The sequence below is a fragment of the Dendrobates tinctorius genome, unplaced genomic scaffold (genome assembly GCF_039654945.1).
Source record: "Dendrobates tinctorius isolate UK_male_01 unplaced genomic scaffold, ASM3965494v1 ptg000070l, whole genome shotgun sequence".
Classification (NCBI taxonomy): Eukaryota; Metazoa; Chordata; class Amphibia; order Anura; family Dendrobatidae; genus Dendrobates; species Dendrobates tinctorius.
This window is the reverse complement of record NW_027361738.1, coordinates 14964900-15028954: the sequence shown is the minus strand read 5'-3', so window position 1 is coordinate 15028954 and position 64055 is coordinate 14964900. Positions and strand designations below refer to the sequence as shown.

The window sequence follows — 64055 nt, the reverse complement described above, 5'->3', positions numbered from 1 at the left end:
GAGGCCATCCACAAATTCCTACATTATACTGATAATGCACAGTGTCCCCCACGAGATGACCCCAACTTTGGCCATCTGTTCAAAGTTTGGCCGGTCATCAAACACTTCAACAAAGTGCTGAAGTGTACATGCCCCAAAGGGACAATTGCATGGATGAGTCCTTAATTGATTTTATGGGAAGGCTCAGATTCCGTCACTACCTGCCCAGCAAGGGGGCCAGGTACGGAATCAAACTCTACAAACTGTGTTAGAGTACCTCAGGGTATACCCACAGGTTTAGAGTTTATGAAGGGAAGGACACCAAGATTGAACCTCCTGAATGTCCCCCTGTCCTGGGAGAGAGTGGGAAAATTGTGGGATTTGGTGCACCCACCTCTGTATAAAGGTTATCACCTCTACAATGATAACTTTTATACCAGCATCCCACTTTTAAAATTCCTCTCTGCGCGAGGTACCGCTGGCTGCGGTACTGTCCACAAAAATCTGAGAGGCCCCTCCCGAAAGCGCTACTTGGGCAGATTCTCAGAAGAGGTGACAGCAGAGCCCAATGTAGAGACCACCTGCTGGTGGTCAAGTACAAGAGGGAGGTCTTTTTCTTGACCACCATACACGGTGATGGCAGGGCCCTCAGCACTGTACGAGGTACCTCTACACGGGTCTCCAAACCCGACTGTACTGGGGTACAACAAAAAGATGGGGGGCGTTGATCTCTCTAATCAACTCCAGCCGTACAGTGCTTTGAGAAAGGCCAACGTGTGGTACAAGAAGCTGGCCATGCACATCATACAAATGGCAATGCTCAACACTTTCCTGTTGTCACGATGTGCACGCCACACTGATATGTCATACCTGCTGTTCCAGGAGGTAATGATTAAGGCCTTAATCTTTGGAAATCAGGAAGGCCCCAGTACTTCCGGAACTGAAGGTGCTCGTATCGTACCAGGTCAGCATTTCCCGGGGGAGGTCCCGCAAACTGGAAAAAAGGGTAAGTCACAAAAAAGGTGCTGAGTGTGTTACAAAAGGGGAATACGAAAGGACACCATTTATGAGAGACCTGCGCCCCGATAAACCTGGCCTGTGTATGAAAGAATGCTTAACTGTACCACATCTCCATGCACTACTAATTTACTTAAATGTAGATAACAGGAAACAGTAGAATAGTTCCAAAAAAGGGGGTACTTGTTGGGCACATTTAGATAAATTCCTTGGGGGTCTAGTTTCCAAAATGAGGTCACTTGTGGGTTTTTTATACTGTTTAGGTACATCAGGGGCTCTGCAAATGGACCAGGATGCCCGCAGACCATTCCATCAAAGTCAGCATTCCAAAACGTCACTCCTTCACTTCAGAGCCCCGACGTGTGCCCAAACAGTAGTTTTCTACCACATATGGGGGTACCAGCATACTCAGGACAAACTGGACAACAACTTTTGGGGTCCAATTTCTTCTGTTACCCTTAGAAAAATAAAAAACTGGGGACTAAAAAATTACGTTTGTGGAAAAAAAATTTATTTTCACATCCAGGCATTATAAACTTTAGTGAAACACTTGGGGGGTTCAAAGTTCTCACCACACATCTAGATAAGTTTGTTGGTGTGTCTAGTTTCCAAAATGGGTTCACTTGTGGGGGGTTTCCACAGTTTAGGCACATCAGGGGCTCTCCAAAGGCAACATGGCGTCCAAACTCAATTCCAGCCAATTTTGGTTTGAAAAAGTCAAATGGCGCTCCTTCCCTTCTGAGCTGTTGTGCGCCCAAACAGCGGTTCCCCCCCACATATAGGGTATCAGCGCACTCAGGACAAATTGGACAACAACTTTGTCCATTTTTTCCTTTTACCCATGAGAAAAATTGTTAAAAGATCATTTTTGTGACTAAAAAGTTAAATGTTCATTTTTTCCTTCCATGATGCTTCTGCTCCTGTGAAACACCTGAAGGGTTAATAAACTTGTTGAATGTTTTTTTGATCAGCTTGAGGGGTGCAGTTTTTAGAATGTTGTCCCTTTTGGGTATTTTCTGCTATATAGACCCCTCAAAGTGACTTCAAATGTGAGGTGGTCCCTAAAAAAAAAATTGGTTTTGGAAATTATGTTTTAAAAATGAGAAGTCGCTGGTCAACTTTTAACCCTTATAACTTCCTAACAAAAAAAAAAAAATGATTCCAAAATTGTGCTGATGTAAAGTAGACGTGGGAAACTTTTTTTATTAACTATTTTGTGTGACATATTTCTCTGTTTTAAGGGAATAAAAATTAAAAGTTTGAAAATTGCAAAATTTTCGCCATATTTCCATTTTTTTTCATTAATAAACGGAAGTCATATCAAAGAAGTTTTACCAATAACATGAAGTACAACATGTCATGAAAAAATCTCAGAATCACAAGGTTCCGTTGAAACGTTCCAGAGCTACTACCTCATAAAAGGACAGTGGTCAGAATTGTAAAAATTGGCCTGGTCATTAACATGCAAACCACCCTTGGGGGTTAAAATGATAATAAAGGATAATAAAGGAAGAATCTTCCTAGTTGCCGTGTAAATTCCATGTGGGGGGCAGGAAGGGAACAAGGGACCGCACGCTCCACATGAAAGGCAAGTAGGGAAATACGGATGGAGCGCTCCACGTGGAGGGCAGGTAGGGAACGGCACGCTTCACATGAAGGGCAGATAGGGAATGGCGGACGGCGCGCTCCACTTGGCAGACAGGTAGGGAAACGCGGACGGCGCGCTTCACGTGTAAGGCAGGTAGCAAACGGCGCGCTCCACGAGGAGGGCAGGAAATGAACTGCACGCACCATCTGGAGGGGGCAGGTAGGGAACAGCGGACTCCAGGTGGAGGGCAGGAAGGGTATGGCGACTCCACGTGGAGGGCAGGAAGGGTACAGCGGACAGCGCTCCACGTGGAGGGCAGGTAGGGAACGGCGATAAATAGAAGCTTGTTTCGTATTACAAGTGGTTACTGGATAGGAGCATAGCAGGTCATTGAACCTGTCCCGATACATTTGCCTGATAAAGTGTGGCTCTATCTGGGTGTGGTAGCTTGTAGTACAATAGGTACTGGAAGAAAGAAAATTCAAACAATCAGCACCACCATCCAATACATAATGCAAACATTGCACTTTGACGTCCAGGCCATGGGTACATGGATCAAGGATCCAATATTTGATGGAAACGTGTACACAGCAGTGTATATGGATATATTACCGCAATTCTATTCACAATTTTAATATCCCATGTGTAAAAAATCTACAACATCCTCGCTACACAAGGTTCATACCATGACCCTAACCATTTGTATCCTTGTTTGAAATAAAAATGTAAAATATTAGTTTGCAGGCGCAGCCTTTAGTAGGTCAGTCACAATCTAGAAAATGGCAGAACAGAGAAACATGACTTATATTTAAAAAGAAGAAAAACAGACACAAAAGGGAAACATAAAAAACTTTTTTAACAAGTCATAGAACTAAAAGTGACAACACCGCTTCCTATATACTTAAATATCCATCTGCAGGCACCAGGGCTGGCATACACTGAAGCAGGTGTGCCTAGATTATCTTTATATGGTTTACATTAAGCAACATAAAACCTTAGTCGTCCACTAAAAAAAAAACCAAACAGTTCACTGCTCATTGTGAGAGACAAGAGCAAAATAAAAAAAAACAATGAAGCAAAATCCACAGGTCTTTGTCTTCTCAGATAATCTTTTGTAATGTACAACAGATTGAATCCCTCTGATGAAGCTTATAAATATTATGTACAAGGTGTGGACACCACATCAGGGATCTTCATGTTTCCAGAGTCTCTTCATTAGCCCCACAAGTGTCCACGACACAGATCAGACAGCTGGTCACGGGGAAGGCTCGGACTTTAGAATTGGCGATCCATTTATCAGTCTCAGTAATGTATTCAAGAATGTGTCCTAAGCGTCCCACTCCCTGAAATCCAGCCAGCACATAAATGATGGCGCCCACGGCAGCACATTTCACAGTGACCCCTTTCCAAGGCATTGGCGACACCATCTTCCACTCGTTTAGCTTAATATCATAGTACTCCACACTGTCCAGGCCACCTAAATAATTGCAGAATATAACAAGTTAGAATAGAAGAAATGCTTTTCGTTCATTGGAAAAAAAAAAACACAAAACACAAAATTCTGTTTGCAGCTTATTAGTGCAGGGTTTTCAAGAAAAAAAAAATCAATCTGAAATTCAAAATTTAGTTTAGAAGGAAATAAATAGAGTGCAGCTTGGTGGCTCAGTGGTTAGCACCTTTGCTTTGCAGCACTCAGGTCCTGGGTTCAAAACCCACCAAGGACAACATCTGCAAGGAGAAAATTCTCCAAATGTTTGTGTGGGTGTCCTCCGGGTTCTCAGATTGCCTCCCACACTCCAGTGACATGCTGATGAGGTCTGTAAAGTGTGGTGGAATATTATGGCGCTAGATAATAATAATGTAGAGACATGGGTTACGATCCAGCAAAATACTAGTCTAGTCTACAAGAATTTGGAAAAGTATTTTCAATCTAAAATGCTGTCACCTAGTGGCTGTGAGTGGTAATGCAGAGCCTCTAAACACAGGTGTAAAAGACAGATAAAACTAGAGTAGATGTCAACCTTTCCTTACAGATTTTGTAACCTGAGAAAACAAAAAGCACAAAATATCCTGAAATAAAAAGTAAAAAATAAACTGCAAATAATGCATACCCTTATTATTATTACTGTTATGCATTATTTGCAGTTTATTTTTTACTTTTTATTTCAGGATATTTGTGCTTTTTGTTTTCTCTGGTTAATGATGATGTGTTAATATGCACTTACATTGTACATGCACATTAATTTACTTTCTCAGTTCAGACTCCAGTTTTTTATTAGTTTATTTATTTTTTTATAAATTTCGTAACCTGTTTGCTCCAATGTAACCCAAACTCCATGGCCCTGCTGGGGGCGCAGCGACCGAAACCGAATGCTGCTAGGGGTTATGAAGTTCATTTTCTCCCAGCAGCGTTTGGCAGGTTATTAACGCTCCGTTCCTGCTGATTAAGCCCATATCTACAGGTTAATAGCATTTTTTTTGCAGGTGACAAGTTCCCTTTAAACAAGAGGCGCCTTGTAGATAATGTCATGTTTACCAAAATCAGCTAGTGGTGGCACAGTTATGGCACGGTCTGGATGCAGCAGATTCATGTACAGAGCCTGTGCCATCTGCAATGGGAGGCATCAGTAACTCCCACTGTTATGGGAAAAGAATAGTAAGGGACTCTGATGATTGCCAAAAAACAAGGATACCCAAAAATTATTAGAAACCTTTAGCTCATGTCATGTTTACCAAAATAAGATTTTGAAGCCACTCAAAAAATGTTTTTTTAATATATATTATTTCATGAAATCTGAATACCCTTTTAATGGTGACAAGGATGCACCAATGTTATAGATCAATTGAAATTGTACCTCAAGAAGACTGTAAGAGTGGAGGGTGATCGTAGGTAATGGGGAGCTATTTTAACTATCATTTAAAGAGGACTCATCTCAGGGGAGTAAAGGGCACAAAATAAGGGAAAACTGGCCGCTTCTGACCTGGTGACCAATCCTATATAAATTAGTCCGTCCAGTCTGACAGTATAAACTATGCACATGGCCTTGTGGGGCATATAGTCCTGATAATAATAATCGCACCATTAGTGTCCTAATCACTGCCTCCATTCTGCAGAAACTGAGGTCTAATGAAATATGCTAATTAGCATAGTAATGCATACATTGTTCCTCTAAATTTCTCAATGGCCACAACAGAAGTGCACGGAGCACCCACTAATTAGCAAGCTTGATTAAACTTCAGATTCTGTAGAACAAAAGCAGTGATTATCGCTAAAGGTGCAAGTTTTGTAGGAGCTAAAAGCTCTACAATGCTATGTGCTTGGTTTCTACTGTCAGTTTGGGCTGACAAACCCCATTTAAGGAGTGTCTGTTACCAGATTTAATCTAAACTTCATACATTAGTGAAAAGAGTTTTCCAACCAGATGAAGCTGATGTACTTACTTTGAAAATCCATACCAGAATAGCTATATAATACTTTATGAAAATGTATCTCAACTCCCGCTCATTTAGCCTGATTGACAGCTCCTCAGTGTCCTCCGCCTTCCTACTGACACCTCACGCTGCTCATCACAAGTTGCAGTTGTCAGTCTGCCTCCGATGACAGAGACTGATTAGACTTGGACTCATAAGCTATTTAATTCTATTGCTCACCTAAAAGTGTTACCCCAGATTATGTAACATAAAAAAAGTTGTCAAATGTAGTCAATTTCCAAAAGTTTCCTTGCAGCTCTGGAAATCATCTTCTAAAAACATGCAACTCAGAAGCCTTTTCCTTCCTGGTTGCCCATGGATACGTCCTGTAGTTGATTCACGACAGGTCGTACATGATCTGTAGATAACGGCTATTCTTACACTGGGTGGACATTGGCACTGTGAAATCACTGCTGATTAAGGAGAAATAGCCATTTTCCTCTCGGAAACTACACAGAATTGGCTGTGTGGTGAGACAAAGCAAAGTAAAAATAGGCGTACCATCCACTGAACCACCAATGGTGTTCTCATTAAAAAGTATGAATATTTCCATTCATATTTGCTATAATGTCCGCTTCCTACCTATGAATGGATATGTTGGAAATGTATGTGAATGGGGGCGAGCATGGGGATGTGGGAAATGTCTGTGAATGAGGGAGAGCATAGGGATGTCTGAATGGGGGCGAGCATGGAGATATGGGAAATGTCTGTGAATTGGGGCGAGCATAGGGATGTGGGAAATGTCTGTGAATGAGGGAGAGCATAGGGATGTCTGAATGGGGGCGAGCATGGAGATGTGGGAAATGTCTGTGAATTGGGGCGAGCATAGGGATGTGGGAAATGTCTGTGAATGAGGGAGAGCATAGGGATGTCTGAATGGGGGCGAGCATGGAGATGTGGGAAATGTCTGTGAATTGGGGCGAGCATAGGGATGTGGGAAATGTCTGTGAATGAGGGAGAGCATAGGGATGTTTGAATGGGGGCGAGCATGGAGATGTGGTAAATGTATGTGAATGGGGCCAACATGGAGATGTGGGAAATGTCTGTGAATTGGGGCGAGCATAGGGATGTGGGAAATGTCTGTGAATGAGGGAGAGCATAGGGATGTCTGAATGGGGGCGAGCATGGAGATGTGGGAAATGTCTGTGAATTGGGGCGAGCATAGGGATGTGGGAAATGTCTGTGAATGAGGGAGAGCATAGGGATGTCTGAATGGGGGCGAGCATGGAGATGTGGGAAATGTCTGTGAATTGGGGCGAGCATAGGGATGTGGGAAATGTCTGTGAATGAGGGAGAGCATAGGGATGTTTGAATGGGGGCGAGCATGGAGATGTGGTAAATGTATGTGAATGGGGCCAACATGGAGATGTGGGAAATGTCTGTGAATTGGGGCGAGCATAGGGATGTGGGAAATGTCTGTGAATGGGGGTGAGGATGGAGATGTGGGAAATAAATGTAGTTTACACATATATACGTACATATACACACACTGGTCACATGGGCAGCACCAAACAACTAAAAGACTATTATGATGAAACTAAAGTGAGAAATAACGGAGTTTAAAAAAAATTATATATATATATATATATATATATATATATTCTGGGATAACACCTTTAACATCAGGATTATATATCTATTCTGACATAGGTTATCAAAATAAATATACCAGTTTCATCAGGACTAATATGTATTAGAAACGTGGAGTTTGTATTGTGAAATCTGGAGATACTGTATTTTTCAGACTATAAAGACACACTTTTTTCCCCCAAAATTGGGAAGGAAAATGGGGGTGCGTCTTATAGTCCGAATATAGCTTACCATGGGAACAGGTGGGGGAGGGGGGCTTCACAGAAGGCAGCAGCAGGGTCGCCGCTGCAGAAAGCAAATGGTAACAGGAGAGGGGCGATGCTGCGGGACTTGAGCTAGGAGGAGGGGGGGTGTTCTGGCGGTGAGAAGTTCCTGCTGTGCACACTGACCTTATGGAGGGCTTCAGGAAAATGAAAAGCCAACATATTAATCTGCATATGCATCACCTGTGGCGCCATTTTTTTGGAAGACTGAAGGGAGAGCAATGTGCACAGCGGGGACTCCATTCCTGCCTTGCACCGCTCCTCCTGGCCTGCAGCATCGCCCCACTCCAGCTGTCAAATGAGGTAGATAAAACCCTACCTCCTGTGACCCCGGTCCGCTGCCGCCCCTCCTACAGTAAGCTACATTCAGACTATAAGATGTACCTATTATCCCCTGACGTGACTGGTTAAAAATTATTTTTTTACTCCTCGAAACTTGGGGTGCTTCTTATGGTCCAGTGCGTCTACAGTCTGAATTAGAGAGGCTTTCTCTGCAATATCAGAAAGTGTGTCTTACAAGCTCTGCTAAATGTATAACTGTTGTCCAGAATATTAAAAAAAGAAAAAAAAAAGCCATACCCAAACCATTCTGTCCGCCAATTGCAAATATCCTGTCTTTCACAAAAACCAATCCATGGTTTTTACGAGCTTCAATCATTGGGCACAGTTCAGTCCACCTAAAGGAATGAATGAAAATGATAATATGGTATATTGTGAACAGTTACAGAAAACGCCCATAACAAGCCTCTGCCTTCACCTTCTGCGAGCGCCGCTCCGGTTGTTCTACAGCGGGTTGTCAACTGCCAGATCAGCCCAGTGTTTGCTGGGCATGCCGGAAGTCACAGCTCAGTGTAAGTCTATGAGAGCAAGAACGAGGGTCTCACAGACTTCTATTGAGCACTTGTGACTGCTACGTCAGACTTCTTGCCAGTCAGACATTGCAGTCACAATGTGTCAGCATGGGGGTCCTCCTGGGTCTCCTAACATAGGGTTTCATTTCATTCAAATGTCGTCAGATAGTTTGCGCTGACATTGATGCACCATGAACCTGCAGGACAGCTTGAATTTCTTTGGAAGTTGATTGGGGCTGCTTATCCACCACCTGAACTATCCTGCATTGCAACCTTTCATCTAATTTTTCTATGCCATGGGCTATAACTTCTTGATTATTTTGCGCACCATGAACAAAATAAAATCAAGATCTCTGGAGATGGACTTGCAATCTTGAGATTGTTGAAACTGTTAAATAATTTTGGTTCTCAAGTTCTCAGACAGTTCTCTTCTGCTCTTACTGTTCTCCATCCTTAGTGTGGCACACAGAGACACACAATGCAAACATTGAGTCAACTTCTCCTGTTTTTATCTGGTTTCAGGTGCAATTTTCACACATTGCCCACACCTGTTACTTGCCACTGGTGAGTTTTAACGAGCATCACATGCTTGAAATAAAATTGTTTACCCACAATTTTGGAAAGGTGACAACAATTTTGTCCTACCCATTTTTGGGGTTGTGTGTGAAATTTGTCCAATTTGCCTTTTTTCTGTGTTTTTTGTGTTTTTCCAATTACAAGTATGTATGCAAGACAGATAAAGAGTGGACCTGAGCCACTAATTGCTAAAGTGCATGAGGTATCAGGTGAGTGATATAAGAGTGATTTTATCAAAACTAAGACAAACAGCTCAGTAAGTGAAACATTGCTGGAATCAGGGTCTGTTTCTCAATATTATGCTGCTCTCATCTTAGGTGGTCAAAACCTGGTGACAGATTGCCTTTCACTGTAACACTGTGAGACATAAAGCAATTCTATTGTTAGAGGGATCTGTGCTCCATTATTTGGTTCTAGATGAGGAAATTGTCCAAAACATTTCAAATCTAAATCCAAGAAGATACTTAAAAGTGGAAATTTAAAGGGGTTTCCCATGAACAAAAAGTATTTTGTGAATATGTTACTAGTGTATGATCATAGTGAGGATAGCTGCTGAGACTGTGGCCTATCGCAGGAACAGGGTTTTCAAAGTCCACCTCCTTCCACTGCACATTTTCTGGGAATACATACGTTTCTGTAGTTGGGTCGTAGACTTCACAGCAGTTCAGCACCCTTCCTGAAACGTTGTTTCCTAAGCTTCCTCCACAGACGTAGATCAGCCCATTAGCCTCCACCATCCCATGGCTGCAGCGTTGGGTAAGCATGCTGGGCTTTGTGTGCCAGCTTTCTGTCCTGGTGTCATAGCATTCAAATAAGTACAAGGCAGAATTCCCTTAAAGAACAATAGGGTAAGGAAGATATATGAAGAACTTGGAGTCAGAATATAATGTAAATGCATCATACTAATAAAAATGAAAGATGAAAAATATTAGCCACTATAATGTATGCAGCCTTAAAGAGACACCTGCCACCTCTGAAAAGCTTTCTAAATCTTCTACTAAAACAGATGGTTTTAGTAGCTGTTACAACTCACTGAGCAAATCTGAGTACATGCAGAAGTCCTCATAGCCTGGTCCTCTTTAAATTACTTCTCCATTAGTTCCTAGGGTTTCAACCTGTAGTACAAATATAACCTGGGGGAACAAGTCACGACTCTGCACATACTCCTAATGCACTAAGGTGCATATAATAAGCGGCACACAGTGCACAATTAAAGCCTGGGGAAGTATTGCTGTAAAAAGTAGGAGCCATGCACTTCTCTAAAACCCTGTCTGTGCCTACAGGTTACAAAACATACATCTCTCAGCATGACCAGTAAGGTGTAAGTCTTACACATACAGATGTCTCATTCTCTGTCTGTTTCCAGATATATCTTGAATTGTATAGTGTGAAAAATAAAAGCAAAACTTTGCAAGTCTGACTGATGCCATCAATTTACAAACTACCAGACAAAAAGAAAACTATAGGCCTAAAGGTACTGTCACACTTAGCGATGTACCAGCGATCCCGACCAGCGATATGACGCGGTCAGGATCGCTGGTACATCGCTAAGTGGTCGCTAGTGAGCTGCCACATAGGCAGATCTCACTAGCGACATCGCTGGGGACGGGGATCGCTACTTACCTGTCACACCAGGTGATCCTGCGTCCTCCCGCCCGGCTCCACGCGTCGCTCGTCCTCACAGCAGGAAGCGCCACAGGAAGCTGACGACGAGAAACAGTCCTGAACGTTCTCGCGCGATCAGCGATAAGCAGCGGGGGAGCCGGTCGCTGGTAAGTATCAGACACAGAGATATCGCTAGCAATATCGCTATAACGTCACTAGTTATAGCGATATTGCTAGCGATATCTCTTAGTGTGACATGCCCTTTACATACGATTCTTAACTGGACAGGTGCAACTGATCCCTCTATCAGATTATTTAAAGACCATAGCATCCAAAGGAAAAAAAAAAATAGAAATGGAGTAACATACATTTCTTTACAGGATGGTTCAAGATTGTATTGATTTGGTATGATGACAAATTAACACAATACACAAGAAGATAAATTTGTGGTCCCACCATGAGATTGATGACCTATCCTTAGGATAGTTCCTATTCAAGAGAATAAGAATTGTTCTGCAGCATTCAGCAGCAGCCACTGCACATGAAATGGAGTTGTGTGGTTCAGCTCGGAATCTATGTTTACATCCGGCCATTCTCAGAGATATTCACGGTTGATCAGCAGGAGTGCCGGACCCACAACACATACTGATCTCATAACGTTGGCCTATGAAGAGAATAGGATCTTATCTGCAGCATTCGGTAGTGACCGTTAGATGTTGAATGGAACTGTGCAGTTCAGCTGTATTCAATGTTTGCACAATGCCACCGAGGGATCTAACAGATTCATGAGGCTGCTGGCTGTGTGACCCTCACTTATCAAAAAAACCCCTTCAAAAGGGAACACTCTGTACAGTTGACCAGATTGTCCTCAAATCACAATAGACTGTAAGAACTTAAAGGAGATGTCCAATACTTTCATTTGACAGTCTCTTTATGTAGGTTGCTATATTTTCAACTTTATTTTTAAACTGTGGTCCTCACCCACTTCAGAGCCTCCCGATGTGTAGATCTTCCCTTCCGCAGCACAGGCAGCAAGGCTGTCTCTGGGAGTCGGAGGCCCCAGTTTGGAGTACCATGAATCTTTCACTACATTGTAGCAGTCCATTCTCTTTATAGGGAAGAGCTGAGAACCACCCAAAATATAGACAACGTTGTCCCAAAATACGCATGCTGCATCCCGGCGCTTCTCAAAGGGACAACGGATATCAGACCAATTATAATCCTAATATAAGGGATAAAAAAATAATCATGTTATAGATACGATTGCAAGCCTCATGAGGAAATTTCCATATACTTGCCAATTTTAAAGGATGAGCATATCACAGTGTCAAGGAAGTAAATCCTTCCCAATAGCAATGGGTTTGAATATACTATATTTTAGGAATATAAAAGCACTTTATTCCCCTTGTCACAAGATATTAACCATCACAACTATAGAAAAGGACTTGGAGCACACATCCAAATATAAAAAGTAAACACTAAGTTCTGATTTAACATTTGTATCAAAATGTATAAAGCCCACTGCAATATCTTTAAGTGGGTCCATACTCTATAATTAGGTGTAGCACTGTATTGGAGGTCACTGAGGTGCCCAACAGTACCTTTGCCACCAGCCAACACCCCCTAGGCTCTAAGTTACACCACCCCAATGAGATTACTCATGACATATGCAACTGTTCCTAGTTTGCATGGATCTTTTGAAGTTTGAGCTCAATAAGCTGTGAAATATGTTTAGATAAAGTGGGGAACCCTGGTTTACTACCAAATCTGGACAAACCCTTCAAGAATTACAGTGACAAAACAGTTTCTTAACAATAGTTAATAGCTCTGATCATTTTAAAGCAATCTCTATATATAAATGTGAATGTATGTATGTATGTATGTATGAATGTGTGTGTGTCACCAACCAATCAAGAAGCATCTTTCATTTTACCAGAGCTGTTCAAAAGAAGCTGAGCTGTGATTGGTTGTAAGGAAAACTGTTGCTCATAGCAACCAATCACTAAGGATCTCTCATTTCACCAGAGCTGTTTAAAAGTCGCTGAGCTGTTATTGGTTGCTATTAGCAAGTTTTCCCATTTGACAACACCTCAGCAGACACTGACAAGGTGGGAGAACTCTAGCATCCCTGGGAACATAAGCTCCCAGCCATTGTCTGCCCCCCTGAAAGGAGCAGAGAGCACATGACAGAAATGAATCCCCCCCCCTCCCTGCCCATATCCCCATCACACATCCTCCATCCCGTAGGCACATCTTCCCTCTTAAAGGTATCATTGGTATGGAAGTCAGAGCAAATCCATCCAGGGCTCTGGTTTTGACCCCAGGCCTCTCTTAAAGGGATTCCTGGTATGGAAGTTAGGACTGTTCCACTCAGCTCTGTGTTTCTGACCCCAGGGTCTCTTAAAGGGATCATTGGTATGGAAGTTAGGGCAAATCCACTCTGCTCTGTGGTACTGACCCCAGGCCTTTCTTAAAGGGATCTCCGGTATGGAAGTCAGGGCAAATCCATCCAGCGCTTTGGTTCTGACTCCAGGCTCTCTTAAAGGGATCTCCTTTATGGAAGTTAGGGCAAATCCCTCAACACTCTGATTCTGACCCCAGGGTTCTATTAAAGGGATCATTGGTATGTAAGTCACGGCAAATCTACTCAGCGCTCTGGTTCTGATCCCAGTCTCTCTTAAAGGGATCCCCGGTATGGAAGTGAGGTCAAAGCCACTCTGCGCTTTGGTTCTGACCCCAGGCTCTCTTAAAGGGATCTCCTGTATGGAAGTTAGGGTAAATCCCTCAGCGCTCTGATTCTCACCCCAGGCTTCTATTAAAGGGATCAATGGTGTGGAAGTCAGGACAAATCCACTCAGTGCTCTGGTTGTGACCCCAGGCCTCTCTTAAAGGGCTCCCCAGTATGGAAGTTAGGACCGTTCCAGTCAGCGCTCTGGTTCTGACCCCAGGCTGACGGGATGATGTGGGATATTAGTGGTAGTAGTCTGGTGGCTCAGGCTGACAGGATGATGTGGGATATTAGGGGGGAGTAGTCCAGCGTCTGTGATGGGATGATGTGGGATATTAGGGATAGTAGTCCAGTGGCTCTGACGGGATGATGTGGGATATTAAGGGAAGTAGTCTGGTGATTCTGGTTTACGGGACGATGTGAGATATTAGGGGTAGGAGTCCGGTGGCTCTTGCTGACGGGATGATTTGGGATATTAGGGGTAGTAGTCCGGTGGCTCTGGCTGACGGGATGATGTGGGATATTATAGTGAATGTGGCTATGCGGAGTGGGCAGGGCTCTACACTCAGCTAGATAAATATATATATATATATATATATATATATATATATATATATATATATATATATATATATATATACATACATACATACACACACACACACACACACACACATACATATACATACATATACATTATAATTTGTTATAACTAACCGTAGTTAGTTACTATGCCCGGACAGCGCCGGGCTCTTCAGCTAGTATATATAATAAAAAAGAACGTACTTTAGGATTAAAGTATCGACAGGACTGAGGCTGGGAGCCTCCAAATAAAGCAATCCTATAATCATGTTTCTTTCTCCGAGGTCTTGTACCATCTGCTAATTCTTCTCGATCCTCGGGAGACAACAGGTGATATCGCATCCCACCTACACAAAACAAGATGCGTGGAAGTCAAGTATCTATGATGTAACTTTAACCCTATCCCATGTAACGTACAGCACATGTAAGGTAATAACGTACAGCGGACACCTCCCTGAAAGTGGTTGGGTGCCCACACTGTCACCCCATTAAAGCCAAGAAGCATAACCGCACATATGTTGGATTGTCATTGAAGCCAGGTGCCTAATGAAGGTTCGGTTCCCATCATCCTTCCAAAAAAGGCATTTTTAACATTTAAGGCATATATAATTTCTATATTTTTATTCAAAATATTCACTAGAGTACTTTACCGCCACTAGAAAACACTGCCAGAATATTGTTGGGTGGGCAAAGGGAGTGATTGACTGGGTCAGCCCCCTACTCTGGTTCAAGATAACTAAATATTTTGTTTCGATAAGGCAGGTTTCATACAAGGGAATTTTACAGTATGGACTGTAATGTCCTGACTGATCATGCATCTCCCAACCTGAACGTACAGCCACATATAAGGCTGTGAGTTCGGGAGAGCCATGGCCAATTGGGACACTGCGATTCATTTACGGCCATTAAATACGCTTGCGAGAACTCGGTCTGAAAGGCCTGGGATCTGAATCCTGTCCCTGTGCAATTACAATGATATAAGTGTAATTTAGCTAGAACTACACCTTGTTTTTAATGCATTAATGGATTTAAGGTGATCTCAACATTTGAGTTACCTACGGTACTCAGCCAAATAATGTAAAATATACTCCAATTTATTTATCGTACTTCATTGCTTGTTCTCCTGTTTTCAGTTATTTCCTTGACCATTTTTACACTTATGTTGCCTCCTGGAAAGTATCAACAAGCAGAATAAAAGCTGTAGGTGAATCTTTTACCTCATCATTGCTTAGTACTTTAAAAGGAACCTGTCGCCACGTTTTTCAGCTATGAGCTGCGGCGGCCACTGCTTTTTGAGGCTTATCTACTGCATTCTGTAATGCTGTAGATAAGCCCCCCGATCTAACCTGAAAGAGAAGAAAAACAAGTTTTATTATACTCACCCGGGGGCGGTCCGGTCCGATGGTCGTTGTCGCAGGTCCAGGGCCTCCCATCTTCATGCGGTGTCGTCATCTTCCTTGTTTTGTGTTGCGGCTCCTGCGCAGGCGTACTGATCTGCCCAGTTGAGGGCAGAGCCTAGTACTGCAGGCACTGGGCGCCTCTAACCTTTCCCAGCACCTGCGTACTGCAGTACTAGGCTCTGCCCTCAACAGGACAGATCAGTACGCCTGCGAAAGGAGCTACAACATGAAGCAAGGAGGATGACGACATCGCATGAAGATGGGAGGTGCTGGACCCGGACCTGTGAAGGCCTTTGGACCGGACCGCCCCGCCCCCCAGGTGAGTATAATAAAACTTGTTTTTCTTATCTTTCAGGTTAGATAGGGGTCCTATCTACAGCATTCTAGAATGCTGCAGATAAGCCCTGAAAGGCAGTGGCTGCAGCTTATAGCTGAAAAACGCGGTGACAGGTTCCCTTTAAGTGCGCAAAGGTGTTTTGCTCTAAATATATGAATAGTTACGATTGGCCTGCTCCAATTATTGTCACTTTATATTAAAGTACAGGGAAGTATAGGAAGCCAATCCTATCCATAGGTGGAATGAAGTGTGCACCCTTGTGCTATCAACATACTAAACACAGACAAGAAGAGAACATGTTACATAACAGCAGTTATCCTGCTTTCATTAGTGATTTTTACAGATTATTCCCATGTATTAGCGCTCTTTAAAAAAAAAAAAAAAAAAGCTTAGAATCAACAAAAAAAATCCAGCTTTAATTTTTAGATACATGTGGTATATTGTTTCACAACATTCTGTCATGTATTGTGTAAACATAAGGGTTTCACTTACTGATGACCATCTTAAGGCATTCTGGGTTATCCTGTATTAGTGGTTCTGATTGCACCGTTTTACTCAGAAAATTTTTAGAAATGAGAGGAAATCTGACTTTTGCAAGTATATCCACCATATATGGTTGCCGGTTTGGTTCATCATATTTTAACCATCTCACTGCCGCATCATAAACCTAAAACAAATAAATGAAAAGTATATACATTTTTTTTTTTAGATTACACCATATTAAAAGGGAACCAGACAGCTGATACATGCCGCCCGATCCAGGGGCAACGTGTATCAGACATTGCATGATTTCAGTCAGGTACGGTCAACTCCGAAATGCTGTGGCGTTTCGGAGGAAAACAAAGTTTCACCAGTCTCCTGGTACTGTGCTGGTCAGAAAGGTGGGTTCCTGGCAGTCTCCTGGCCAGCTCACTAAGAGTGATAGGTCTCTCCCCATATACTCACACAGGGAGAGATCTGTCACTCCAGGACAACGGGCAGAGGAAGCCGCCAAGGACCTGCCTATCTGACTATTCTCTCTCGCGACTCGGTCTCCAGCAGCCATTAAACTATGTTTAATATATACAGATGGATATGTGGATGAAATCATGCAGCCATGGCCTGATACATACTGCTGTGGTTCAGGTACCATGTATCCGGTGTCAGGTTCCCTTTAATCTGCAGCACTTTATAAAATAAAACTTTATGCAGAAAGAATAGTGTAGACTAGAGCTGCCAGCCTTTGTTTTTTTTTATTATTTCTGGATACTTATGTAAAAAAATCTCAGTTAAAACATTCTTACAGGCGAATTGTAAAGGCAGAAATGAAACATGAAGGTGACAAGTGATACATACAATGCAGAATAAATTAATTTGCTCAGCTAACACTGGCCATGCACCCTGTGTGAGCTGACAGATGGCCATCCTGGTGTAGACATCATACATCAGCTGAGTGCCTGGCTTCCTAGAGCTTACTATACAAGCCTTGTACCTGGTCTTCAGCACGGACAGTCAATGTATCCTGGTTTAGAAGGTGGGTAACGCGCTTCACATCCAACTGCAAAAATTCATCAGTTTTGTATACTTCAGTGAAATGTTGGTGAATGAAATCATCTGCTGTGGACTTCAGCTCTGGACAATCAAGACACTCTGCCAGGACACTGATACCTACAACAAGAACACGACGGACGCATTTATCTCACTTCACAAAGCATAAAAATCACAACAGTTCTTTGCCTGACAGCGGGAACTGGAGAATAACGATCATTTCTCAGCATCAGACTCAGCATCACAGAGAGCTGATGTTATACGTCCTGCCCGGAGTCCAAGAAACTAGCTCTGCTCATTACTGTACTCAGTAGAGCAGGTGCACTGCCTACACATTTTCAGGTTTTATCATACATTCGCTTTTATTGACTCCAAACATTTTTCTTGTTTGGATACTAAAACAATCTTTTCCTCTTTTTTTTTTGCAATACATGGGCTTCGTTTTTATATTATTTAAATCTAAAAAATAAAGAAATAACCTAAATACATGTCTATTTTTCACATGTTTATTTTAAGACCACAACGGACAGCTAAAAACATTTTAAACTGTGCATGCATATCCGCAGAAATTATTTTTATATATTGAACACATTTTTTTCCCCCGATGGGAGTGGGGCTATATCAATTCACACGGGCGGCATCTTTTTTTTTTTTTTTTAAATATGTCAATTTTTTTTATCATACTTCTAGTTACGTTTTTCCATTTATAAGATCTACGGGAGGCATTTGAACATGCAAGTCTTCAACAGAAGTAAATGAATCGTCTGGAGACAACAGTTTCCTCTGTCCATGCAGCTGCAGTAAAGCACGTCTCTGAACTGCTGTTCACCGAGCAGGGAAGAAGCTTGTACAAGATGGCTGCCCCAAAAATTATGTATAGACTATTAAGTAAATATGTATGTAAAAAACAACATTAAGGCTATGTGCCCACGTAGCGTTTTAAAACGCTCACTAAAAACCGGACTCCTTCCCAGAAATCGCGCGTTTTTTTCCGCGCGATTTTACAGCGATTATGATCACGATTTTGCCGCAATTTTCACGTGCGATATTCAAGCACTTTCCAAGCGATTTGAAGCATCGCTTGGAAAGTGATTGACAGGTTGGTCACACTCGTCAAACATAGTGTTTGACAAGTGTGACCAGGTTTTTACTATTGAGGCTGCCTATGCGGCATCAATAGTAAAAGATAGAATGTTAAAATGCTAAAAAAAAAATCGGGGTATATTTACCTTCCGGCGTCCCGCGTTGCCATCCCGGGCCTCAGCGTTCCCAGTAATGCCTTGCGAGACCTGTGATGACGTAGTCTCGCGTTGCTATAGTGATCTCGCGAGACCGCTAGAGTCACGCGAGACTACGTCATTACAGGGCCTTGCCGCAAGGCATTACTGGGAACGCTAGGCCGGGAATGCAGCGTGGGACGCCGGAAGGTAAATATACCCCGATTTTTTATTTTTTATTCTTTTTTTTTTACAGGGGTATGGTACCCAGGGCCTGGAGGACAGTCTCCTCTCCTCCACACCGTGGGTACCAACCGCACATGAGACGCTTAACTTCCCGCATGGTGGGCATAGCCACATGTGGGAAGTAAGCGATTCTCATGCATTCCTATGGGTGCGGAATCGCGGCAATTCTTTGCAATTCCGCACAAAAGAATGAGCATGCTGCAATTTTTTCCGCAATGCGATTCCGCCGCGGAAAAAAGCGCAGCATTAGCACAGCATGTGCGGAATGCCATCGGAATTCATAGGGGGCGTTCTGTACACAATTTTTAAACGTTTTCGCAGCGTTTTCACGCCGAAAATTGCGGCAAAAACGCTTAAAAATCGCTACGTGGGCACACAGCCTAAACCCTTCTCGCCGGAGCTCATTTTCGTTTTTGCACTTCTGTTTTTCACTTTCCTTCTTCCCAGAGCCATAACGTTTTTATTTTTCCGTCAATATGGCCATGTGAGGGCTTGTTTTTTTGGCGGGACGAGTTGTACTTTTGAACGACACCATTGGTTTTACGATATAGTGTACTCAAAAACAGGGAAAAAAATTCCAAGTGTGGTGAAATTGCAAAAAAAGTGCAATCCCACACTTGTTTTTTTCTTTTCACCATGTTGACTACATGCTAAAACTGACCCACCATTATAATTCTCCAGGTCATTACGAGTTCATAGACATCAAACATGTCTAGGTTCTCTTTTACCTAAGTGGTGAAACAAAATACTAAACTGTTAAAAAAAAAAAAAATTTTTTTGCAACATTTTCCGATACCCGTAGCGTCTCCATTTTTCTTGATCTCGGATTGAGTGAGGGCTTTTTTTGCGTGCTGAGCTGACGTTTTTAATGATACCACTTTTGTGCAGATACGATCTTTTGATTACCAGTTCCTGCATTTTATTGCAATGTGGCGGCGACCAAAAAAACAATTCTGGTGTTTGGACTTTTTTTTCCTCGCTACGCCGTTTGGCGATCAGGTTAATCTTTTATTGTCAGATCGGGCAATTCTAAACGCGGCGTTACAAAATATGTCTATGTTTGATTTTTTTTATTGTTTTTTTTTAATGGGGCGAAAGGGGGATGATTTGAACTTTTGTATTTTTTTTAATATTTTTAAAAACTTTTTTTTTTTTTTTTAAAAACTTTTGGCATGCTTCAATAGTCTCCATGGGAAACTAGAAGCTGCCATAACCTGATCGGCTCTGCTACATACAGGCGATCAGGTCGCCTACATTTAACTGAATTACTCACTTGCTATGAGCGCCAACCACTGGGCAGCACTCACAGCAAGCCGGCAGTGACAACCATAGAGGTCTCCAGGAGATCTCTGGTTGTCATGCCAACCCACCAGTGACCCGCGATCACGTGACGGGGGTCACTGGTGGGCGGATTTCTGGCCCGATGGGCAGAATCGAGCGCTAAATGCCACTGTCAGAATTTGACAGCGGTATTTAATGGGTTAATAGCCACTGGTGGATTGCGATTCCACCCGTGGCTATTCCGGGCACATGTCAGCTGTTCAAAACAGCTGACATATCCCGGGACAGATGTGGGCTCACTATCGGAGCCCACATAAAAAGGGAGAGAAGCGAGATGCAAAGTTCTAGCACGGCGAATGTCGCAAAAGGGTTAAGAAAATGTAGCAACGCCGCTCCAGCAATATTCGCGCTGCTGTTCCCCAAAAGTAATGTGACACTTTGCATCACATCCGAGCTGCAGCAAGTGATAGGCCGCTCGTTGGCAGCAGCATGCGTGACATTGCACGACAGAACAAGTGGCTGCAGCATGTGTGTGATGACACTGCACATAATGGCCTCATTTTTTAAATATGACCATTGTCACTTTATGAGGTAATAACTCTGGAAAGCTTTGATGGATCCCAGTGATACTAAGAAAGGTTTTTCGTGACATATTGTATTTCATGATAGTGGTAAAATGTGTTCGATGTGACTTCCATTTATTTGTGAAAATATAGTAAATTTGGTGACATTTTTAAAAATGTCACGATTTTCTTTTCCAAAAAGATTTTATTCTTTTAAACAATGGGGAGAAGGGAAGAAAAAAAAGGGGGGGGGGATGGGTATGAGAAGGAAAGATAAGGGGAAGTAAGGAAATTACAAGTTGACAACATGTAAAGAAAATGCAAAACATGCATTAATGATGTCAGTTTACAAACGTATCTTGCCAACGCCTAAACACGTAGAATACAAGATTATACAATAGAATGATAATAGCAATAAAGAACATAAAAACACACAAATGAGCATAATGATTGTCATTACAGATCTAACCCTATGTCAAATAGTAGATACAAGATCAGTTATGTCAGTGGCAAAACTAAAACAGCTTTAATCGAGATTACTAAGTGTTAAAGGATTCATTCAAGTAAAAAATGTCACGATTTTCAAGCTTTTAAATCTTATGCCATTAAACCAGAGATGTGTCACACAAAATAGTCAATAACATTTTCCACATGTCTACTTTACAACAATTTTTGAAACATTTTTTTTTTTTGTTAGGAAGTTTAGAAGGGTTAAAAGTTTATCAGCAATTTCTAATTTTTCCAACAAAATTTACAAAACCATTTTCCAGGACGTCCACCTGACAGCACCATGGAGGACATCCTCCTCTTTACAGGGACAGGAAAGCACACAAGAGGTTAAAAGGTCCCGTCCCACCCTACTTCCCTCAGTGTTTTTCCTGTCCCTGCATGGAGGGACATGCGAGAGGAGCTGCAGAGCTTACCGGAGGGCCCAGGGGGATCGGGCGGCCAGTCCAAACCTTCCCCCTGTCAAGACTCCCCGGCCGAAACTTCCCGGTGGGGGGAGTCCCTCTGCCCCAAAGGCCAGGAGCAGGACGACGCTCCTGGAGGGAGCTGCTCCTCCCGGTGGGAGGCTCTCGGCGGGTGCCGGCGTCACGAGGAAAGCGCCGTTAGAGGCGCAGGAGGGGATAGAGTCCGGGAAGAAGCAGAAGCGACAGGACCCGGCCTATCGCGCGTCACACGCCGGGTTTGAATCGCAGCGCGTGCTCCAGGGACTGACAGTCTCTCTGGAAGCACAGTTCGCTGCAGGATGGACGCAGAGGCTCCGGCGAATGGTGGGGTAAGTGCGCCTGGCGCAGATCACCCGCCCCACACCCATCCCCGCAGCCCAGGACGACTGACATGGGTACCCCATCTTATGTTGATAGGATAAGGGAACCCCAGCAGCCCCCCCGTTAGTGACTAAGGACCCTGCCAAGGCCACATCCATGTCGGTCCGATGCCCTGTATGCAGGGAAAAGCTGCCAGACACCTATAGCAAAACCCTCTGTGGACCCTGTACATCAAGGGTCATAAGAGACGAACAGTCATCCCTCCTCTCTGAGATGAGATGAGATCCTTGATATGGGAGGAAGTCCAAGCCTCCAGAGCCAGCCTCGCACGACAGCAGTCCCCCAGTCCAGGGCCGAGCCGCAAGCGTCCGAGGTGGGAGGCAGACCCAGTTTCCGAAGCAAGCTCGATTGAGGAGTCAGACTACCGGGGCTCGGATCCGGAGGAGAGATCCTGGCGGACAGACAGGATCCAGGCAGGAAATTCCTGTTCAGGCTGGAGGACCCTGACAAGTTAGTCCAGGCGGTCAGGAACACTATGCAGATCGAGGAAGTTCCTAAACCGCAATCCAGACAGGACTTGATGTTCGGAGGTCTGGTGGCCAAGAGACAGACGGTGTTCCCCGTAAGTGAACACATTAAGACAATGGTCCATGAGGAGTGGAAAGAGGCAGAACGGCGGCTTGTACTATCCCGGGACTTTAAAGGTCGTCTGCCTTTTGACCCCGAGGAAACACGAGAATGGGAAGAAGTCCCCAAAATCAATGTTCCGGTAGCCAAGGTCACCAAGAAAACCGCCATCCCGTTCGAGGACTCAGGACCCGATGGACAGGAAGGCGGATATTCTATTAAAAAGGACATGGGAGACTTCGGCGGCCCTCATTAGGGCTAACATAGCAGCCACCTCGGTGGCAAGGTCTATGTTTCTGTGGATAGGGCAGTTGGAGACACCAAACCAACAAGACCCCTAGATCTGAGATCCTGGTATCCCTTCCAATCATGAAATCGGCCACGGCGTTCCTGTTGGACACGTCAGCTGAATCAGTAAGGTTCGCAGCCAGAAACAGCTCCCTGTCTAATGCAGCTCGGAGAGCGGTCTGGCTCAAATCTTGGTCAGGGGATAATGGTTCTAAGGCGAGGTTATGCTCCATTCCCTTCTCAGGCCTAAGGGTGTTCGGTCCTGCTCTTGATAACATTTTAGAGCTAGTGTCCGACAAAAATAAAGGGTTCCCAGAGGAAAAACCTAAGCGGCCTCAGTCCTTTCGGAGGGGTCCCTTCTCTAGGAGACAGGCTGACTTTAGGAGCCAAGCCAGACCCAACAGAGGCTCCTACATGTGCTCCCACAGCCAGGGAGGGAGAAGCAAAAGCTCCCTTTTTGCATCAACCTTCAGATCTAGAAGGCAATGACGCCATAAGTATCAGGGGGAGACTCCGCCACTTCGCAGTGAATTGGGCCCGAGTTACCCACAATCAGTGGGTCCTCAGAACCATTGCGGAGGGTTACAACATAGAGCTTTACTCCCCTCCCCCCGACAGATATATTGTCCCCACCGTGGTCCCAGCGGGCTCCACCATGTGGACGGACCTTCAGGAAATGATCAGTTCAAAGGTTATTGTACCGGTTCCTCTGACAGAAAGGGGAAAGGGACACTACTCCTCCCTGTTCTCTATTGCAAAACCATCCAGCGAGGCCCGAACTATTATAAACTTAAAACCTCTAAATGCCTGGGTCAGGTACGAGAGGTTCCGGATGGAATCAATTCGGTCCGCAATACATCTAATAGACAGGGAAGCGGTCATGTGCACCCTTGACCTGAAGAGTGCTTATTATCAGGTCCCTAACCATCCTTCATCCCAGAGTCTGTTAAGATTCGCGGTCAAATTACCAACTCGGACCTGCCACTTCCAGTTCCAATGCCTTCCATTCGGGCTGGCTTCGGCCCTCGAATCTTCACAAAGCTGGTGGCGGAAGTAGTGGCCTACCTGAGAGGTCAGGGTATCGTGATCATACCATACTTAGATGATTTCCTCCTGGTGGCAGGATCCGAAGAATCGCTCATTCGAGACAGGAACCGAGCAATTACAATAATGGAGTTCCTCAGCTGGGTGATCAACTGGCAGAAGTCAGACCTCATACCAGAGTCCAGGAAGGTCTTCCTCGGAGTTCTCCTAGACTCAGGTGACAGAATATCCCTGCTACCAAAAGAAAAGCAGAAGACTATTCAGGACAGAGTCGGAGACCTGTTGGAGCGTCGCTCCTCTATAAGAGGGGCAATGGATGTCCTGGGCCTGATGACCGCTTGCATTCCGTGCGTCAGATGGGCCCAGTTCCATTCGAGACCATTACAAAGGGAGATCCTCGCAAGATGGGACAGAAGTCAGGCTTCACTCGACAGACCCATAAGGCTGCCAGGACTGGTGAAAAAGTCACTATGGTGGTGGACGCAGCCCAGAAACCTCCAGGTGGGCGTACTATGGACAACCTCTCCATACGTGGTAGTCACCACGGAAGATCTTCAGAAGCAGATCCTCCAACTTCAGGGAACTCTATGCGGTCTGGGAGGCCCTGCGGCAGAACAGGTCGGTCCTGAAGAATCGACATGTCCGAATATTATCCGACAACGTAACAGCTGTGTCATTCCTGAAGCACCAGGGAGGCCCTAGGCACCGACCACTCCAAGCCCTAGCAGGAAGAATATTCGCCTGGGCAGAAGGAACAGTCCTCTCAGTAACAGCAATCCACCTACAAGGTTCCCAGAACGTGGTAGCGGATTACCTAAGCAGACAGCAGGTCTGCCCGACAGAGTGGGAACTGGACAAGGAGATTTTCTGTCAACTGTGTCATCGTTGGGGAACCCCCAGTACAGACCTGTTCGCAAGCCGAAAGAACTCAGGTCTCCAGATTCTACTCCCTGAACCCGGCAGACCACCCGGAAGGCGTTGATACCCTGAGCCAGGCCTGGGAAGAACCCCTCTCTTACGCGTTTCCACCACTGGCGCTCATACCGGCGGTACTCAGGAAGATCCGCGAGGACCGCGCAAAGGTGATAATGGTCGTTCCATACTGGCCAAGGAGAAGCTGGTTTCCCCTACTAGGAGTCATGGCAGTGTAAAACCCAGTCAAGCTACCTCGGAAGAAAGACGTCATCCACCAGTGCCCGATCCGCCATCCGAATCCAGCAAGACTCCACCTCTCGGCGTGGATCCTGAAAGGGACATCCTGAAGGCAAAAGGCTGATCAGATCAGGTCATATCTACCTTACAGGTCAGTAGGAAACCGGTGACGTCCGCAATCTACCGGAAAGTATGGAAGAGATTCTGTCTGGACGGTGGCAGGTACGATCTTGTGACGGGTATCCCTGACCTCCCTAGTATGCTAAACTTTCTACAGTCAGGGTTTAATAAAGGCCTTAAGCCCAGCACTTTAAAGGTCCAAATTTCGGCCTTGAGCTCCTTCTTTGATTACCCGTTAGCTTCTCATCCCTGGGTAGTAAGATTCGTAAGGACCACGCAACGTCTTCGCCCCACAATTAGGCAGCTCTCCCCGCCTTGGGACCTTGGCCTGGTACTCACGATTCCTATGTAGGGATCCCTACGTCCCCAGTAAAGAAATGACTATCATACCTCTCTCTCGCAGAACGGCCTTCCTTGTAACCATTACTACGGCCAAGAGAATAGGGGAAATCCAGGCCCTGTCCACCAGAGACCCATATCTCCAGATCAGAGAAGATTGTATAATCTTGAGATTAGATACGGCATTTATTCCAAAAGTAGCCTCTTGCCAAAATATAAATCAGGAGTTAGTGTTACCATCCTTCTGTGACAATCCCCGTAATGAAAAGGAACAGCGTCTTCACTCCCTGGATGTGAGACGCGCGGTTATAGACTATTTAGAGGCCACCAACAGTTGGCGTATTGACCCAAACCTGTTCGTCCTTTTTGGGGGTAAAAATAAGGGGAAAAAAGCCTCTAAGGCATCCATCGCAAGATGGATTACTTCAGTAATCTCAGACGCCCACAAAGCAGAAGGCGCCAACCCGCCAGATACTTTAAAGGCCCACTCGACAAGGGCAGTATCGGCCTCATGGGCCGAACAGGCGGGCGCCTCGGTTGAACAAATCTGTAGAGCAGCAACCTGGGCCAGACTTAATACATTCTGCAAGCACTACAAGCTTGATGTGCTATCTGGTCAACAGACCGCATTTGGGAGAAAGGTTCTTCAGGCGGTAATCCCACCCTGAGGAGGTGCTTTGGTACTCTCCATGGTGCTGTCAGATGGACGTCCTGGAAAATAGGTATTAGACCTACCGGTAATTATGTTTCCAGGAGTCCATCCTGACAGCAAGGATAGTTCCCTCCCTGTTTATGTTATGTCATATGCTGTAATATGATTCTATCATTAAAGTGTTACTTGCATCACCCACGCTGTGGTACTTGTTAAATCACTGAGGGAAATGGGGTGGGACAGGACCTTTTAACCTCTCGTGTGCTTTCCTGTCCCTGTACGGAGGAGGAGGACGTCCTCCATGGTGCTGTCAGGATGGACTCCTGGAAACATCATTACCGGTAGGTCTAATACCTATTTTTTAGGGACCATTTGAAGTGACTTTGAAGGGACAGAAAAGACTCAAAAGTGACACCATTCTGAAAACTGCGCCCCTCAAAACCACATTCAAGAAGTTTATAAAACTCTTAAGGTGCTTCACAGGAATTACGGTAATGCAATGTGGAAGGAAAAAAAAATGAACATTTTAACTTTTTTCATAAAAAAATTACTTTAGCTAAAATATTTTTAACAAGCTTAAGAGGAAAAAACGGACCCCAAAATGTGTTGTGCAATTTCTCCTGAGTAAGTCGATACCCCATATGTGGGTGACAACTACTGTTTGGGCGCATGGCAGGGCTTAAAAGGGAAGGAGCACAGTATGACTTTTTGAACGCAAAAATGGCTGGAATCGAGAGTGGACGCCATGTCGTGTTACGAGAGCCTGTGATGTGCCTAAAGAGTGCAAACCCCCCACAAGTGACACCATTTTGGAAACTAGACCCTAAAAGAATGTAGCTAGATGTGTGGTTAGCACCTTGAACTCGATTCACAGAAGTTATGTAGAGCAGTGAAAATAAAATATAATAAATAAAATTTTCCCAACAAAACTGATCTTTCAGCTCCATATTTTTTTTATTTTCATAAGGATAAAAGGAGAAAATAGACCACAAAATGTGTTCTGCAATTTTTCCTCTGTATGCAGATACCCAATATGTGGTCAAAAACTACTCTTGAGGCACACTGCAAAGCTCAGAAGGGAAGAAGCGCCATATTGGAGTTCAGATTTTGCTGGAATGAATTTAGGGTGCCATGTCACATTGGCAGAGCCCCTGAGGTGCCAAAAAAGCAGAACCCACCATAAGTGACCCCATTTTACAAACTACACCTCTCAATTAATCTAAGGATGCAGTGATTATATTTACACCACAGGTGGGTCACAAAATTTTATACCATTGGGAAGTGAAGAAAAAAAAAAAGTACATTTTTACCATTAAAAAAAATTAGTTTTAACCCCAAATTTTACATTTTCACACAGGGAAATGGCTAAAATTGGCACCAAAAACTGTCCCACAATTTCTACATTTGTACAGTACTGATTAGCCATACGGAGAGACTCAGGAGGGACGAAGCGCTATTTGCTTCCTGGAGCCTAGATCTTCCAAGAATACTTTGCGGGCTCCATATACAGAGCCCCTAAGTGCTAAAAGAGCAGAATCCACCCTCAAGTGACCCCAATTTGGAAATGATACCCCTGCCAAACATTTGGACAGTAAATGTATGTGGTTTAGGGTCACTGTGGGGCTCAGAAAGGAGAGGGGCATTTGGATTTGGGAGTGCAGAATTTTCTGGATTTCTTTTTGTGGGGGTTGAGGAGCTATTTAGCTTTTCCAGAGTCTTTGTGCTAACAGCAACGTGGAAGCCCCCTATATTTCCGTTAACAGATGACGGACCTGAGTGGGGACTTTTTTTGTGGATTGAGTTGAAGCTATTGTTAGGAACACTTTACATAATGTTTGGGATCACATTTATCCGACGCTCTACGCTGAGCACTTATATCGAGGTTTCCATCTAAATATCCGAGTGATGTGATGCAGATTAAACCCCCAAGGGATCCATTAAATATAATGAGGCAGCAGAATTTCTCCGGACTCCATCTGGCCTCTGTTCAGAGTTGTCCTTTTCAGAAGTGCACAAAACTGTGGCAGACTGAGCTTTTATGCACGTTTTAAGAATCATTGGTGGCGCACTGCTGGGGCACAGATGTGCCTGCATCCCCCACTGCGCCACCAATGATTCTTTGCCATACCATCAGGATTTCTACTCCTCTGGCACCTGGACTATTGGCCACATTGGACATTCTGCATTTTCTTGAAATATTGCCTAGCAGTGATAAACTATTAACCGTTGACTACCGAAACTCTACTTCAAAAGGGAGACTATGTGATAAAGGCCGTTGTTAGGCCAAAACATCAGCTGTCGCTTCATCACCGTCAAATAAATAAAAAAGCTCACTAAAGCATAATTCACGTGTGCAGTGATTCTATATTGACTTTATGATGTGGAAACTGACACCCGTTTTTGACGTGGTATGTCAATCATTGGTCGTAAATGGGTTAAGCAGGCCGACCGCACTTATGTGCACAAACAATCAGTAATGGATCACACAGTTTCAAAGGACAATGTTTTGCAAAGAACAATGATTAAAAATCATTTACCCAAGTTTTGCCAATTGGTTTGGTGATTGGTATCCTGTTTAATATGAACGCTCATTCCCAATAATCGTCAACTGAAAATGAACCCCCTATGCTTGAGGAATTGTGAAAGTCCACAGCAGATTACAGCTTTTTGGCAAATCGGAGGCAAGAAAAAAAACAAAAAATAAAATTTTTTTCACTCATTGTAATTTTTTCTTCACTTTTATAAGCTTACCCAAGCAGTTTGAAGCATCCACTTGTTCCTTTAAGAAATCCACGCACATCCTTTTGACCGGCTCTATCTGGTATTGATTAGCTGCATCTAATAAAGACTGGACATTGTTGCTATTTACTGAGATTCTAAAAATAAAAGTTATTCTAATTAGGAATATAAAAAAAGAATTAGATGCTTGCATGGATACAAATGTCACTGAAATATAACTTTTCTATAATGGGGACCCCATAAGTTGGATATAGCATCTAAACACGAATGGAATGGAACCTGATTGTAGATTCATTTTGCCTGAACCACGAGCATCACGAATAAAACATGGGCTGCGTTATATAGTGCAGGTATTTCTCTGTAATTCCTCAGTGTTTCTGAGTAAAACATATAAGACTGAAATAACACAGCTGGTGGTTTGAGCAGCATGAATCCACAGACAGGGTCCCTTTGAGGGCTGTCCTAACACATGTCCTCTTAATGGCAAATAGGATTGTACAGATAGACAAAAATTAAATTCATTTTGGTACAGAAATAGTAGCTACACTTGAATGTTGCACGCTTATGCTGGGGCTATTCTGTATAGTGAATAAATTAAAATGAGAAGGCAATAAGGCAATAGAAATACATTAAATTAGGAATCCTGTAAAATACACTGATGCTGCAATTGCATTCAATGAATAATGTTCTGTTGTACTGTTAAGAGGACAGAAATACATTGGGCTTATACACTGGGAGGATGCTAATTTAAGAGGCGCTATGATATCAGTTTCCATATGGCTGATAAGAGCATATAAAGATTGGCGGAAAAACCCATGCATTAGACCGAGCAGAAAATTGCTGCAAAACGTAGATCCCAGTCTGAAGGACTCGAAGCAAGCATGTATTTACAGAGTACCACTAAATTACAAGAGCTCATACACTGATAATATCTAGAGACTAAACAATTGTTAAGACGACAGCTGGTCTTCTTGCTCCACCTCTGATGCCTGAGAACAGTGACTGGGCATTAAAATTAACATGCCCAATCCATATTTTCACCAACATCATCCTTTGGAGGAGAATTACCATGCACTTAAGATCAATGCCGAAGAAAACAGCGGGTTCGGAAAATTATGCTCTGTTATGTATTGGGGGGGGTCTTAAAGGTTAATCCTGAAATCAAAAATGTTCCCATATCTATAAAATAGAGGGATTACTAAAATTGATCACTGGTGGAACAGACTGCTGTGACTCCCAGCAACTAGGGTCTGGATCTTGGGAACTAGGCTTTGCAGAGCCCCACCTTCAAGGAGGCAGAAGAGGTGATCACGAATGACTGAGATATGATCGATTTACTTTTTATGGGACTGGCGGGGAAAGCAGGGTGCAGTGCTTACCTATATCTGGAAGTTCCACAGGCAATGGGATGTGAGGCACATTTGTGACATTCAAAAGAACCCCAATCTAGGAATTGTTGGTGGTCCCAGAGGTCGGACCCCCAGAAATGAGTTATCTCCTATCATTCACTCATCTGAAGGACCCTCTAACATTACTATGCTAGGTTATGTTTAGGTGCCCAAAACTTCTAAAGATGAAAAACTAATTGCGTTTTTTTCAGACTGAACATCCCCTGTAAAAGGCACGACCCAGAGTACCACATATAATAACAGACTTCATAGTTCCTGAACAATTACACCATCAGGTATCTGCGGAGCTGCTGTAATGTCACCCACCAGTTCATCTTTCCTAGGGCCTTACAAATGCTCTAACTTAAAATATTTTATACAGATATATAACGAAAAGTATTTTTGTTACTACTTTATAGAGATAGTTTACAGGGTGTGATTTTGAGTGCTGCCCCAAACGTAAAGAGGTTGTCTACTACTTTATCACTGATGACCTATCTTTAGGTCATCCATGTCTGACCAGTCGGCGTCCAACACCCCGCACATTAGCTGTTCTCAGTGTCGGTGGCCACAAATGTTAGACTACTGAGCTGCTCCATCATCTGATAGTGCCGTGGTTGGGTACTACACATTCGCCTCCTATTCAAATCAATGAGGCAGATGTTTAGTACCTTGCCGCAGCCACTATCAGAAGATGGAGAAGCTCCAGCCAGAGGTTACCAACAACCGACACTAAGAACAGCTAATAGGCCGGGGTGCCGGGTATCGGACCCTGGCCGAACAGACAGTGATGACCGATCCTAAAGATAGGTCATCAATGATAAAGTAGTGGCCAACCTCTAAGAATGCTAAGAGGTATCACTGCTGCCACCATAAAGTGCCTCCATAAAGTGCCTCCTAGCCAATTGGGTGACTCAGTCCCTTTAAAAGTCACAACAAAAATAAGGTATTAGAGACTAGGCTCACACAAAAGAAACCAAAATGGATGCAAATGGACTTTTATACTTCTAAGTAAAACTTTCTGTTTAAGTCCATTTGCCATAAACTTCAATGATATGGCATATCGTAAATTTAAAAAAAAAAATGTTTTTTTTTCTTTATTCAATGGAACTGGAAAACAAAACTCGAACCGTCAATGTGAATCTTGCCTTACATTCCTGTTTTTTGGCTTTTTCAACAAAGAAGAAAATCTGATTGTAAGACCACCAGCGTGATCCCAGCCTTGTATGATCTATAAACAAACGCTTGCAGGGCAGAAATCGCAGACAGTACCTGGCAGTGTACGCAAACTCCACAAGCTGCTCTATGATGTCCGGTTCTGCATCTTTCAGCTCAACCTCAAAGGATTTTGATTCAATCATGTTTGCTAGAAAAAAATAAAATATGGAAATTAGTGTACAGAATAGACGGTGTTGTTCTTTTATACAACCACAGACGGTGCCTTTTCCCAGGCTATGCAAAGCAGGGCACGTATATTATATAACATGGCAAGATGCCATTGCCTGAATTGAGAGTACTGGGCATTAATGGAAAATGATAAGGTTGGTAGATGCTTCTTGGTGGAAAATAGTCAAGAAAAGTGAAAACTTACTGGTAAACATAAGGTTAAAAAAATGGCTTGCAGCTGCCAGGACTACACGGTGCGCTGGGATCTTTCGATCTTGCACCATAAGAACAACATCACACAAGGTTTTCTGGAAGAAAAGTACAAAGAATAATAAATACTTAATCCCTATAGCAGAGATTTACAGTAAAGCACATAATGGAGGATTAAGTGATAGTTCCTTATAATGACAAGCCTGCATTACCAAGACAGAAGGAATCATTATTTTCCACATACTGATATATTAAGATAAATATCTGGATAATGTCTGCAGCTACAAAAAAAAACAAAAAACGTTTCATGAGAAAATTAAATCACACAAGCAGGAAGGTTAAGACAAGCAATGGCATAAACAGCAATTTCCTCAAAGGCCGACCTTAGGGTACAAGTCTGCAGGCACTCTATGTGACTGCAGACTTGCGATCCTCACAACGCACGCACTGTGAGGACTTTCAGGTGCCAGGAGCGGGTGGTTTTTGGCCGCAAATATGACATTTTCATACTCCTGGCCACATTTTGACTAGACGTGTCTGTCCTCTCACAATACACATGCACTGAGCGAAGCCATGCATGTGTGCATGTCTAGCAAATCACATACCCGGGGTCAAGTGCCCGCTGCTGGTACCAGAGAAAAGAGTGATTGCAGACTGGTTGCCTAAGGTAGGTCAACCCCTTTAACTGGGTTCTATAAGAACGTAATAAAATAACCAAGTCACAATGCAATTGGTAACCTGTCCTAATCACATGTCAGGACAGGCAGCAGTATAAAGAAACTCCGCTCACGAGACCTGTGTCTCAACTGAGAGGAGCTGTATCATAAATCTCCTTGGCTGACTGTTTACAAAGGAGGTTTTTCTCCAGCCTCAGTCCTCCATGCACTGTCACCCGAGAAGACTTTTTTTTTGTTCCTCTGTCATGGCCCTTCTCCTTAGCTCACCGTTACGTATGCTTACGATACAGCTCCTCTGTGAGTTGAGACACAGGTTTAGGTAGCCACTTTTCTGCACACTGCAATGCATCCTGACATGTAACTAGGGCAGGCTGCTTTGTGAACAACATGACAAGGACCATTTTATTACATTCCTGGAGAACCCCTTTAATAGCATCTTGTCCACACATGGTCAAGTGAAGTAGATCTTATTTATATAACAAACTGTTCACACTTGCCAAAAAATTCTGCAAGGATCTGAAGGCATGCACAGAAACACACAAGATACAACTGTACATGTGAATAAGACAGCTCACATTAACGTCACTGTGTTTATAATAAAAGCTGCAAGTAATTTCTCAGACAGTAACTCTTGAACCACCTATTGGAAGAAGGAATCCTAAAAGTCAATATAGAACCTCTAAAAGGACTTTGCCACATGACTTTCATTAAAGAAGACAACCCAGAAACTCCATTTGCAGACCTTTGGGGGGGGGGGGGCAATTGCCATTTGACTGACAGATTTTTTTGTATAATGGATGTAAATGGTAAGCGAAGGATCACACTAACTAATAATTTGGTCCATCTGGGTTAGAGAATTGCTGTAGTCTTCCTCATCTACAGTGACTAGACCCATTTATAGAGTGATGAGAGCCTTAGTCCTAGTTGTCAGGTCACAGTTTAACACAGCTTTGCAAAAAGGAGGCAAAATTGAGTATTTATGGAATCACTGCGGCGTTTCAGAGTAAAAGTTACTTTAACAGTTGTTTCTGCCATCTCACTAACAGAGACAGACAAGCCTCTTCGCGCATGCATATATAGACGTGTCTGTCACTGTCAGCGGCTGACAGAAGCCGTCTGGGACCCACCTGTACGGCTAGTGTAGAGTGTGACTCGGTCCCCAGCTAGTATTAACAGTATGTTTTCCTCGGACACACTGCAGTGTTTTGGAGACAAACATACATGGCTGGGATTGTACAGCCAGTGGCCGATATATGCCTACGGTTTGGGCAGCATGTATCACCTGACAGGTTCCCATTAATGTGCCCTTGTATTAACTATAAAAATGCAATGATGGTTCAATCTTACAAAACCTGCTGCTCCTGGAACAGTCATTACCCCAATCTCACAACAGAGTACATCAAACCTAGAGCAAAATTTGGAAGAAATTAGTGACAGAAAAGCATACGATGCATTGTCTTTTTCCTGTGATGTCTAGTTCACATACATTCTCTGGATTTACAGCTTTAAAGGTTCACCTGGTTTGGCCACTATAAGCTGCGGCCATCGCCTTTCATGGCTTATCTTCAGCATTCTATAATGCTGTAGATAAGCCCCCAGTCCGACCTGAAAGATAAGAAAAATAAGTTTTATTATACTCACCCGGGGGTGGTCCGGTCCGATGGGTGTCACAGGTCCGGGTCCGGCGCCTCCCATCTTCTTGCGATGCTGCCCTCCTGCTTGCTTCATCGCTCCCCGGCATCGTGCTCCTGCACAGGCATACTTCTCTGCCCTGTTGAGGGCAGAGTAAAGTACTTCAGTGTGCAGGCACTGGGCCTCTCTGACCTTTCCCGGCGCACTGCAGTACTCTGCGCTGCCCTGAACAGGGCAGAGAAGTACACCTGCGCAGGAGCGCCCCCCCCCCCCCCCCCCCGGGTGAGTATAATAGAATTTATTTTTCTAATCTTTCAGGTCGGATCGGCGGTTTATCTGCAGCAATATAGAATGCTGCAGATAAGCCCTGAAAGGCAGTGGCCTGAATCTTATATCGGCCAAAACAGATAACAAGTTCACTTTAAACATGACATAAATACAGCAATAAGAAAAAAACATTGGCAAACTGGAACAAGTTATGCTGGTGCCTCCCACACAATAAAAGGCGCACTCTAGTGTTCATGACACTTCCATAGACACTGTACAAGGTGCTCGGGTGCTGGAGCATGGGGCGCTGGGAGGCGGGGCAGAGGGTGCTGGAGCATGGGGCGCTGGGAGGCGGGCCAGAGGGTGCTGGAGCATGGGGCGCTGGGAGGCGGGACAGGGGGTCCTGGAGCATGGGGCGCTGGGAGGTGGGTCAGGGGGTGCTGGAGCATGGGGCGCTGGGAGGTGGGTCAGGGGGTGCTGGAGCATGGGGCGCTGGGAGGCGGGACAGGGGGTGCTGGAGCATGGGGCGCTGGAGCATGGGGCGCTGGGAGGCGGGACAGGGGGTGCTGGAGCATGGGGCGCTGGGAGGCGGGACAGGGGGTGCTGGAGCATGGGGAGCTGGGAGGCGGGGCAGGGGGTGCTGGAGCATGGGGAGCTGGGAGGCGGGGCAGGTATGCCAGAGCACAGGGCTCCAGCCAAACCAACCTAGGACACTGATGCATTGTTGTGACTGCAGAGCAAGTGGCAAGAAAAAAATAGTCACCTGGGCCATTATGACAGATCAGTGTAGTGCAGGGCAATGATGGGAGTTGTAGTCTTACCAAGCCTTAAGGTAAGGATAGGAGTAGTAGTGAAACCGGGGCAGTGTGAGGCGAGGGTGGGAGTTGTAGTCCTGCAATGTCAGTGTGTGGGGTGGGGCTGGGAGTTGTAGTCCTGCCATGTCAGTGTGTGGGGTGGGGCTGGGAGTTGTAGTCCTGCAATGTCAGTGTGTGGGGTGGGGCTCGGAGTTGTAGTCCCACAGGGAGACTCGGCACAGCGGAGCCCACACGGTGCGGTACCGGGCACTGCCGGCAGCCGCTCACCTGTTTCCGCATGATATTCATCACTCCCATAAAGCTCGCCAGCAGTTTGGCTTCTTCCCTGGCAGCGAATTTCTTCTCGGTTTTCTTCTTGTTGGGGTTTTTCTCTGCGCCGGGCGCAGCCATCCTCCTCCTCTGCTCCTTCGGCCCCTTCCGTCCCTCCTTACCCGAACACAGCCCGAGCCGCTACCGTCAACAACAGAGCAGTGCTGAGGCGACAACACCGGCCACTACACAGGCCCCACAACAAGCGACCCTATTGGCTGCTGAGAACGAGGCTCGAAAACACAAGCAAAACGTCAGAGCGAGAGCGGCGTCTGCTCCCCGTGTGTCATCTGCAGTACAGTTCCGCCCCCTGCAGGCTGTGTGCTGTATGTCAGGAGGGAGGGATGCGCCGCGGCTCTGCAGTCAGTGGAGACCGTCAGCCACGCTCAGGCTCCGGTACAGCTGGACACTATTTCTTGACCATTTATCGGTTTTATTTTCTTTTGTCCCCTTTTAACTAAAGTCTTTTTTTTTTTTTTTTAACTTTTACTTATAACCGCCTGATCCCTATTCTTAAATACCTCCCTGTGTGAATGGAGGTGGTCGATCATGCGCACTGCTCCATTCATGCTGACTGAGAGCTCTGGAGGTTATGGAGCCCTGCAGCCTGCAGGTTACAGAGTGCTGCGCTGGAGGTTACAGATCGTTAGGGTATGTGCACATGGTGCGGATTCTGCTGCGTTGTACAGTACCTTTATTTCCTATGGAAATTAAAAAACGCAGTGCACATGCTGCTGATTTTTCCGCGGTTTACAATCCGCAGCATGTCAATTGTTTGGTGCAGAAACGCTGCAGTTTTACACCTCATCCATTATGAGGTGTAAATCCGCAGGGCAAGACCACAGATAAACCGCAGGACTTTTGTCCTGCAGATTTACATAGTAACATAGTAATTAAGGTTGAAGGGAGACTTTAAGTCCATCTAGTTCAACCCATATCCTATCCTAACTTGCCCTAACATGTTGATCCAGAGGAAGGCAAAAATACCCATGTGGCAAACAGTAAGCTTCACATTGGGGAAAAAAATTCCTTCCCGACTCCACATGCGGCAATCAGACTAGCTCCCTGGATCAACGCAATATTAAGGAAACTAGTGTATATACCCTGTAATATTATACTTTTCAAGAAAGGCATCCAGTCCCTTCTTAAATTTTAGTAGGGAATCACTCATTACAACATCATATGGCAGAGAGTTCCATAGTCTCACTGCTCTTACAGTAAAGAATCCCCGTCTGTGAGTATGCTTAAACCTTCTTTCCTCCAGACGTAGAGGATGCCCCCTTGTCCCCGTCACAGGTCTAAGAGTAAAAAGATTAGTAAGGCCTTTGTATTGTCCCCGCATATATTTATACATTGTAATAAGATCACCCCTAAGCCTTCGATTCTCCAAACTAAATAACGCCAAGTATAATAACCTGTCTTGATATTGCAGACCCCCCAGTTCCCTAATAACCTTGGTCGCTCTTCTCTGCACCCGCTCCAGTTCAGCTATGTCTTTCTTATACACCGGAGACCAGAACTGTACACAGTATTCTAAGTGTGGTCGCACTAGTGACTTATATAGAGGTAAAATTATGTTCTCCTCATGAGCATCTATGCCTCTTTTAATGCATCCCATTATTTTATTTTCAGTGACAGTTTTGCCCAGTGTTTTACAATTAAGCACATAATTATACATCTTGTTCGTTCTACCCAAGTGCATGACCTTACATTTATCCCCATTAAAGCTCATTTGCCATTTATCAGCCCAAGCTTCTAGTTTACATAAATCCTCCTATAATATAAAATTGTCCTCCTCTGCATTGATTACCCTGCAGAGTTTAGTGTCATCTGCAAATATTGAAATTCTACTCTCTATGCCCCTTACAAGGTCATTAATAAATATGTTAAAAAGAAGCGGACCCAATACTGACCCCTGTGGTACCCCACTGCTAACCGTGACCCAGTCCGAGGGTGCTCCATTAATAACCACCCTTTGTTTCCTATCAATGAGCCAGCTCTTAACCCACCTACACATATTTTCCCCTATCCCCATTGTTCTCATTTTATGTATCAACCTTTTGTGTGGTACCGTATCAAAAGCTTTTGAAAAGTCCATGTACACCACGTCCACTGCATTCCCTTGGTCCAGTCCGGAACTTACCGCTTCATAAAAGCTTATCAGATTAGTCTGACAGGAACGGTACCTTGTAAACCTATGTTGATATTGGGTCATGAGGTTATTCTTCTTCAGATACTCCAGTATAGTATCTCTTAGAAAACCCTCCAGGATTTTACCCACAGTTGAGGTTAAACTTACTGGCCTATAATTTCCAAGTTCAGTTTTTGTCCCCTTTTTGAATATTGGCACCACATTTGCTATACGCCAGTCCTGTGGTACAGACCCTGTTATTATGGAATCTTTAAAGATTAAAAATAATGGTCTATCTATGACTGTGCTTAATTCCTGCAGTACTCGGGGGCAGGGCCGGACTGGGACTAAAATTCAGCCCTGGCATTTGAAGTTACACAGGCCCACTAGTCACATGGTGACTATATAATATCTTTGTACACTTGTAGTTTACAAGAAGTGAGAGGAGATTAACACGACTATATAACATGTAGTCAGAGCTGTGCCCAGTATTTCAGCTCAGTCCTATTTATTGCTTTTAGGTACAGTACTCCTCCCAAAGCTCTGTCCCCTTTTGTATGCATGATTACAGAATTCCTGGCAGAACTGCTCTCTATTGGGCAACCAGACCCCCTGGTCATAGCCGCCCCATCATACCTCCCAACTTTTGAAGAAGGGAAAGATGGACAAAGACTGCGGCGCGCGCAGCGCGCCCCTGCAAATTTTGGCCACGCCTAGCCACACCCATTTCACAACTAGTCACACCCATGTCCACACCTAATCGCATCCATTTAGCACTGCTGATCACACTGACTGGTACTGAGGGCACAGTGGCTGGCATTATGGGCACACTGACTGGCACTAAGGAAGAGAGAAAACAGAGAGAGAGAGAAAAAAGAAAACAGAGAGAGCAAGAAAGGGGAAAGAAAGAAAGAACAGTGAGAGACAAAGAAAGAACAGTGAGAGACAGAGAAAGAACAGAGAGAGAAAGAAAGAGGGGAAAGAAAGAACAGAGAGAGACAGAGAAAGAACAGAGAGAGAAAGAAAGAAGAAAAGAAAGAACAGAGAGAAAGAGAGGAAAGAAAAAGAAAGAAAGAGGGGAAGAAAGAACAGAGAGAGAAAGAAAGAACAGAGAGAGAAAGAAAAAGAGAGAAAGAAATAAAGAAAGATTCTACAAAGATACTATAGCAGCCCGGCTCCCATTGTAGTGCCCACCTGAGCCTCCCGGTGCAGGACCTATCATGATCCGCTCACATGGCCGGCATCCCCGATTCCAAGGCGATCCTGCTGACTGCGCTGTCGGAGGAGGACACGGTGATGGATCTGAAGCATTCCTGGTTCCGTCACAATCTCCTCAAGAAATTATCTAATTTCCGGTCAGCTTCCAGCACATCACTTCAGGTGGAACATCATGTGTGTGTTTTAAAATGCTCCTCGGGTCTCCGCCGTGTACTCCTGTGTCCGTGGGAAAAGCACGCTTTGTATGCCTCGTACACACTTGGCTCCGCTCCGTACATCCCGTACACATATGGCTCCACTCCATACACACACGGCTCCTCTCCGTACACCTCGTACACGCGCGGCTCCTCTCCGTACACCTCGTACACACGGCTCCTCTCCGTACACCTCGTACACGCGCGGCTCCTCTCCGTACACCTCGTACACACGGCTCCTCTCCGTACACCTCGTACACGCGCGGCTCCTCTCCGTACACCTCGTACACGCGCGGCTCCTCTCCGTACACCTCGTACACGCGCGGCTCCTCTCCGTACACCTCGTACACGCGCGGCTCCTCTCCGTACACCTCGTACACGCGCGGCTCCTCTCCGTACACCTCGTACACGCGCGGCTCCTCTCCGTACACCGCGTACACGCGCGGCTCCTCTCCGTACACCTCGTACACGCGCGGCTCCTCTCCGTACACCTCGTACACGCGCGCGGCTCCTCTCCGTACACCTCGTACACGCGCGGCTCCTCTCCGTACACCTCGTACACGCGCGGCTCCTCTCCATACACCTCGTACACACACGGCTCCGCTCCGTACACCTCGTACACACGGCTCCGCTCCGTACACCTCGTACACACGGCTCCGCTCCGTACACCTCATACACACACGGCTCCGCTACATCCACACTGTAAATCCTGACCCCACACATACTTACCTCAACCAGCACCATGACAACAGCAAAGCAGAGTCTTGCAGACGGTAGAGGCAAGGCTGAGCGCACAGGACCTGTGATGAGGTCACAGGAGGGGCGGAGTCAGGGGTGACATGATCGGGGGTCTGGACAAAGGCTCCTGATCATGTGACCCCCTGACTCCTCCCCTCCTGTAACCTCATCACAGGTCCTGCGAACAGAGCGAGCAGGCAAGCGAGTGCGACGCTGTGAGTGGCTGCGGGGGGGAGGGGGTCTCATGCTAAGGCGAGGATGGGGTGCGTGGCGGCTTATCTCCCTGCAGTGCGGGAGGAACTTGAAACTATCACCGCCGTGCCCGCAGAGGGCCGGCGGCAGGAGCAACAGTGGCCGCAGCAGATCGGGCGCTGCCGCCCGCGGCCCACGTGACAGTGGCCCAGCGGGAAAATGCCCGGTTGGTTATATTGCCAATCCGGGCCTGCTCGGGGGTGTATCCCATCCGGGCCCGGGGATTTGTCAATTTTAGTGATTTTTAGACGTCGTCATACTTCCTGCTGGGTTAAGCAGGTGACATTTAATGGACAATTTTTATCCCTGATCATGTTATCCGTCATGGGATTTTCTTGTGTAAACACTGTTGCAAAAAAGTCATTTAGCATATTGGCTTTTTCCTCATCCTCCTCCACCATTTCACCCAGACTATTTTTAAGGGGCCCAACATTATCATTTTTTAGCTTCTTACTATTTATGTAGTTAAAGAATATTTTGGGATTATTTTTACTTTCTCTGGCAATGAGTCTCTCTGTCTCAATCTTTGCTGTTTTGATTTGCTTTTTTACAGAATTTATTTAATCTTCTATATTTAGTTAATGCCTCATCACTACCTACTTGCTTTAATTCTCTAAATGCTTTATTTTTATCTCTTATTGCACCCCTTACAGCTCTATTTAGCCATAGTAGTTTCATCCTATTTCTCGCGTGTTTTTTCCCATATGGTATATATTGTGCACAGGTCCTATTCAGGATGCTAATAAACGTCTCCCATTTTCTTTGTGTATTTTTATGTCTCAGGATATCGTCCCAGTTAATTGCACCAAGATCATCTCTCATCCGTTGGAAATTTGCTTTCCTGAAGTTTAGTGTCCTTGTAACCCCTCTACTACACATCTTATTAAAGGATACATGAAAACTTATTAATTTGTGATCACTATTACCCAAGTGACCCTCAACCCTTACATTTGATATGCGGTCTGGCCTGTTGGTTAATATTAGGTCTAGCAGTGCCCCCCTCTTGTTGGGTCCTGAACCAGTTGTGAAAGGTAATTGTCTCTCATAGTTGTCAAAAACCTATTACCTTTGCTGGAACTGCAGGTTTCGGTTCCCCAATGTATTTCAGGGTAGTTGAAGTCCCCCATAATAATGACTTCTCCTTGAGTCGCTGCTTCATCTATTTGCTTTATGAGGATATTCTCTATTGCTTCCATTATTTTTGGAGACTTATAACAAACCCCTATCAGTAATTTATTATTTTTCCCCCCTCCCCTTATCTCTACCCACAGGGACTCTACATTTTCTTTAGATTCATATATATTATCACGAAGGATGGGTTTTAAGGATGATTTTACATATAAACACACGCCTCCCCCTCGTTTATTAGTACGGTCATTTCTGGACAGACTATAGCCCTGTAAATTAACCGCCCAGTCATGGCTCTCGTCCAGCCATGTCTCAGATATCCCCACCATGTCATAATTATGCTCCAACAACATTAACTCCAATTCCTCCATCTTGTTGGCGAGGCTTCTGGCATTAGTATACATGCACTTCATGTATCTCTCTGTACCTCTATTCTTTCTTAAATTATTAACTGTTCTAACCCCACCCCCCATGCCACCCACACCCCCAATCTCATTATTTGTACCCAGGTCTCTATCTGCACTGTCTTCCCCTCCTATAAAAGGAATACCCTCCCCCCCGTCCCTAGTTTAAACACTCCTCCAACCTTCTAGCCATTTTCTCCCCCAGCACAGCTGCACCCTCCCCATTGAGGTGCAGCCTGTCCCTAGCGTAGAGCCTGTAGCCAGCTGAGAAGTCGGCCCAGTTCTGCAGGAACCCAAACCCCTCCTTCCTACACCAATTCCTGAGCCACTTATTAACCTCCCTAATCTCCCGTTGCCTCTCTAGCGTGGCACGTGGTACAGATTTACCTGCGGTTTTCTCGCCAAAATCCGCACACCAAAAAACCTACGTGTGCCCATAGCCTTACAGGTTACGGTGCCCTGCCCTGTAGGTTATGGAGTGCTGCGCTGGAGGTTACGGTGCCCTGCCCTGTGGGTTATGGAGTGCTGGGGGGGCCCGAACATCCGGTGTTTCCCACAATGTCAACTGTGAGACAGTTTGAGAAACATCGGCTCTGATTGGCGGTAAGTTCGTTACCGCTGGTCAGAGCGAAGCAGTTCCCACTCTGTCACACAGATGACAGCGTGTGAGCCAACACCTTTGACTGGTGGTAAGAAGGTTACCTCCGGTCAGAGGTGTCTACTGAAGAGATTACTAATCTCATCATCGCACGCCTAGCCTGATATCTGCAAAAGTAGGCAAAGCTGATGAGAGTATTCACCAGCTGGCGCCTGTGCAATAAATAAAAGAAAAAAATGGAGCGGTATCCCTTCATTCTTGACAACCAGCCAAGCTAAAGCAGACAGCTGCCGGCTGGTATTCTTACACTGAAAAGGGGCCATGGATATTGGCCCTCCCCTGCCTGAAAATAGTAGTGTGCAGCCACCCCAGAAAAGGCGCATCTATTTTCTACTAGCTTCAGTCCTGAGCGTTGACGTCAAAAGGTGACCAGTGTTCATCGGCCTACAACAAACTTTGTTCTGCCTGCCGAACCCGAACAGTAGGACAGATTTTATGTAGAAGTCCTAGTTTGGGGTCTGTGCACGAACATGAGGTGTTCGTTATGGATCCCCAACTTTACTGTTGGGTTCACTCTTCCCTATTCACAAGCGCAGTGATGTATTTTACGGTGCGCTGTGCTGGAGAGGATGCCGCGCTGTAGATTACGGACCACTGTCTTGTACATTATGGTACGTACATTATGGTACGCTGCGCTGGAGATGATGCTGTGTTGTAGATGAAGGAGCACTGTGTTGAAGGTTATGGTGAACTGCCCTGTAAATAATGGAGTGCTGCCCTGTAGATCATGGGGCACTGCGCTGGAGGTTACGGAGTGCTGCCCTGTAGATTACGGGGCGCTGCGCTGGAGGTTACCGGGCGCTGTGCTGGAGGTTACGGAGTGCTGCCCTGTAGATTGCAGGGCACTGAACTGCAAGTTACGGAGTGCTTCCCTGTAGATTACGGGGCGCTGCACTGGAGGTTACAGGGCGCTGCCCTTTAGATTATGGAGTTCTGCCCTGTAGATTACGGCGCGCAGTGCTGAAGATTACTGTGCGGCTGCACTTGGATGCTCAGGTACACTTCATAAGAATGAGTGGAGCAGCCATTACACATGTTCGACCACCACTCCAATCACACTGGGCCCTACAGAGTCCCGTTCTCGCAATCTGTGAGTGAGTCCCAGCGGTCGGTAAGTTATCCCCTGTCTAATTCTCTATTGAACTGTCAAGGTTAGGAAACTTCCTTTAAGATATGAGATGTTATATTTTACTATATTTAGCTTTTACTGACACAAGATAGCAAATAGGTTTATACTTTAAATTTATTTTTAACTGGAAAAATTGAGCAATTTAAACGTACTTTTTATTTAAACATTTTTTTAAAGCAATAAATCTAGCTTTTTTTTTCTAATTTCACCGCTGGAGTGGTGCTTAAAATCCAAGTCCCCTGTCTGATATTTACCTTCCGGCGTTTTAATTTTGTCAGGAACACCGCACTGCACTTGCTCACTGAGCCAGTACGCGTGTCCTGAGTACAAAAACAGTGCTCAAAGATACCTGCGGAGCGGGCAGCAGTGGTGACAATGCATGCTCCAGGACCTGAAGCACGTGACTGCTGGGGGCATGGCCTAAGCTCCACAGAGCTAGGAGCTGCAGGGAAACTCCTAGAAAGGTAACTACAGGACAATGTTACCAAGGGGCATAGACAGAAACCAGATCAAGCCGGGTCAGAGCACGAGATAGCAGGACAGTACCAAAGGGTTAGACAGAGCGAATAGTCAGGACGTAGCAATAGATCAGAAAACCAGAACGGGCAAAAGACGGTACAATAGGGACAAACTGTAACGGAGTAACAATACCCAAGCCAGGAGGTCAGAACCAGAGAAGATAATAGTACCAAAACGAGAGACGGAGCACAGAGTGAGGGAGCAGACCAGGTCATACACGGGAATCAAACAAGCAATGCAGAATACACGCACACCAGGGTGGTCGGTCAGACTAACAGTATAGCTGACAGAAAATGCTAGTCTGGAGTGAGTATAAATACCCCTCCCAGATCCAAAGAGAGGCCGGCAAAAGTTAAACCTGTGAGAACAGGACATTAACCATGTCCTAACCATGACAAATTTGTTTTCGCCGCCGCTCTGTCTCTGCAGTTTGTGACCTGCCGGCTGCTCCAGTATTTCATGGAGCTGAGCGGAGGTCACTAATCAATGTAAGTCTATGAGAGACTCATTCAGGCCTCGTTCTGTCTCTCATAGACTTGTGTTTAGAGCTTGTGACGTCGCCTCTGACTTCCGGCCAGTCAGAAGCTGCACTCACAAGATGGTGCCGATTGACTGGTGCGGCGCCGAAAAACAGTGAAGACGCCGGAGGGTTAGTATGTGGCTGGGGGATTGCATTTAAACACCACTCCAGCAGTGAAAAAAAAACCAATTCTGGAGTGGTGCTTTAACTTATTTTTAGTCCCCTTATGAGACTTGAACTTGTGATACATTGACTTCTTTTACTTCCATCTGACTCTACCTTTCCTGCTGCCTGAGACAAAAAATAAACAAATAACTAAAAATAAAAAGTGAACCCTCCTATGGGTATACACGTTTCTGCAGCCAATTGTGTATAAGTAGGCAGCGCAGGGTCACTGAACCAACCCAGCGATCAGGCAGCTTCAATGCGGCTCCTGCATGCTCTCTAGAAAAGAGACTGGAAGCGCTGCCTAGGAGCCCGTCCATCTCTGACAGACTGCAGAGGCAGCTGAAAACCTAGGCATCAAGCAGTACACTAGAAAATAAAAACTACCTGTTATTGAGAGGCTTTTTAATAAGAGGTAAATTACAACGTTGCTCATTTTTACCCATTTAAGAAGAGGAGAAAACCGCTTTAAATACACACCAACAGTGAGTAAACCGTATACATACATTCAGGGTTGGATTGGCCCACCGGGACACTGGAGCATTCTCTGGTAGGCCCCGGGGCCTTGGCGGGCCCCCAAGCAGGACGTAGAGGGGGCCTGCTGTTTTCAACTGAATATGTGTCCTCAACTGCACATTCAGTTGATATGTATTGCCTTGTCGCAATTGGCCGTTGTCGTAGCCGAGGCCAGAGGCTGACATGTATGGCACTGTGTGCGTCCGTCGGCGGGAGATGACGTCACTGTCAAGTGACACCTGCAACGGGTGCACTCATGTCAGCCACTGGCCTCTGCTAGGTCAGCGGCCATTTTAACATGTGCGCACCGAATCGGCAAGATGAGGATGCCGCACGGCACAGGTAGGGGAAAGGTAATCTTTTTTTTTCCTCCCCTGTCTGTCATTGTGCATGCAGCATGATGCTGGGGCCAGGCCAAGGGACAAAGAGCCCCTAGCTGTAGAAAGAGAGCTAACTAGTAACAAACAACTTGCGTCCCATCGACTACTCAAAGCCCTCATTAGCATAGGAAGCTGGGACATTATAAATGCTTTTTTTAAACCTAATTTTTACAGATAAACATTATAGAGGGACAGGCAGGGAATTTACTCATAAATAAGAGAATGCTGCTGGGTTGGAGGGCATGGGGGACCAGACAGGTTACTGCTGTAATATAATTTACATTTTAGGAGACTGTATTACATGGAGGGGAGCGAAAGGGGGGTCCTGTTACAGTGCACTATGTCGCTTTTTTTCTTCATCTGGCGTAGTGTAGAAGATGGAGAAAAAGTGGAGAATGTGTGCTAGAAGAGATCAGCTATATATAACGGTTTTATTTTCTACAGAGACGAGTCATAGCTGGAAGAAGTGATGGCGGTCTGCGGTGGATGAAGAAGAAAAGCAAAGATAAAGGACTTCACCTAGAGATGTCACTTTACATTATATACAGTGCTCCTGTGTATAATAGCGCCAATGATCCTTGTATTACCTGTTCACTGACACTATATACGGAGCATCTAATGTCACTGATGATCACTATATACTCTATACAATCCAAAATATGTGTACATCTCAATATCTCTTTACTTACGGTCTGATGATCTCTTCACTTTCATCTGTTTTAAATATTTCGACCATGGTGGTCTCTTGTCCCCTCTCTTCCTCACTAAATAACATAACCCATTTTAAGAGATGGTTAGAGTGTGTACACACATTGCAATCATAGTGCATTTTCTTGTGTTGATTTTTGAAAAATATGTCAAAAACCAACCTAGATCAAATGGAGTGAACTCACCCTAGTGAAGATAAATACACCATTCATGAACAGGTGAGATTTTTCTGATGAATTCAGAATTTTTCAGGACAGTACCCAGATTTGCACCGCTCCAGCAGTTGGCTCTTCTAAGCCCAAGAACAGTGCACCTTTTATTATGAATAGTGGCACAGATCAGCACAACGTATCACGGCGGTCTGTATCCGCAGTCAGGAGTCAGGGCATAAGGCTGGAGTCACACTAGAGAGGAATATGGACGAGTGCTATGCGAGAAAAAAATCGCATAGCACTCGGACCACTGTTAATCTATTGGGCAGCTCCCATCACCGTAATATACGTGTGAGTGAAATCGCAGCATGTTGCGTTTTGCACCGTATATCGGCCAAGACTGCCAATGCAAGTCTATGGGTGCGAGAAAAACTCGCACACCACACGGACCATCAGTGTGACTTGCGAGAAATATGCACCATTGTCCTTTGAAAAGCACACTGACAGGTTACAATAGAATAGATAGAATAGAAATATACACAAAGTATAGGTGTATATATACAGTATATATATATGTCAGTGACACACATGTATATATATCTTTATATTTTATAGAGAGATAGATAGCAGAATAACAGATAATTCATTTGTCGGCTTCTGTAAAATCATTTCAGAACATAATTGGAGACATGGGTTACATACAGTAAACCCATGCAGAACATTTAGATTTATATACGTCAGTGTCTAATACTGTTAGTTAAAAATATGCCTTTGGGACGACCCCTCTATTCATGATAACCAGCCATGATAAAGCTGACAGCTGAGGGTTGCAGGCTGCAGCTGTCAGTTTTGCCATTATGGATATCAAAAATAGAAAGCCTTTTTTTTACATTTATTTATAGTGCAAGCGCCAGATGAGGAGTATTCCCATTAGCAGCGCCTGCTCTCACTGTTATTAGCTCCAGCAGGCATAGGCTGATGGGAGTAGTACCTAGCTGTACCTTTTTACCTCTGGTCACAGCTGTTGACGCTCTGACCGGCAGTAAGAATCTTACCGCCACTGATGTTTCTCGCGCTGTCATGCAGACAACGTGGGAAACACCTGATGTTCCGGGTGCTGAACCCGAACAGTAACACGAACTTCCTGGAGAAATCCATGTTCAGGGTCTGTGCCCAAACAGTAGATGTTCGGTATGAACCCTGAACTTTAGTGTTCGGGCTTGTCCATCACTAGTCATAATATGATATCATCATTCAAAAGTCTCATTATACATTGATTGCTCTTATTACTTACGGGATTGACTCTGTGTCAGCCCACGCTGTCTTTATTTCATATCTATAATAAAAATTATGCTTTCATTAGAAGTGGAGATGGTTAGAAAATATCATCTGTATAGTGTGTCTCCTAAATAAATGCAATGACTGAAGTTGTAGCAATCAGGTGCACAGCTACAGAGAGTTAGCAGATAAGAAAAAACAGATAATCAGTAGTGATGAGCGAGTATACTCGTTGCTTGGGTTTTCCCGAGCATGCTCGGGTGTCCTCCGATTGTTTTGGTGTGCTCGGAGATTTAATTTTCGTCATCTAATCGGCATGATTTGCGACTTGTAGACAGGCTGAATACATGTGGGAATTCCCTAACAAACAGGCATTCCACACATGTTTTCAAGCTGTCTAGCAGTCACAAATCATGCAGCTGAGACGATGAAAACTAAATCTCCGAGCACGCCAAAATACTCGGAGGACACCCGAGCATGCTCAGGGAGACCCGAGCAATGAGTATAATCGCTCATCACTAATAATCATCAACACTGGTCTCCAAAAAACTTCACTTCTACCTATGTGAAAATCTTTACATAAGAATGTGAAAACTTCAGAACAAACGACTGGACGGTTTCTGACCTCACTGCTCTTATGTTTTTGGACTCTTCTATCATCAGTTATTATTACAGTATGTACAGTATGTGCAGCCATGTTGTATCCAGGGATGTCAAACTCAAGTACACAGCGGGACAAAGTCAAGAACTTGGAGAAAGTTGCGGGACAACCTTGATATTTATATCATTAGTTGCAACGGAAAAAAAAGGGAAGGGAGGGGGAAAAATGTGTTGGGGGAATCTGCCTAAGGTAGGGAGAACCCCAATACTGCAGGAGAAGTTAGGGTTGTGGGGATGGTAAATAGCAGAATACAGGGGGATGCAGAGGGTGTGATGACACTCACTAAGAAGGAAATTTAGGGAAACAGAGAACATCAGAAGTACATGAACAGCACTGAAACAAGAATATTCACAGGATATTCACCAAAGGGGCAAACGGGTACAATGGAGTCACTGATTTCTGTGACCATGTTCCATTTATTGCTCCTTTTGTGACCTTATGCTCATTATCTCATTTCTCCACAACTGACATTAAGTGACCCCTTCACAGAGGAAAAATTACAGCCATGTATATTTTAATATGGGTGCCGGACAGGTCCTTGAGGGGAGACATGTAGCATCGAGGTTGGTAACCTCAGTGATGAAAGGATGGAAAAGCAGGCTCCAGCACACATAGTGCTGAGAGAGTTAATAGAGCTTGCCCAGGGTTAGGTTTAGAAGCAGTCAGAGAGATGTGTGTCATATCACCACTCCAAGGCTGGTGCGAAAGTCCAGCTGAATCATTAGGACAGTCTGTGCAAGGTAAAGAGATCTTACTTGTGTGGCTCAGTCTCCACTAGAGGCTAAATGAAGGTCTGACGTTTAATCGTGTGAGCCCATGCTATGTATGCAGTGTCGGACTGCGCTGACAACGGCCCACCAGTAACATTGACCTTGGGAGGCCCATTTTTCACCTGCATACAAATAATTACACTACCCTCGTTGACAAATTTACCTATATCTCTAAATAATAATAAACTGGGTAGCTTGATTAAAGAATGATGAGATGTTGCTTTATCTTTACAGAGTGAATCAAGTGATTTATGCCAAGTACTGCCCATAGAGTGGGTTTGGGGGCCCAGATTTGCAGAGGGGGCCACCGGGAGATTCCCCTGTTTTCCCATGGGCCAGTCCGAGCCTGTATGTATGGACGGTTTATGCTTCGTTTTGGTGATCATAAACGTTTTGTAAACAGATGAGGCAGTTTTTGTTTGTTTGTTAAGCTGGATGATTTCTGGACATTTAATAAACCGCACGTTTGCTTTGAACCCTGTGTGTGCGCCAGCGTCTACCTGAGAGCTGATCCCTTAGGCTATGTGCACACGTTGCGGATTCTGCTGCGGATCCGCAGCGTTTCAGGAGCTGCGGGTCCGCAGCAGATTTAGGTGCGTTGTACAGTACCATTGTTTTCAATGGTAAACTGAAAACGCTGTGCACATGCTACAGATTTTTCCGTGCGGATTTGCTGCGGGTTCTAATCCGCAGCATGTTATTTCTTTGTGCAGATTCACACCTGCTCCATTGTAGAGGTGTGAAACCGCAGGGCTAAACCGCAGGCTAATCCGCAGGTAAACCACAGGTCTTTTGACCTGAGATTTTACCTGCAGATTTTTACAAATCCGCGCGGAAAAGTCCGCAGGAACAAAATCTACGTGCGCAGATAGCCTTACAATATGGACAGCCATGTTTTACATCCTCCCCAGTCTCCACCTTGTTACACATACAGTGACAGATATGTAGTGATGAGCGAGTATACTCGTTGCTCGGGTTTCCCCGAGCATGCTCGGGTGATCTTCGAGGATTTTGGCGTGCTCGGAGGCTTAGTTTGTGTCGACGTAGCTGCATGATTTGCGGCGGCTAGCCAGCCAGAATACATGTGTGGAATTCCTAACAAACAGGCAATCCCCACATGTATGCAGCCTGTCTAGCAGGCGCAAATCATGCAGCTGCGTCAACAAACACTAAATCTCAGAGCACATCCAAATACTTGAAGATCACCCGAGCATGCTCAGGAAAACCTGAGCAGCGAGCATACTCGCTCATCACTAATTATACGCATTAACTCTCTAATAAATGGCCATTGTTGTAGATGATTCTTTTATAAGTGAGGTTTACAGTGCGTTCACTTCTGACAGCCATTGACACCATTTCCTCAGTGAGATGCAATTATGGGGTGCCGATCAGTTATTATGACTGACGGGGACCTTCTGGAGGCCTCCATGTCTGCCATGTGAAATCTCTATATATAAAAATGAATGTGTGTGTGTGTATCACCAACCAATCACGAAGCATCTTTCATTTCACCAGAGCTGTTCAAAGTAGCTGAGCTGTGATTGGTTGCTGTGAGCAACAGTTTTCCTTGCAACCAATCACTCTCATTTCACCAGAGCTGGTTAAAAGAAGCTGAGCTGTGATTGGTAGCTATGAGCAAGTTTTCCCACTTGACAACACCTCAGCAGACACTGACAGGGTGGGAGAAATCTAGCATCCCCGGTAACATAAGCTCCCAGCCATTGCCCCCCAAAAAGGAGCAGAGAGCACATGACAGAAATGCATCCCCCCTCCCGTGCCCATATCCCCATCACACATCCTCCACCCCATAGGCACATCTTCCCTCTTAAAGGGATCTCCAGTATGGAAGTTAGGGCAAATCCCTCATCGCTCTGATACTGACCTCAGGCTTCTCTTAAAGGGATCATTGGTATGGAAGTTAGGGCAAATCCATTCAGCGCTTTGGTTTTGACCCCAGGCCTCTCTTAAAGGGATCCCCGGTATGGAAGTTAGGACCGTTCCACTCAGCGCTGTGGTTCTGACCCCAGACCTTTCTTAAGGGATCATTGGTATGGAAGTCAGGGCAAATCCATTCAGCGCTTTGGTTCTGACCCCAGGCCTCTGTTAAAGGGATCCCCGGTATGAAAGTCAGGGCAATTGCCTTCAAATGCTCTGGTACTGACCCCAGGCTCTCTTAAAGGGATCTCCTGTATGGAAATTAGTACAAATCCCTCAGCGCTCTGGTTCTGACCCAAGGCCCCTCTTAAAGGAATCTTCGGAATGGAAGTTAGGGCAAATCCCTCAGCGCTCTGATTCTCACCCCAGGCTTCTATTAAAGATATCATTGGTATGGAAGTCAGGGCAAATCCATTCAGCGCTTTGGTTCTGACCCCAGGCCTCTGTTAAAGGGATCCCCGGTATGAAAGTCAGGGCAATTGCCTTCAAATGCTCTGGTACTGACCCCAGGCTCTCTTAAAGGGATCTCCTGTATGGAAATTAGTACAAATCCCTCAGCGCTCTGGTTCTGACGTCAGGCCCCTCTTAAAGGGATCCCCGGTATGGAAGTTAGGACCGTTCCACTCAGCGCTCTGGTTCTGACCCCAGGCTGATGGGATGATGTGGGATATTTGGGGTAGTAGTCTGTGGCTCTGGCTGACAGGATGATGTGGGATATTAGTGGTAGTAGTCAGATGGCTTTGACTGATGGGATGACGTGGGATATTAGGGGTAGTAGTCTGGTAGCTCTGATGGGATGATGTGGGATATTAGGGATAGTAGTCCGGTAGGTCTGGCTGATGAGATGATGTGGGATATTATAGTGAATGTGGCTATGCGGAGTGGGTGGTGCAATACGCTCAGCTTTTTATATATAGATATAATCATTATAATTTTTTATAACTAACCATAGTTAGTTACTATGCCCGGGCAGCGCAGGGCTCTTCAGCTAATCTACTATATAACTCAGCCTGAGCCTTCCTCAGTCTGTACCCAGTTGTAACAAGTCAGTTATCAGTCACAGTTACACATATACAATCCTATACAATCCAAAATATGTGTACATCTCAATATCTCTTTACTTACGGTCTGATTATCTCTTCACTTTCATCTGTTTTAAATATTTCGACCATGGTGGTCTCTTGTCCCCTCTCTTCCTCACTAAAAAACATAACCCATTTTAAGAGATGGTTAGAGTGTGTACATACATTACAATCATGGTGCATTTTTTTGTGGAGATTTTGGTAAAAAATATGTCAAGAAACAGACCTAGATCAAATGGAGTGAACCCACCCTAGTGAAGATAAATACACCATTCATGAACAGGTGAGATTTTTCCGATTAATTCGGAATTTTTCAGGAAAGTACCCAGATCTGCATGGCTCCAGCAGTTGGCGCTTCTAAGCCCAAGAACACTGCACCTTTTATTGTGAATAGGGGCACAGATCAGTACAATGCATCACGCCAATCTGTATCCACAGTCAGGAGTCAGGGCATAAGATAGAGACCTGCGTGGGAACTTCTTGTTTTCTAATAAACTGGTGAACGAGGGACAAGGTCTTGTCTTTATTTCTCGCTTTTTATGTTTTTCAGATATCCATTTGTGGACTACGGCGAATTCCCTGGACTAAGGCGAACAGTCATTGCTTTTCTTACATTTATTTTGATTTAACTTATTGGAGAACCAGGGAACGTGTCAAGGAGTGTTTTGTCAAATAAAGTCTTTTTTTTGTGTGTGTTTTTATTTTTGGATTACTAGGTTAGTAATGGGGGTGTCAGATAGACACCTCTCCATTACTAACCCCAGGGCTTGCTGCCGGTGATTTTTGACAAGTTACAGCTGACATCAACCCAAATTACTATCACCTCGAGTCCCAGGTTTGGTGTATTTAATGTCATGTGCCACTTCTGGGGTGGCTGCAGGTTGGTATTTTTAGGCTGAAAAGGGCCTAAAAAACATGGACTGTACCAGTTTGATAATATCAGCCTTCTGCTGTCTGCTTTAACTTTGCTGGTTGTCCACAAATAGGAGAGATTTCACGTGATTTTATTAATTATCTATTAGGTTAAACAAGGCTAAGCACCCTTTAGTGCCACATGAAAGGCACTAAAGGTTGCAAGTTTATTAATTGTAAGGGGCCTTTTGAAATTATTTATCTACAGGATAGCAATCTATTCTAACTATCTATCTATTCTAAGAGTTCTTGCTGTGAATTTACTGTACTTAGCTGATGAAATTTCGTGGTTCGTCTGAGATGTTTGCTTGAAAATTGGACAGCATACACATGGCCCGTGTGCCGTACAATTTTTTCTCTAGCACCCATTGTCTTCCATTCTAATTTACTGAGATAATGACTTTTGGGTTTTCATTGGCTGTAAGCCAAAATCATCAACATTAACAGAAATAAACACTTGAAATAGATAACTCTGTGTGTAATGACGCTATATAATATATGAGTTTCACTTTTTGTATTGAAGAACTGAAATAAATTAACTTTTTGATGATATTCTAATTTTGTGAGAAGCACCTGTATATGGCCACTCGCCGCATGCTGCAATTTTTTCCTGAGCCCCATTATAGCTGAGGAAAATCCCGCAGATCAGCAATTACTGCAATGCAATGTTTTCTCGCATTCACTCCTCTGTTTTATATGTCAGTGTGAGCGAGTCCTAAGTGTAACAAGGTGTCACATGCAACAATGGGGGAAGCTTTTACTTACTTTGGTTGGGGGCTGACTTTTTCTTTATCACTGTTGGAGAAATACAAGAAATTATCACAAATAATATTATATAAAATAGTAATCAGGAACAAATCATAGCCCCATGGGGACACAGACAATAAACATAATATATGACCTGTCTCATACACTTCACCACCTGATAAAGATAGGTGTCAGTACTAACTATTAGCTCATTGAATACATTTAACATGCTCTTGCAAGGGGACTGATCTGCCTGTGTAACTACCAGGACAAATCATTGTATAATTTTGCATCTAGAAAACAGTAATTAGGACATAAGGGTGCATCCATTTGTTGGAAGGGTTAAATACTTACATGTTTTTGACAGCGGTCCGGCACTTTCTTCTAAAAATTTTTGGTATCCACCATTTCCGATTTTGTCTTAAAAAATCAAAACAAACAAATTGAGACTCAGACAGTTCACATTGTCATTCTGATCAGTCTTTGAGGATTTCTACAGTGATATTGTCCTGTGTAATGTCCTGTGCTAATGTCACAATTACTGATGGGTGAACCCCTGGAAGTTTGGGTTCGTCCGAACAGTTAAAAAAAAGTTTGGTTTGGGTACCAGAACAGTACCCAAACCCAGACCCCATTCAGATGCATGGAGGGCCCCAACATCCATTGTTTGCCATGCTGTTATCTGCATGCCAGCGCAGCAAACACTGCCTCTGATTGGTCAGAGAGCTGCGGTTCCCACCAGCAGCTGTGACTGGAGGTAAAAAATTTACCTCCGGTCACAGAGGGATTAGAGAGTACTACTCCTATCAACCTACGCCTGCTGCCGCTAATAACAGCGATATCAGGCATCACTGATGGGAGTGACTGCACTAGAAATAAATACAATTTTTTTTTAAACGAGGTCTTTCTATTTTTGATAACCAGCATGGCAAAACTGACAGCTGTGAGCTGCAATCTTCACCTGTCAGCTTTAGACTGGCTGGTTATCAAGAATAGAGGGGTCCCAACAACATTTTTTTTAATTATTTAAAAAAAAATTTAAAAAATAGAATGGGATTCCCTTCATTTTTGAAAACCAGCCAAGCTAAACCAGACAGCTGGGGGCTGGTATTCTCAGGCTGGTAAAGGGCCATGGATATTGGCCCCATCAGCCCAAAAATAGCAGCCAGCACCAAGAAAATGTCTCATGGTGCAGCACTGAGGCCAGTGAGTTCACTGCAGTTCACAGTGAGAAAATTCTAATAGAGAAGCCTTTACTCATGTGGCTGCAGGATGCTATTTTTAGGCTGGGGGACCAATATCCATGCCCCTTTACCAGCTTAAGAATACCAACTCCCTGCTGTCTGCTTTATCTTGGCTGGTTGTCACAAATTAGAGGGCCCCCAGTTCATTTTTTTAGATTATTTATTACAATAATTTAAAAAAATATGGCATAGGGATCCCTCTATTTTTGATAACCAGCCATGATATAGGTGACAGCTGAGGGTTGCATCCTGTAGCTGTCAGTTTTGCCCTTCTGGCTATAAAAAAATAGAAAGTTTTTTTTACATTTATTAATAGCGCAAGCGCCAGATGATGAGTATTCCCATTAGTGGCCCCTGCTCTCACTGTTACTAGTGTTATTAGTAGTACTCTCATCACCCCTGTGACCGGAGGTAAACGTTTTACCTCAAGTCACAGCCACTGGTGCTCTGACCAGCAGTAAGAATCTTACCGCTGATCAGAGCGACCATTGTTTCTCACGCTGTCATGCAGACAACAACATGGGAAACACCTGATGTTCCGGGTTCTGAACCAGAACAGTAACACGGACTTTCTGGAGAAGTCCATGTTTGGGGTCCGTGCCCAAATAGTAAGTGTTCGGTATGGACTCTGAACTTTAGTGTTCGGGCTTGTCCATCACTAGTCATAATATGATATCATCATTCAAAAGTCCAATTATACATTAGAGTAAATGCAGCCATGATTACTCTTATTACTTACGGGATTGGCTCTGTGTCAGACCAGGCTGTCTTTATTTCATATCTATAACAAAAATTATGTTTTCATTAGAAATAGAGATAGTTTGAAAATATCAGCTGTATAGCGTGTCACCTAAATAAATGCAGTGACTGAAGTTGTAGCAATCAGTGCACAGTTATTGAGACTTAGTAGATAAAAAAAAAACAATGAACTTCACTTCTATCTATTTGAGAATCTTTACATAAGAATGTGAAAACTTCAGAAAAAAACGACTGGACGGTTTCTGACCTCATTGCTCTTATGTTTTTGGACTCTTCTAACATCAGTTATTATTATGTACAGTATATGCAGCCATGTTGTATCCAGGGATCTCATACTCAAGTACACAGCGGGACAAAGTCAAGAACTTGGACCAAGTTGCGGGACAACCTTGATATTTATATCATTAATTGCAACCGAAAAAAGGGAGGGGAGGGGGGGGAACGTGTTGGGGGAATCTGCCTAAGGTAGGGAGAACCCCAATACTGCAGGAGAAGTTAGAGTTGTGGGGATGGCAGATAGCAGTACACAGGGGAATGCAGAGGTTGTGATGAAGATAACAAAGAAGGAAATGTAGGGAAGTAGAGAACATCAGAAATACATAAACAGCACTGAAACAAGAATATTCACATAATATTTGCACCAAAGGGGCAAACGGGTACAAAGGAGTCACTGATTTCTGTGACCATGTTCAATTTATTGCTCCTTTTGTGACCTTATGCTCATTATCTCATTTCTCCACAACTGACATTCAGTGACCCCTTTACAGAGGAAAAATTACAGCCATGTATATTTTAATATGGGTGCCGGACAGGTCCTTGAGGGGAGATAGTACATGTATCATCGAGGTTGGTAACCTCGTGATGAAAGGATGGAAAAGCAGGCTCCAGCACACATAGTGCTGAGAGAGTTAATAGAGCGTGCCCAGGCCATGGTTTACGAGCAGTCAGAGAGATGGGTTTCCACAGATCCCCACTCCGAGGCTGGTGCGGAAGTCCAGCTGTATCATTAGGACAAGGTGAAGAAATGTTACTTGTGTGGCTCAGTCTCTACTAGAGGCTGAGTGAAGGTCTGACATTTAATCCTGTGAGTCCGTGCTATGTATGGCGTGCTGGGGGGGCTGCCTCTTGGGGAAGGGGGTGACGTTGCTTGCGTGGGACTGCGTGCTGTGGGGGTTGCCTGTGGAAGGGGGTCATGTTGCTTGCGTGGGGGGCTGCCAGCAGAAGGGGGACTGCATGATGGGGGTCTCTGTGGGGAAGGGGGTCATGTTCCTTGCGAGCGGGGCTGGGGATCTGCGCTGTCCTATATACTGATAATGGGGGACCAGGCTGCGCTGTCCTATATAGTAATAATGGGGGAGCAGGCCGAGCTGTCCTATATACTGATAATGGGGGAGCAGGCCACGCTGTCCTATATAGTAATAATGGGAGAGCAGGCCGCGCTGTCCTATATTAGTAATAATGGGGGAGCAGGCTGCACTGTCCTATATACTGATAATGGGGGACCAGGCTGCGTTGTCCTATATTAGTAATAATGGGGGAGCAGGCCGCGCTGTCCTATATACTGATAATGGGGGAGCAGGCCGCGCTGTCCTATATACTGATAATGGGGGAGCAGGCTGCCGGATCTCTCCAATGTTTGCTGGGAGAGGCAGAGGTCATTACGCAAGTCTATAAGAGCCAGAACGAGGGTCTCATAGACATAGGCCGCTTCACACGTCCGTTTTTTGTGTCCATATGCAGTCTATTTTTTAAGGGTTGCAAATACGAACATACACACCCATTGTATTCAATGGTGGTCAGCACACGTCAGATTTTTCATACGGACCATGTGTCAGTCTGCAGACATGTCAGCTTTTATCAGCAGCATAGACAAAAGGCGTGCCACACACGTGCACACTGATGACACACGGATGACATCCGTTTGTCATCAGTGTGACACATACCGGCGCATGGGAAGAACCAGTATAGTCTGCTGTTCCCAGGCGCCGGCCGCCTGCTGAAGGCAGCTCTCATCATTGTCGCTTGGTCTTCATGTGATCAGCACAACCATGCGACAATGATGGGAGATGTTTTCAGCAGCAGTTGTGTCCCTCCTGTGTAAAATAAAGAATTACATTTAAAAAAATGGAGTGGGCTCCCACGTGATTTTCATAACCAGAAGAAGGAAAGCCCACGGCTGGGGGCTGATGTTAATAATTGGGTAAAAAGGGCAATATCCCAAAAGGTTCCCAGGTTATTAATAACAGCTCACAGCCATTTGCTTAGACTTTCCTGGTGATTTCATGGGGGAGATCCCAGAAAAAGAATGACTTGGGGCCCCCTAAAAATTCAAACCAGCAAAGGCTAAACAGACATGTGTGGGTTGATATTAATAGCCCGGGAAGGGGCCAGAGATATTACGGATGAGCCCTCAGACTCCCCAGAAATGGCTCATCCGTAAGATGCTTAGCCTCACTCTTCCCATTTCCCCGTTCAGGGTGGCAAGTTGGGTAATAACGATGGGGTTGATGTCACCTTTGTATTGTCGGGTGACATCTATAAGATGCCCCATTACTAACCCCGTAGTAAGTTTTGAAATAAACACACAGCAACATCTAATGGATGTTCCTTTTCTGGGGTGGCTGTGGGCTGCTATTTTTAGACTGGGGAGTGCCAATATCCATGGCTCTGTCCCAATCTGAGAATACCAGCCCCCAGCTGTCTGCTTTATTTTGGCTGTTTATCAAAAAAGAAGGGGACCCCAAGCTATTTTTTAAAAATTATTTATTTAAATAATCTAAAAAAAGGTATGAGACCCCTCTATTTTTGATAAGCATCCAAAATAAAGCTGACAGCTGAGGGTTGCAGTCTGCAGCTGTCAGCTTTACTTGCGCTGGTTATCAAGAATAGAGAGGATCCCACAGCATCTTTTTCTTTTATTTATTTGTTTATTAGCTAAATGGATCTGCTGGTGAATACTAACACCAGCGTCACCTGCTCTTGCTGCTATTGGCGAAACCAGGCATTGGCTGATGAGAGTAGTACTCTCATCAGCCAACGCCTGTGACAGGCGGTAACTTCTTCACCGCCTGTCACAGCTGCTGGCTCACTTGCTGTCATCTGTGTGACAGCGTGGGAACAACATTGCTGTGACCACCGGTAATGTATAACCTTATGAACATAGCTGGTGTTTCTCAGGCTGTCATACAGATGACAGGGTGGGAAAAGCCGGATGTTCGGGACCAAACTTTTTTTTTTAGAGTTTGGCCAAACCTGATGAACCCAAACATCCACAGAATAAAGGAATTTACTCTGTCTGTGTATGTTTTACATTTGACTTAGGGGTTAGTAATAGGGGTTTCTTATAGATACCTCTCCATTACTAACTCCTGGGCTTGGTGTCACCTGACAATACAAAGGTGACATCAACCCCCACCCTATTGCCTCACTTGTCACCACCACAGGGCAAGTTGGAAGAGCCAGGCTAAGTGCCAGATAGGGCGCATCTTATGGATGCGCCATTTCTGGGGTGGCTGAGGGCTGATTTTGGTAGCCTGGGCTGGGGGCAATATCTCTGGCCCCTTCCCAAGCTATTAATATCAACCCACAGCTGTCTGTTTAGGCTTTGCTGGTTTGAATTTATAGGGGGACTCTACATCATTTTTTTCTGGGGTCCCCCTGTAAATTCACCAGGAAGGGCCAAGAAAACAGCTGTGAGCTGTTATTAATAGCCTGGGAACCTTTTGGGATATTGCCCTTTTTCCTAGATTTTTTACATCAGCCCTCAACGGTGGGCTTTCTCTCTGTTGATTATGAAAATGGCGCTGGAGCCCATGCCATTTTTTTAACTTAATTACTTAATTCTTTATTTTACACAGGAGGGACGCGGCTGCTCCTGAATACAGCTCCCATCATTGTTGTCTAGTCATGATGATCTCAGGGAGACCAACTGACAATGATGAGAGCTGCCTTTAGCAGCCGGCTGGCGCATGGGTTCCGCGCGAACTGTAATGCTTTTTCCAGGCCCCGGTATGTGTCACACGGATGGAACACACAGACAGCAAACGGATACACGGATGTCACACAGATGTCAAACACGGATCAAGTACACACACACCAAGGATCTCACCAGTACTGTTTTTTCCTGTACAGGTATCACGAGGACATGTGAAGAAGGACTTACACTAAGAGCTTGTGGCCGTAAAATCTGACTTCGGGGCAATCAGAAGATACGGTCACAAGATGGTGCCATGGGAAAAGAGTGGTGCCGGAAAGAGCTGAAGACGATGGCTGGTAAGTGTAATATGAAAAGCAGGGAACTTAGATTAATGGCACCACTCCAACGTTGAAATAAAAGAAACACCAGAGTGGTGCTTTAATGCAACTTACCAATAGATATAACTGATATGTTATTTTTATTCAGTCAATCTAATATAGCAACTTATGGATAGTCACAGTGTCCACTGTGACTGTGAACATAGTTTTTTGCTCCAAATTTTACATCTTCATAAGGATAACAGGAAAAATTGCACCATACAATATCTTGTGCAATTTCTCCTGAGCGTGCCGATACCCCATATTTGGGGGAAAACCACTATATGGGTGCACGGCAGTGCTCTGAAGGGAATTAGCGGCATATGTAGTGTCAATTAAATTAATCCATATATTAGAGAGAGTGTCAGTGCTCACATGAACAATCTGTGTAAGGTGCAAATGCAGGAAATATATATAAAGTGCAAATGCATGTCATAAAGTTATCAGTAAAGGCACTTCCCCAACATAAGGAGCACACAGACATTTCATGAGGTATGTCAAGTGTAGAACTTAATTACCAGCCTGAACCCTCTAATGTACGTTTCACTGATAGCTATATCCTTTATGAGAAAGCTATCAGTGAAATATGCATTAGAGGGTTCAGGCTGGTAACGGTACAAGCACTGCACATGAAGAATCTCCCTCTCCTATAGGCCTGAGAAAGAGGTTTGCATATGATGGCACACAGGCCGTGCCCATGGCAGTGCCTTCCTTCTGTAAAAAGAATCTATCTTTGAATGTAAAATAATTATGCATCCTCCTACCTCCCCTCCACACACCTGCCCTCATCAACATATAATTCTGTGTTTTTCATAAGTTTTAAACTCATTTGTTACCTCTTGAATGTTTATATAGCAAACTGATGATACTAAGTTTGCAAATCTTTCAATAAAAAAAATATACTTACTTTTATTTATTGTGTTGTTCTGCTGAAACAGCAGACAAAAGCTCTGAGGAGCCTAGTGTTTAGAATGGAGAAGAAAGGAAGGGAAGGTTAGTAAGTTTGGAAAACTGAGAAGGGACATTATTTTCTCTCACTATGGGACGTATAGATAGACACTTAATTATGTTGGTTTCTTCCATTAAAAATATACAGTACAATATACAGTAGTATCGAGATATAATAGGGAAGACATAAAGTATATCTACCACTGATATTATGAGACTTAGTGTAACAATATGTCACAAATAACAATGGGGGAAGCTTTTCCTTACTTTGATGGAAGTCTCATTTTTTCTTTTTTATCCCTTTTGCTGCAGAAAAAGAAAAAATGATCACAAATAAATATCATGTAATATAATAATCAGGAACAAATCTTAGCATCATTGGCACACCGACAATTAGCAAAACATATGACCTGTCTCATATACTTCACCACATGATATACTGTAGATAGATGTCATTGCTAATTACCTCATTGAATACATTTCACATGCACTTGCAAGGGAATTGAGCTGCCTGTGTAACTACAAGGGCAAATCATTGTATAAGTTTGCATCTTGAAGACAGCAATTAGCACATATCGCTTGTTTGTTATTTTACATTTTTTTGCAAAGATGACACTGGCTTTGGGGATCAAAGTGACAAGTGATGGTGAGTATGTACTCTATGTTATATGTACTGTATGTCTATATGTATGTATTGTATGAAAGTATGAATGTATTGTATGTAGTATGTATGTAGTATGTATGTTGTATGTCTGTAGCATGTTTTATATATGTTGTATGTATGTAGTATGTATGTAGTATGTACTATGTATGTATGTTGTATGAATGTAGTATATATGTAGTATGTATGTAGCATGTATGTATGTTGTATGAATGTAGTATGTATGTGGTATGTATGTTGTATGAATGTAGTATATATGAAGTATGTATGTAGTATGTATGTATGTTGTATGAATGTAGTATATATGTAGTATGTATGTAGTATGCTGTATGAATGTAGTATATATGTAGTATGTATGTATGTTGTATGAATGTAGTATATATGTAGTATGTAAGTATGTATGTTGTATGAATGTAGTATGTATGTATGTTGTATGAATGTAGTATGTATGAATGTAGTATATATGTAGTATGTATGTTGTATGAATGTAGTATATATGTAGTATTTATGAATGTAGTATATATGTAGTATGTATGTATGTTGTATGAATGTAGTATATATGTAGTATGTATGTATGTTGTATGAATGTAGTATATATGTAGTATGTATGTAGTATGTGTGTATGTATGTTGTATGAATGTTGTATATATGTAGTATGTATGTAGTATGTATGTAGTAGCATGTATGTTCCTTTTTTTTTACATTCAACACATTAGCCGGATGATGGGACTACTACTGTCCCATCATTGGCTAATGTGTCAATCACTGTCATTGTAGCAGGCATCGCCCGATGGGGCTTGTAGTCCCATCGGACGATGCCTGCACACACACACAACCCCCGGCAGGCCCGCACAGACCCCCGGCGGGCCCGCACAGACCCCCGGCAGGCCCGCACAGACCCCCGGCAGCCCGCACAGACCCTCGGCAGCCCTCACAGACCCCCGGCAGAACCGTACAGACCCCCGGCAGGCCCGCACAGACCCCCGACATCCCGCACAGACCCCCGGCAGCCCGCACAGACCCCCAGCAGGCCCGCACAGACCCCCGGCAGGCCTGCACAGAACCCCGGCAGGCCCGCACAGACCCTGCCCGCACACACAGACACGCACAGTGTCCGCCCACGCACCGCCCACACTCTTCCCCCCTCCCGAACTGGATGTACAAGTAAAGAAAGGGTTTTTTTAATTCCGATATTTCTGTCCCATTGACTTGAATGAGACTTCCGGTATCGGAATCGGCGATACCCGATACTTTTTGGGTATCGGCCGATCCAATCCGATCCGATATTTCTCAATATCGGATGGTATCGCTCAACACTAGTATGGACGGTTTATTTTCCGTTTTGGTGATCTTATACCTTTTGTACCCAGATGAGGCAGTTTTTGTTTGTTAAGCTGGATGGTTTATGAATGTTTCAAAACCGCACGTTTGTTTTGAACCCTGTGTGTGCACCAGTGTCTACCTGAGAGCTGATATCTTAGAATGTGTTCAGCCATGTTTTATATCCTCCCCAGTTTCCACCTTGTTACGCATACAGTAACAGATTATATGCATTAACGCTGTAATAAAGGTCCATTGTTGTAGTTAATCCTGTTATAAGTAAATCTTAGAGTGCTTTCACTTCTGAAAGCCATTGACACTCCCTTCTCCAGGAGACGCAATTGTGGGGTGCCGATTGGTTATTATGACTGACGGGAACCTTCTGGAGGCCTCCGTGTCTGCCATATGAAATGTACAATATAACTCAGCCTGAGCCTTCCTCAGTCTGTACCCAGTTGTAGCAAGTCAGTTATCAGTCACAGTTACACATATACAATCCTATACAATCCAAAATATGTGTACATCTCAATATCTCTTTACTTACGGTCTGATGATCTCTTCACTTTCATCTGTTTTAAATATTTCGACCATGGTGGTCTCTTGTCCCCTCTCTTCCTCACTAAATAACATAACCCATTTTAAGAGATGGTTAGAGTGTGTACACACATTGCAATCATTGTGCATTTTCTTGTGTTGATTTTTGAAAAATATGTCAAGAAACCAACCTAGATCAAATGGAGTGAACCCACCCTAGTGAAGATAAATACACCATTCATGAACAGGTGAGATTTTTCTGATGAATTCAGAATTTTTCAGGACAGTACCCAGATTTGCACCGCTCCAGCAGTTGGCGCTTCTAAGCCCAAGAACAGTGCACCTTTTATTATGAATAGTGG

The 64055-nt window shown here is 44.4% G+C and overlaps 1 protein-coding gene across 3 annotated transcripts; it reads right to left on the bottom strand.

Moving 5' to 3' along the window:
- Positions 1 to 3369: 3369 nt before the first annotated feature.
- Positions 3370 to 36067, bottom strand: KLHL7 (kelch like family member 7). Of its 3 annotated transcripts, none has more exons than XM_073581409.1 (11): positions 35696 to 36067; positions 32033 to 32135; positions 31714 to 31807; positions 29066 to 29190; positions 17459 to 17634; positions 16480 to 16654; positions 14455 to 14597; positions 11922 to 12162; positions 9966 to 10167; positions 8488 to 8585; positions 3370 to 4061 (listed from the first exon to the last, which is right to left on the bottom strand). In XM_073581409.1, exons 1-11 carry the CDS (start codon positions 35816 to 35818, stop codon positions 3778 to 3780), a joined length of 1764 nt encoding a protein of 587 aa, XP_073437510.1. In that variant the 5' UTR covers positions 35819 to 36067; the 3' UTR covers positions 3370 to 3777. The 3 variants fall into 3 exon arrangements, with proteins under 3 accessions (XP_073437510.1, XP_073437511.1, XP_073437512.1); XM_073581410.1 differs by lacking the exon at positions 35696 to 36067 and adding an exon at positions 35377 to 35511; XM_073581411.1 differs by lacking the exon at positions 35696 to 36067 and adding an exon at positions 35435 to 35456.
- Between the last annotated feature and the right edge of the window lie 27988 nt (positions 36068 to 64055).

What these genes read in the sequence shown, in the direction of transcription:
- KLHL7 (XM_073581409.1), bottom strand. Translation starts at nt 35,818, where the DNA reads ATGGCTGCGCCCGGCGCAGAGAAAAACCCCAACAAGAAGAAAACCGAG. An exon ending in TGAATATCATGCGGAAACAG is followed by an intron (nt 32,136 to 35,695) that starts GTGAGCGGCTGC and finishes CTTTTCTTCCAG; the next exon opens with AAAACCTTGTGTGATGTTGT. An exon ending in GGATGCTTCAAACTGCTTGG is followed by an intron (nt 17,635 to 29,065) that starts GTAAGCTTATAA and finishes TTCTTGTTGTAG; the next exon opens with GTATCAGTGTCCTGGCAGAG.